The following is a 72,089-nucleotide window of genomic DNA, read 5'->3' on the forward strand; positions in this document are numbered from 1 at the left end:
AAATGTTTTATAAAGGATGTCCTTTTTGCCCCAACACTACGTGTTTAGAGTCCGATTTGCGCGAGGTGTAGAAGGTGGGGTCGTACTAAACCAAAATTAAGGTAAAGCCGACGACCGAAGGACCCGTAACAATAAAACATTCCTGTACTTGTTTAGGGGTTCATTTCAGGGAATATTTGCCAAGAGTATCGTTCTGTTTCCAATACTTGTTAAGGGTAGGGTTTCACACGCCAATACTTGTTAAGGGGTGCATTTTCAGAATATGGAAATTACGTGTTTAGGGTGCTTTTCGGGACCCCATGGTCGCGCATGGTATCCACTCGTGAATGGAAGTGGCCCCCCGGGGTTACAACCGATAATCATCAACGCATAATGTCGCAGCAACGCATAATGTCGCAGATTGCGACATTATGCCGAGAGCGTCCGACGCATAATGTCGCAGTCAACGCATAATGTCGTAGTTTTTCTAACGCATAATGTCACATGTCGCAACGCATAGCGAACCAACTGAAGTTAGACCAAATGGAACATGGACGAAAATGAGAGTACACCAAGTGGTTATTAGACCAATTGGCTATTAGACCAAAAGGTAATAGACGTAATGATATTGGACAAAGTGGATATTGGACCAATTGAATCATACAATTAGACTAAATGATAATATAAAAAACGGCTATTAGACCCACTGGCTATTAGACGAGATGGTAATTAGACGAAATCGTTATTGGACTATGTTGATAGTTGACTAACTAATGGTAGACGAAATGATATCAGACCATGCGATAGTGAGGAAAAAGGTAGTAGACGAAATGGCAATAAACCGATAAATATCCATACAAAGAGTAATCCTGATTTCCAAATAATTTCATTCTCTTTCTCGTGTCTCAAAATACTAAGTGAAAGCATATTTTATATCTTATCTGTAGCTCGAGTCCTGAAGAAAATACCGCTGTGACATTATGCGTTGCGACATGTGACATTATGCGTTGACAATTTGCTGCGACATTATGCGTTGCGACATGTGACATTATGCGTAAAGCCCCTTTCACAATTGGCGCCATACAGACTACAACGGCTTGCGACTCGAAATTTTTCCCGTTGTACGACTCGTTGTAGCCGTTGTACCACTTATTGTACGATCCAGATGCGACAAAATGGTCGCATCTCGGTCGGGAAAAAAAACCGTGCTGCTGCGATATTTTGAGCGACTGACGCGATGAAAAATAATTGCACGACAGGCAGTACGAGTGTTGTGCGACTTTGCACGCACTCGTAAGACCCCGAACGAGTGTTGCACGAGTATTTTCATGTCGTACGATGATGCATCCTGTCGTACGAGTCCGTTGTACCACCCTAAGACTATTGGAAGACCTGTCTTGCCCCCTTTGCAACGTTGTACGATTTTTTTTCACCCCCAATATAAGCTCGAGAACTCCTGAGCTTTCATCCCAAATGTCTGGACCATCCATACTGTAAACATGGCTGCTGCTCGACCAATAGCTCCTGGGAGGCTCTTGCATTTGCTAAGTCTGAGAAGGCAAATCCAAAACGTTCAAGACAGACATGTCATATTGATGGCCTTACTCATCCGTAGACGTCAAAGACATGCAAGGCAAAGAAGAAGGTGGTGGGTCAAACCCTGGATTGAGAGACGTGTGCTGTTTGGACAGTATGATAATCTGATGACGGAGTTGCAGAGAGAATGTCAGGGTGACTTCCTGAACTACATGAGGATGCCACCAGAAACGTTCCTTGAACTGTTGCAGCGCATCACTCCGAGGATAGAGAAGTCCTATCGCTACCGGCAGCCACTGGATCCTGGGCTCAAACTGGCCATCACCTTGAGATATCTTGCGACCGGCAACAGCTACAAAACCCTGCAGTATGCCTTCCGTGTTGCCCATAATACCATCTCTCTGTTTATACCAGAGGTGTGCCAGGCCATCATCAGTGAATACCAAGATGAAGTATTTTCCTGTCCAACTACCCCAGATGAATGGAGAGAAGTGGCCCGGACTTACGCTGACAGATGGAACTTTCATCATGTCTGCGGAGCCTTGGACGGAAAACACGTGGCCATCAGAAATCCACCAGGCTCTGGTACGATCTACTACAACTACAAGGGTTTCTACAGCCTCATCCTCTTGGCCCTAGTTGATGGCAATTACAAGTTCCTCTGGGCTGACGTTGGTAATCCCGGTTCATCATCGGATGCCCAGGTCTTCAACCACAGCCCGCTGAGACGTGGACTGGAGAATGGTACTCTTGGCCTGCCAGATCCAGAGCCCCTGCCAGATGATGACCGAGACACTCCTTACTTCTTAATTGGGGACGACGCCTTCCCTCTCAGGACATGGATGCAGAAGCCGTACTCCAACCGTGAGCAGACCGACGAGGAGAGAACCTTCAACTACCGTCTCTTGAGGGCTCGCCGTGTGGTGGAGAACAGCTTTGGCATCCTTGCCCATCGCTGGAGATGCTTGTTGAGTACCCTACAGCTTGATCCAGAAAAAGCCAGGACAGTCATTATGGCCTGCATGTGCCTCCACAACCTAATGAGAGATCGTTTTCCTGGGCTTCAGAACATTGACGTTGACCATGAAGATGAGTTGGGCAACCACATCCCTGGGGCATGGAGAAACGCAGCAGTTCTGCAGGATGTTGAACGAGTTGGCGGAGGCTACCAGGCAAACAAAGAGGGCAAGAAGCTGAGAACTTACCTGAAGCACTACTACAACAGTCCAGTTGGAAGCCTGCCCTGGCAACAACACATGATATAGACTGCCACTTGGCGCACTACTTGGGATAAAGCACAGACTCTGCCATAAAAATGGCATGTAAACTTCGATCATGATTTTGTGGAATGAATCATTTCAAAGTAGAAATGAATGACCATGTCAACAGTTATTTTAAACATACATTACTTTTACATCGAAAGGTAGTTTGAAATTTAAAAAGTTAACTCTCCTTAATAACATGTGTTTGAAATAAAATAATGAAGGAGAACATGTTTGAAAAAATGTGATTTATGAGAATAAAAAAGATGTACAGATATAACATATTTTCTTTTGTCATTAATCATGTTGTTTTAAACATGATATATATTTTTCAAAGACATTTTATTAACGATAATTAATTTTATTGACCATGTTAATGTTTAAAATAAAGTTTGAAATAAATGTTCCAAAATGGGTCAGTTGTAAATTAAATTGAGAGAGTTCATCAAGTAACAATAACAATCCAAACAAAAGTTCACTGTTCATTTTCTTTATTTGACAAGTCTGACAAGTTCAAATGGATGATGATTGATGTGACGGCGCTGTTGCTGCCTCCTTGATTTAGTGGAATGAATCATTTCAAAGAAGAAATGACTGATCATGTCAACATTTATTTTAAACATACATTACTTTTACATCGAAAGGTAGTTTGAAATTTAAAAAGTTAACTCTCCTTAATAACATGTGTTTGAAATAAAATAATGAAGGAGAACATGTTTGAAAAAAATGTGATTTATGAGAATAAAAAAGATGTACAGATATAACATATTTTCTTTTGTCATTAATCATGTTGTTTGAAACATGATATATATTTTTCAAAGACATTTTATTAACGATAATTAATTTTATTGACCATGTTAATGTTTAAAAAAAAGTTTAAAATAAATGTTCCAAAATGGGTCAGTTGTAAATTAAATTGCGAGAGTTCATCAAGTAACAATAACAATCCAAACAAAAGTTCACTGTTCATTTTCTTTATTTGACATATCTGACAAGTTCAAATGGATGATGATTGATGTGACGGCGCTGTTGCTGCCTCCTTGATTTAGTGGAATGAATCATTTCAAAGAAGAAATGAATGATCATGTCAACATTTATTTTAAACAAAAATTTCTTTGACAATGAAATGTTTGAAATAATAAAAGTTGATTCTCCTTTAATAGCATGTAGCAATGAAGAAAGTCGCATCGCGTGTCGTATTTATAGGCCAACACCTCGCGCGACAGGTCGTGCGGTGTGTCGCACAATGGGTCGTAGCCTTGTACGATCGGTTGTAGTAGTCGTACAACGGGTCGCTAGGTCGCGCGACATATGGCGCTACAAAACGCATATGTCGTGCGACTTGGTCGCATCATCGTTCAACCGTTGCAGCCGTTGTACGACTGTTGCACCCGGAAACATGAAAATAATCGCACGATTACGTCTCACGACTGTTGTATCCTGGTGCAGTGGTCGTTCACCTCTCGTACGATTTTATATATTGCTTGCGACTCAAAGACAACACTTCTACAACAGGACGGAAAAAATATTTTCGAAAAAAAAAATTATCGCACGAGTGAGGCGCCAATTGTGAAAGGGGCTTTAGGTTAAAAACTACGACATTATGCGTTGACTGCGACATTATGCGTCGGACGCTCTTGGCATACATTATGCGTTACTAAAACCGATGAGGAATTATCGATCAAAGTAAAAGAAAAAAGCTGAGAAACTCTCTCATCACAGAAAAAAGAACAGTGACTTTCAATATTGTGTCATTTTGCAGCTTTTGAATTTTGGCCTTGCCCCTTATTTCAAGGCACTGCACCTCCATGCATAGGCGGCGGAAGCGGGGGGGACAGGGGGGACGTGTCCCCCCCTAAATTTGAGGAGGGGGGACGGTCCCCCCCTAAATTTGTTGTTGATGACCTTTTTTTTTTTTTTTTTTTTTTTTTTTGCTTGTCAATTTATTTTCCTACGTCCCCCCTAAAATTTTTGGGTTGAGAACCTTTTTTTTTTTTGCTTGTTAAAAAAATTTTGTTTGTCCCCTCCTAAAATTTTTGGCTTCCGCCGCCAATGCCTCCATGTGAACCATAATCATATCATGTAGGGTATCATTTTAAAGAAAATTAAATGTTCTATTTATTGATATTAATTGCACATATATATTTACTAAAACGAAGGAGGAATCGTCGATCAAACTCAGATTTCCAAACTTTTTTGAGGAGTTTATTTATATCTTAATACATAGAGTAGAATTCGCTGTGCAAAATACTGAAAATTTCATCAAAATCAGATTACAAATAATAAAGTTATTGAAGTTTAAAGTTTAGCAATATTTTGTGAAAACAGTCGTCATGAATATTCATTTGGTCGGCTGATGATGTCACATCTCCACTTTTCGTTTTCTTATGCTATTACATAAATCATATATATTTTTTCATTATTTCATACTTGTGTGAATAATATGTCTCCCTAAAAGTGAAATAAGTTGCAACAATAAATATCTAATGCACTAACTCAGTTGCAATTAAATTTTTCTAGTTCTTGGAGGAAAAAAATCGAATATAAACCTAATTTCATATGATAAAATACAAAAGAACAAGTGGGGATGTGACATCATCAGCCCACCTAATGAATATTCATGACGACGATTTTCACAAAATATTGCTTAACTCTGAAATTCAAAACTTTGATATCCGATTTTGATGAAATTGCATAACCAACCCTTCAATTTGTTATTGGTCGCTAGTTGTGCACAGCCCATGCAATCGAGGCATCTCCGTCATCGACGGAGAGAGACGTGTACGGGTACCGGTACAGGTACATGGATATCGCCTCCCGCCACGCGGGCGGGAGTTCCCTGGGTTAATGGATATCGAAGTGCTTGTGCATGTAGGATTTGGGATGGAGTCACACGGCCAAGACTTGAAAGCCTCTCCTGGTGTTATTATACATCAAGATATACAGAAGGAAAGAGACCTTGCAGCATTCCATAAAGATGAAGTCACTCTTTTCTTGTTTGATGGGTTAAAGGCTCTGGAGAGGAAAAGATATATCGGTAAGTTACGGTTAGCCTTAGGCTCGACTTTACGTTAATTAAGGCTTAACCCAGGCCAGGCCCGCCCAGCCCCAGGGCTTCGGGCCGCGAAGGCGAAGCTGGAGCTCCCTGCCTGGGTAATTAGCTCGGACTAGTCTTGATACTTGATAGTAGGGCAGAGAGATAGGGTTCCCATGCACTCTATCGATATTTTTTTTAACCTACAATTTTGTAATCCCTAAGATGTCCAGTGAATCTTGTCTTGTCTTTCCGTTGATGCCCACAATCAAAGTGTTGATTATTATTATGGCAAAGTTTGATGGGTTTGAATGAATTTTGATGTATACAGGTATAGTGAGTGATTGTATTACCGAACGCGCGCATCATATGCGTCAGAAAATAATCAAGTACGCTCAAACCTTTGCAACTTCCTTCCAAAGGGAACTTAAATAGAAAAATGATGAAAAATTATCAAAAACACAATTTGGAAGTCTTTATATCCTAAAAACAATAAATTATGGTCAAAATAGCTCATCAGTGACTTTGTTGTTTTCCCAACTTTCCCCATAGAAAACACACGTTCGGTAATACGATACCTTTTCAAGTGACCAATATATTTCACTTGCGAAGAGGGGTCCGATTGGAAGCTGATGTCGTAAAAATGAAAAACAATTTCGGAAAACTTTCTGCATGTTTATATTTTGTAGGTATTTGTGTATTAATGGTAAAAGTTTGGTGAATTTTATTGGAATAATGTGTTTGATATGATCAAATTCATGAAAAGTGTTCGGTAATACGATCCACTACCATACCCAAAACGAAATATTGTCCCATGGCATGCAGGGAAATGAAATATGGGACAATCGACAAAAAAAGATAAAAACAAGGCTAGAAAGACTTGTGAAAAAATTGGAAAGAGTTCCATGTGCACCCCCACTAAAAATAATGAAAGATTGTTGAGACTTTTGGTCATTCACTTCAGATTTTTCTATCATATTTTTACTGTTGCTTACCTTAGTTGGGACTCAAACTCACCTCGTTTTATCTGCAGTCAAGACGTTTCCCGCTATGCTAGCGAGAAGCGCTGATACCGAAAGGGGTATTTTAACAATTATCAGCTGATAGTTCGACTAGTCTTGTGGAGCGTTGTGGCCCAGTGGATTAGTCTTCGGACTTTGAAACAGGGTCGTGGGTTCGAATCCCAGCCATGGCGTAATTTCCTTCAGCAAGAAATTCATCCACATTGTGCTGCACTCGACCCAGGTGAGGTAAATGGGTACCTGGCAGGAATTTATTCCTTTAAATGCCACATCACGCTGTAAAAGGCTGCGAGGCTAAAGCCAGGGTAATAATATCCAATTAAGCGCATAGGGACGCATTTGGCAGTGATATGCGCTATATACAGGGCTTGACACTAGCGGCGGTCTGACGGTCCCAGACCAGTAAAAATCGCTGTCGGGCAGGTAGATTTTCAGAAATAGGAAGATTTACTGGTCCGACATGACCAGTAAAAAATATCATTGTCGGGCCAGTAATTTTTCCAAAAATAGCAAGATTTTAAGGGTCCGACATGACCAGTAATAAAAAAGACTGTTGGGCCAATAACCTTTCTAGAAATGGTCAAATTCACTGCAAACCATTCCCCCGATAAATTCTGTCATTCACACACAGAATACACACAGAATGAATTGCACGTAATTGCTACTAGAGCAGATACAGTGTACATTATGTAGCAAGCTAGCCACACAACTCACGTGGTAAATTCTTTACTGGCTGAGCGAACGAAGCTTGGCTAAACTCTGGCAGAAATCTCTCACAGAACTGTCAAAATTCGCGGTTCATACTCATGAAAGGCTCTTATAATGTCCATATTTCCTAAAAATTCGAGTAACTCTGTCATTTGTAAGCAGTAAAAGGATAAATTTTCACTTCTGTTTGGTTCAAACAGATCGGGTTTCGGGTGATATCGTCTGAATACAAGTTAGCCCCACATATGCATTTATGTGTGTGTTGATACACTTGGTTTCTGACTTTCTTTCGTAGCTATTTTAATTGAGCCAAAAAAAAATTGATAAATTATTTATGATGATAGTTTTAGCTTTCTTCCTCTGTTTTCTTCCTATGTTTCTTTCCTTCTTTCTTTTCAATCTTTCTTTGTTTCTTCCCTAATTATTTTTGTTACTGTCTTTTTTATTTTCCCTTTTTTTCTTTAATTCGTTCTTTCATTCTTTCTATCCATTTGAAAAATATTTTTCTTTATTTCTTTTTTTCTCTCTTTCTTTCTTTCTTTCTTTCTTTCTTTCTTTCTTTCTTTCTTTCTTTCTTTCTTTCTTTTTTTCTTTCTTTCTTTCTTTCTTTCTTTCTTTCTTTCTTCCTTCCTTCCTTCCTTCCTTCCTTCCTTTCTTTTTGATATTTTTCTTTCTTTAATTCTTGAGTCCATCCATATATTCATCTCTTCCTTTCTTTCCTTCCTTTTACCCTTTTCTTTCCTTCATTCTTTGTTACTTTCTTTGTTTCTTTCTTCCTTCCACTCATCATTTATTTACCCTTTTTTTATTTCTTTTCTTTGTCTCTCAGTCTTTCTTTTTTTCTTCCTTTCATCTATTCTTTTACTTTTTCTTTTTTTATATTGCTTGCGTCTTCCTTCCTTTATTTATTTCTCTCCTTCTATCTATCATTTTACCTTTCCTTCATATCTTCCTTAATTCCTTTCTTCCTTCTTTCAATCCTTCCTCTCTTTCTTTCTTTTGTCCTTCTTTCCATCTCTCCTTTAACCCTTTCTTTTTTTATTGCTTCTTTCTTTCCTTTACTACTTTCTGGATTTGTTCTTTCTTTCTGTATTGCTTGCGTCATTTCTTGCCTTCATTTCTTTTTTTCTTTTCTTCCTTTCTTTCTTTCTTATTTTTGTTCCTTTATTCTTTCTTTTCCTCCCCTTCCTTCCTTCCTTCCTTCCTTTCTCTTATTCTTTCTTTTCCTTCCTTCCTTCCTTCTTTTCTTTCTTTCTTTCTTTTTTCTTTTCTTCCTTTCTTATTTTTGTTCCTTCTTTATTCCTTCATTCCTTTCCTTTAGTTCTTTCTTTTTTCCTTCCTTCACATCTATCCTTTCTTTACCTTTTCTTTTTTTTTTTACTTCCTTCATTCCTTCCTTTTTTATTCGTTCTTTATTTTCCTCCCTTTCCTTCCTTCCTTCCATTCTCTTATTCTTTCTTTTCCTTTCTTCCTTCCTTCCTTCCTTTCTTTCTTTCTTTCTTTCTTTCTTTCTTTCCTTCTTCGTTTCTGTCTTGCTTTCTTTCTGTCCTTCATTCCTTCATTTCATGGGGGGGGGGGTAACGAAAGGCTAGACAAATAAACTTGCGCCTTTTTAAAATCTTTTATTTATTTTTTGGGACCAGTAGATTTTAGGTTCGGACCAGTAAAAATTTGAAAAACTGGGTATCTACTGGTCCGACATGAATAGGTTGGACCAGTAGAAAAAACGGGTTAGTGTGGAGCCCTGCTATATAAATTATAAGCATGTTGGTATTATTAGTTTGACTCACTGACCCTTTACTGACTAAATAAACCAATGTCTATGTACAATTACATGCACTAGATCCTGCTCGAAATTTGACGGAATAAAGCCACATTTTGGTATGTATTTCCACTTCCCCATCATATATGTGAACTATATTAGGGATATATATATAATTCTGAACCTTCTCCATGTTTTTATTTTAAATTTTAGTGGGGGTGCATACCCGGTGGGGTCACTCAATATGACTAGGGGACCGCATGACCGTTACCAAAATCGCGGGAAAAGGGGTCAATTTCATGGAGTGTCCGCGGACAGAACACTCCTCGAAGTAGTGAAAATAGGGGTGCTGACCGTCCTCGATCTGATGGAAATAGGGGTCAGGAAAAAGGGGAGAACGCATGGGAAGTAAAATTCGTCGCCGAGTCACCAGCCGCAGAGGGCGCGCTCATCATGCTCTGTATCTTTATGTGGACAACTCTACATTTATTTTTACAAAGAATTCTACTTTTCTTATTTTTCAAGAAAAATAAAGTTCTTTTTTATTATTGTATCAGTATGACTTAAGGACTGAGCACTCTGACGTCTGTGTTGCAATTTCCTTAAAGTGTATTGGCCTAAATGCCCTGTCCTTGAAATATGGTAAATAGGGGTAAGTTTGCGAAATAGGCAAAAGTGTCCTTACAATCTTATAATTAGGGGTGTTTTAAGGTACCATTTTACCGCAATTTTGTCCTTGTTTTGCGTGAAAATAGGGGGGTAAATTTCACAAAATGTCCTTGAAATTGACTGCAACAGGGGGTTACTTGCATTTGTGGTAACGGTCATATGCGTCCCCCTCTGCGGGTGAGTGACCCCACCGGGGGTGTGTTGCACCCACAAATGTAATAACGCCCACAAATGTAATAACGCCCACAAATGTAATAACACTTTACCCACAAATGTAATAACGCCCACAAATGTAATAACACTTTACCCACAAATGTAATAATTTTTGATCGCCCACAAATGTAATAATGACTTTACCCACAAATGTAATAAATTTGAAGGGATTTTTGGCGAATCCGTTCTAAACTAAAATCCTATAGTAATGTGTTCATATAGCACAAAAGTGCAAAGTCTTTTTTTCAGACCTGGTTAATAAAACATCAAAGTACAAGTCCAAAGTCTTTCTTCCAGACCCGGTTGTTTCAAAAAGTCTTTTTTCCAGACCCGGTTGTTTAAAAAAATATAATAAAAATCCAAAGTCTTTTTTTCCAGACCCGGTTGTTTAAAAAATTGTGATATAAGTCCAAAGTCTTTTTCCCAGACCCGGTTGTTTCAAGAATTTTAATAAGTCCAAAGTCTTTTTCCTGACCCAGTTATTACAGAATTTATAATATAAGTCCAAACTAAGATACGATAATGATATTCCTGTGAAAAAAAATTGGGAATCGAGCTTAGTCTTTTCTCCAGACCCAGTTAATTAAAACTGGTGGAATTAATGTCTTTGTTGTTGTTTCAACTTATACGGTGTATATTGTGAATATATGCACTAAGAGTAAATTGAGAATCAAGCGTAGTCTTTTCTCCAGACCCGGTTACCTGTTATTTAAACATTATGAATAACAGTTTAAAAACAGTATAAAGACCCCATAATCTTATTAATGCTGGATATAGCGTAGTCTTTCAGCCCGACCATTTTTTCTTAAAAAAACGCTAATAGTAAGAATTAAAAAAAAATCAAAGTCAGACCAAACAAACCTTCAACCTAAGAACCTGTTTTAAAGAGGTTTAGAGTGTTGTCTTTATTCCAGACCTAAAACAGTTACGAAAAAAATCTTCAAACATAAGACCTTATATTCTTATTCTCGTGGAATAACACGAGTTTTAAAACGCACTCTTTCCTCCAGACCCGGCTATTAAAAAAAAGTAACTGAAAAACTTCGAATCTAAGACCAAATTTCCAAAGTTTCACCCAGTAAAAATATGTCTTTTTTTAAATAATACTACTACCGCTACAAAACATTGTAATAACGCGTGGGTAAAGCAAACATCCTTTCTCCAGACTTGGTTACTATTTGAAAAATAAAATAGTTTTTACAAATATTCTAAAACGAATACCCAATAATCTAATTACTGTGGAACAACATGAAGACCGATTGTCGAAGATCGACTTTCCTCCAGACAAAATTTCAGGAATAAAAAATCAATAAAACTCAACCCCCAACAACGAATCTAAGAACCAACAATCCTCCAAATTAAGACCATGCATGTAGAAAAGCACATGTTTAGAGCGTTGTCTTTATTCCAGACCCGGTGATTTGAAAATGATTTAAACAATCCTAAAAACAAAAGACTCATATTCTTATTCTTGTGGAATAACACGAGTATTATGCTTAGTCTTTCGTCTGGACCCGATTATTTAAAAGATAAAGAAATATTGAAAAAAATGACAGCTGAGACCAATCTTCAAAATTAAACCCACTTAAAATGCTTGGGTTTAGAGTGTTGTCTTTACCCCTCACCGACGTATATTATAACTTTTGAAACGACCGGGTCTGAAAAAAAGACTTTGGACTTGCATTATAATTTTTGAATTAACCTGGTCTGGAAAAAAGACTTTGGACGTATATTATAATTTTGAAACAACCGGGTCTTGTAAAAAGACTTTGGACGTATATTATAATTTTGAAAAACCGGGTCTGGAAAAAGACTTGGACTTGTACTGTAATATTTCATTAACCGGGTCTGAAAAAAGACTGAACTTTTTGCTATATGAGCGCATTAATATAGGATATTAGTTTAGAACGAATTCGCCAAAAATCATTTCAAATTTATTACATTTGTAGGTAAAGTCATTATTAAATTTGTGGGTAAAGTGCATTATTACATTTGTGGGTAAAGTGTTATTACATTTGTGGGCGTTATTACATTTGTGGGTAAAGTGTTATTACATTTGTGGGCGATCAAAAATTATTACATTTGTGGGTAAAGTGTTATTACATTTGTGGGCGTTATTACATTTGTGGGCGATTATTACATTTGTGGGTGTAACAGGGTGCATATGGAACTCTTACAAAAAATAATAAAGTATTGTTAGGGAGGGTTAACGGAAGAATGAAAGAGAGAAAGAAAAGAGATGAATGGAGAAGAAAGAAAAAGAAGGAAGGGGAAAATGAAGGAAAAAATAAGAATGAATAAAACAAAGTTAGAATAAAAGAAGGATGAAAGGAAAAATGAAAGAGAGAAAAGGTTTCCGTCATTCTTTGAAATCAATATAGTAAGAAAGAAAAGAAAGGAAGTGAAGATGAATAAAAGTGTGAAAGACAAAATAAAGGAGAGAAAAAAAGTAAGAAAGAAGAGGATGAAAGAAAAATGAAGAGAAAGAAATGTTTCCTTCATTCTTTAAAAGAAAGAAAGAAACAAAGACAGAATAAAAACAGGAAGGAGGGAAGGAAGAAAGGGAGGGAAAGAAAGAATAAGGGAAAGGAATAATAAGGAAAAGTAAATAAAAAATGAAAGAAAGGAGGAAAGAAAAGGGGGGGGAAATGAAGGGAGGAGAGAATGAAAAAAAATAATAGTAGAAGAGAAAGAACAAGGAGAGGAAGGGAGAAGGAAGCAAAAAAATAGTTTTAGAAAAGAATGAAGGAAATAAAAAAGGAAATTCAATAAAGAAGGCAGGTAAGAGAAAGAAGGAAAGAAAGACAAATAAACAGAGAGAGGGAAAGAAAAGATCAATAAAGTAGGAATACAGATAGGTGGAACCAAAAAAAGGGCAAGCAGGAAGGGTAGAAGGATGAAGAAAGAAGGATAGAAAAGAAAGAAAGAGGAAAAAAGTCCAAACTTCAATCAAACAAAAACAATCCAATCATCTAACAAAAATAATAATGATATTTGTTGTTTTTAAAACATATTTTCCAGATTAAAAAAATTAAAATGTTTTAGAAATGAATAAAATTTCAAAGCAAAACATTGTCAACTTAAAGGTCAAGTCCACCCCAACAAAAACTTGATTTGAATAAAAAGAGAAAAATTCAACAAGCATAACACTGAAAATTTCATCAAAATCGGATGTAAAATAAGATAGTTATGACATTTCAAAGTTTCGCTTATTTTCAACAAAATAGTCATATGAACGAGCCAGTTACATCCAAATGAGAGAGTTGATGACATCACTCACTATTTCTTTTGTATTTTATTATATGAAATATGAAATATTGTTATTTTCTCGTCATTGTCATGTGAAATGAAGTTTCATTCCTCCCTGAACATGTGGAATTCCATTATTTGAACATTTTGTGCTTTAGGCAAGGTCCTAATCGTCAAATTCGTAAAAATTGAAATATTGTATAATTCAAACAATAAAAAACAAAAGAAATAGTGAGTGAGTGACATCATCGACTCTCTCATTTGGATGTAACTGGCTCGTTCATATAACTATTTTGTTGAAAATAAGCGAAACTTTGAAATGTCATGACTTTCTTATTTTACATCCGATTTTGATGAAACTTTCAGCATTGTGCTTGTCTGATTTTTCTCTATTGATTCAAATCAACATTTTTCTGAGGTGGACTTGACCTTTAACAATTAGATGAAACATCGCGGCATCATACACTACAAGACTCAAAAGGAAAGCTGAACTAGTTGTGAATGCTTAGTAACTTCTTCCTCCGATTACGTTTCCAAATCAGTAATAGGAGAATCCTTAATATAATTAAACACATTTCCTGGCAATTTTGTGATTATTTTGATGGAAAAACTGTTTATCATGTCATTGTTTGCACTATTGAGAATCTGCTCAGATCCTAAATGCCTAGCTGTCTCTGCTGCGTCATCTGCTGGTTATTTGACGAAAATTCTTCACTTTTGAATATATCAACTACATTTTGTTCAATATTCTGAAAACGGGACAAATAGGTGTCCCAGGAAGGGTTTGCCGGGACGCCAGGACAAACGAGCAAAATACGGGACATCTGGTTGGGTCACCCTGGTCCCATGCCATGGCGCACTCGACCAAAAAAGTGGTCGGGGTATGCTGCGGCCGAGACAAAAAACGGGGGCCTTGGAGCGGGCTTATTGTAAAAAGGAGGGTCCTCGGAACGGGCTTCGGAACTACAATAATGTGAAAACGGGGGTCCTTGGAACGGATCGCCAGCGTGTGAGTAGGGGCGTATGCACCCCTATGGAACGGGCATGCGTGCATGATGCCGCTAGCGCCGCCTCCGCTGGATGTGCTCGCGCAGAGACGATGGTCGGACAGCGCTCGACGGCGGCCTTTCACCAAAATTGCAGTAGATCAATGTGACCGGAACGGCGTAACGAAAAATATGCAAAGCTTTGGAGCGGATTTCTTTCTTCTTTTTTCTTGATAAGAACAAAATGCTATGCCTTGGAGCGGCTTTCTTTGTTTTTTTTTTCTCAACAAGACAAAAATGCTATGCCTTGGAACAGAAATTTTGGTGTAAAAATGGGGGTCCCCTCCGCGGCACATACCCACTATGCCTTATATACTCAGTGCCCCCCCCCCCGGGTATATATTCATGTGGATTTGGATTTTTGTACATAGATTCCGACACAAACATTCATTTGCCACAAAATTAGTGTCATATGAAAGATGAATAAATTTTCAAAAAGTTGATACTATTCATGAATGATGAAAAAGTAATTCGGCTTAGATTTTATTAAGAAGAATGCAATTTTGATATTTTTTCCAAAAAATTGAAAATTTGCAAGTACATGATTTACCATAAATCTAAATAAAATTGCCTCAAATTTCTAGAAAACTTTTCTGATATACAACTATTAAGTAAATGAAATTCCAAATTGATATCATTTTTAGTCACAAACTTATAATGTCTCAAACTTGAAAATTCAATTTTCAGAAATCAGAAATTTTTTACCGCATATCAGAGACTTGGATATTCTAATGCATATTGTCACATTTTCAACCGAGAAAATGGAAATAGGCTTTAATAAAATGCAAAATTATCTACTATTTTGTTGGTAGATTTTACTACAATCCCTTTATTCTTCAATTTAAAGTTGATTGATATAGTTTTTGAAAGAATTAAGGCTTTTTGGAAAAATATTGCACATGCACTGTTATTGATCAGATTCATTATAAATATTAAGCCTGAGTCATATCGATTATTTTGAAAACCGGTGTTCGACAGCTCTAATTCGATCGAACATCGATGCATCGAATATTGAAGGCGGGGAAAATTTAGTCTTTTGTTTTTGCATCGATGCGATGCGCTTTGCATATGCACTACGCACTGACATTATGCGCTGGCGTTGGCCGGGTGAGCGTTGCACAAGCAGATGACAGCAAAGTTCGTTTGTATTTTCCATGATCACAAAACACACAAAAAAAGGCCGGGAACCAAAGCAGAATTCTTCCCAAAATATCTTTAACAATGATATTTGCAGATGACAACATATAAGTTTAAAATGAAAAAATAAAGACATGAATCACGCAGAGTCGATCCGAATGATTTTTGGTCAACTATCATTCGCAGTCCATTCACCAGCCACGTCCGCAGTTCCGTACACTCACTCTCCCGAAACGACAGGCGTGCTTGACGTCAGCGCCAGCAAACAAGTGCAATCAACGGAGAGCGCTGTAACTTGCCTGAGATTGTGTAGTTGGATCCAAAATGAGCTCCAAATAAATTTATGGGAATAAATACGTAATTTTCTCTGGATGGTCATTTGAATTGCTATTCAATGCTGATATAACGATTGTGAGGAAAGATTGTGGAATATGAGTTATGACGATGTTCAAGAATTAATCCTGATAATGACAATCCAGTTTTTTAGACGCAATTGAGCATGCGATCAAAATAAATACGAATGTTTCGAATCGAGCCCTAAATTCATCTAAATTATTACGATTTAACAAGATTTTATGGTCATACTAAGAATATTGACGATGTCAGCAAAGTATGTTATGTTCATATGGAAAAATTAACACTGGCCGGATTATTTCTATTGTTATTCCATCTCTGGACATCTCCAAGCTCCGAGAAAATAAGCACAATGCGCATGCGTGTTCGATGACGTATGACATATTTTCCCATTCATGAAATCAGAGCCCAAAGTTGGGCACAAACTAGCTTCAAATTGATGGGAAAAAAAATCAAACGCAATTTTCTCTGTTTTGTCATGTAAAATGTTATTATATGGTGATATTACGAACTTGAACAGAGTTTTTGCATGTAGACAATGTTCGAGAATCAATCCTGATGTGATGATTTTTTTTTTTAGACGAGTGCACTAGTGCACTAGTCATGAGATGTCCGCCATTGAAAATTGAAACGAAATACAAACGTTTCACATCAAGCTCTAAATTCATATTAATGATTATCATCATATGCAAATTATTGTTAAATATTACGATTAAATAATGTTCTATGGTCATGATATTAATATTGTTCATGAAAGCAAGATTTATTTTACGTTGATCGCGTCAATTTCCGGCCATTTTCTGGTTTGATTAAAGAACAGTACTGCGCATGCACGATCGATGGCCATGACTTCCATTCATGAATTCATCGTGCATAAATTATCTCGGCACGAGCAGACGAGTAAGACTCGAACTATGATCGAAATAAACTTCAAATTAATGGTGAATAGCATCATAATTACTCAATCGGTTTCATTTTGGGGGCAATAGAAATCAAGTAAGTAGTAGTAAAGTTGGACATTACTGATATTTTGATGATTGATTGTGTAAACCAAACGAATCGGCCGGCCGACGTATTTTATTTTTTTTTTCGATGCACCGATTTTGCAAAATCTGCACCGGTGTTCGATGACATCGATCGAACACCGATTTTAAAATCGATTCGACTCAGGCTTAATAAATATCAGTAATAAATGCACAATCTCAACATTCGATATAAAAGAGAATGTATCAACGAAAATATTGGTAGGCTTCATGCCACCATAAGTATCTTCATTTGCTTCAGATAGAAAGAAAATATGCTGAATGTATTAAGACATTTTGCACTAAATTGAGGCCAAAAAGCAACCTCAGTGTGGCAGTCACACCCATGAAAATGATCGCAAAGTGATTAATGGTATGTCATTCAAATTTAGCTTTGATCAGCCTCTCCCATCGATCGTGTTGGTGTGACAGTATAGAATGTGCATGGTAATAGAAATGTATCTGATTCAGAAGGATGCAAATACGAAAAAGGTGTTTCTGTTACATTATAAAGAATTTTATTTAATGAAGTCTCTTGGAAACAGTTATAAGATACACTTGCACTGCAGGTAATAGAGATGAAGTTCTGACACATTAAACTCAAAGAAATATGTCGAAGCTACCCCCACTTTATCTTTATTTTGATCCTATGGCCTGTATTCCTAAATCAGGTTTATTTTCGAACACAAATAGTGTCATATGAAAGATACTTAAATTTTCTACAAGTTGATATTATTCTTAAGGTGATGTAAAGGTAATTCGGCTGAGATCTTAAAGGTAAATGCCAGTTTTGGTAACGATATCAAAATGAGTTCGTACAGAATCCATTGAAATGACCAGCAAAATGTCTGTATTTAAAATAAGAAATATGTGCCAAAGGATTCTGGAAGAAATTGTGTACATGTAATTGCTGAGAAATTAGCAAATAAGCACAGGATTCAGGTCAAGCGTCGCACACAACATTCAAAGCAGTAATAATACACTGTCCCACGTGCGCTTATCTGTGTTTCAAGCCATCTTGGATTCTGAAGAAAAACTCTTATTAACAGAACTTTTCAATTTCGACATCATAGGAAAACAAATTACAAATGTTTTGAGGGTATTCTGAGTATGAGAAATTAATCAAGGGGGTTGTCTTTATTCTTTACGATTTAGATTAAACAATTATGATACATTAAAGTGCCAAAAATGACAAAACCCTCTTTCTGTTGACCAATGTAAAGAAGGGGAAGGTCTTTTTGGAACATTGAGATGTATATGGTTGTGTTATTAATCTATTTACTATTTTCAAAAGTAGAAAATGTGGTGATGAATCAGAACCACAGAAAAGGTCTCCTGTAAATTGCATTTTACAACTTGCAACAATTAACTGATCAATATCATGTCAAGATGTAAGGTTTATGGTTCTTAGGTAGGACTTAGCCAAACTTTGACAGACAGGCAGTCAATCTTAGAAGTCATTGGCAGGCTCATGTGCTAGATTTGGGCGATCTATTTTCAGAGCTAAAACTTTGTGCCAATGTGTTCTTGAAAGATATATTCCTGATCCAGAAGTTGTAAACTTTGGACTGGAAAAGCATGTTTGCTTGCTGCAAAATTCAGGAGAATTTTTTTTTGCATTGAGAAAAAATACCCAAGGAATTTTCTTGGTTGCTATCCGGGCAACCATGATGGCAGTTTTGTTGGCCAACGTCACCTGGGCAACCTCTAATTTTGAGCTCTGCTTTGGAGTGGGGATGGTGGATGGAATTTCCCTCACGTGTGATCTGTTCCTTCTCAAGATTCCTCCGTTTGGCATTGATACTTCATAAGACCTGGGTTGCTCACAGACTTTGGATGCTTTAGCTGGTATCCAAGTGTGGTATCTTGGATGTACAGCGCGTCCCCCAAAAAATGTCCCTCTGATATGCGGCTTAATAACTTCCAAAAATAAAAATTATTCTCAATGAAATGTATGGATATAGGAAGCCCATCTCATGTTCTAACTATTATAAAAAATTCATTGGTTTCGCTTCAGTGGTTTCGAATACACAGCCTATTAAACAGTAGGTGGTTTCAGACCGCCTCGAAGTTCGCCAGTTCCAGGTATTCTCTGATCGGGAAATTTACCCCGATCAGAAAATACCAGGTATTTTGGTAATGTGAAAGCAAACTACGCGTAATATCCCCGAAAGAAAATACCCGCTAAATAGTAGGTACTTGGCGAAATTACGAGAACTTTCGTGGGGATTTTTCCAAGGTCGCAGGTATTTTGGCGATGTGAAAGCAAATTACGGGAACTTTTATCTCAGCGTGTCGTTGGGCGCGGCGGCGTGGGTGGCTGCTGGGCTAGTGATTTTGAATCTCCCGCCTTGCCTGCTTATCAGACCACACTGCGCATGCTCGTAACTTCGGGAACTTATCCCGAAGGATGTGTTTCGGGGCGGTGTGAATGCAGGAATAATTATCGGGTATTTTCTAGCCTTAAAAAGTTCTCGTAATTTAACGGGGATTCTTGTGATCGAGGCGGTTTGAAACCACCTAGTGGTGCTTTTCAGCCCATTCCAAGTTTGTATGCATGCAACACTGCTTTGTGTTCTGCACTTTCTTGCATATCGACCCCCTTTGACCATTCTGACCAAGGAGATATCACCTCTATCTCCTTGTTCTGACCAAGGAATTCCCTGATCTGACCAAGGAAATTTCCATGATCTAACCAGGCTCATCAAATCACAACCTTGAGCATGTTCAGAAGGGCAAAAACAGTATTAGACAGTTCATTTCATGTTTGATAAACGGGAGATGCACAATGATTGAGACAACGGGTCATGTCTGTTTCATACATAATTCCAATAATACACCATTTTTGTTTTCATTACTTTTTTTAGTTAATTAGCTACTGAGGTCAAGTTCAATAATTCAGTGAAACTTTTTAAAAGAAAAAAAATCAAAATTTTCCTTTTTCGCAAAGGGTGATTAACTTGTGGATTCCCCCTTTTTCAGTTCATTTTACTGATCCATCATTCACATTTTCTTTCAAGTTGGTGCACTGATTCCCCTTATCAATCATCAAACAAACTTAATTTTTTATGTTTCTTGTCCTTCTGAACATGCTCAAGTTTATGATTTGATGAGCCTAGATATGATTAGGGAATTATCCCTGCTCAGATCTTGGATGTAAGAATGGGGGTTAACCCTATCTAAGCCTGGGTATTTTGGGAGTTCATATCAATATGGCCAGGGGGGGGGGGCCTCCAGGCCCCCCCCCCCCTGTTACACCCACAAATGTAATAATCGCCCACAAATGTAATAACGCCCACAAATGTAATAACACTTTACCCACAAATGTAATAATGCACTTTACCCACAAATGTAATAATTTTTGATCGCCCACAAATGTAATAAATTTGAAGGGATTTTTGGCGAATCCGTTCTAAACAAATATCCTATAGTAGTGCGTTCATATAGCACAAAAGTGCAAAGACTTTATTTCCAGACCCGGATAATAACAAAATTATAATATAAGTCCAAAGTCTTTTTTCCAGACCCGGTTGTTTCAAAAATTATATTATAAGTTGAAAGTCTTTTTTCCAGACCCGGTTGTTTGAATAATTATAATACAAGTTGAAAGTCTTTTTTCCAGACCCGGTTATTTCAAAAATTATAATATAAGTTAAAAGTCTTTTTTTCCAGACCCGGTTATTTAAAAATTATAATATAAGTCCAGTCTTTTTCCAGACCCGGTTGTTTGAAAAAATACAATATAAGTTGAAAGTCTTTTTTCCAGACCTGGTTGTTTCAAAAATTATAATCTAAGTTCAAAGTCTTTTTGCCAGACCTGGTTGTTTCAAATATTATAATATAAAGTCTTTTTCCAGACAAGGTTGTTTAAAAAATTATAATATAAGTTGAAAGTCTTTTTTCCAGACCCGGTTGTTTCAAAAATTATAATATAAGTACAAATTCTTTTTTCCAGACAATATTAGCAAAGACCCAAAAATACAATAGATGTAGAATAAGGTTGTTGTTTTTATTTTTATCAAGGGTTTTAAGGTGCATATCATTCAGATATGAACATTTACGCCTAGATGATTAATTTGTCGTTTTCGTAGTCATCCCACAGAAAAATTAACAGCAGGTCTTCTGACATTCTTTTCCCCCCATTATTTATTTATTTCAATGTAGTATGCGTTATCACATGGTTTTTATAGTTTGGAAGATGCTGGGGATTAAGTTTTAAGATTAAAGTTTCGCTTATTTTGTATTTTTAAGAGAACTGGGTGTGGGATTAATAGTACGCTCTAAACCCAAGCATTTTAACTGGGTTTAATTTTGAAGATTGGTCTTAGCTTTGATTTTTGTTTCTATATTTGTTTATCTTTTAAATAACCGGGTCTATACGAAATACTAAACATAATACTAAGATTGTTTAAATTATTATTCAAAGGACTGGGTGTGGAATAAAGACAACGATCTAAACACTTGCTTTTCTACATGGTCTTAATTGGGGGATTGTTGATTCTTAGATTCGTTGTTGGGGGTTGGGTTTTATTGTTTACTGTTTTCTGAATCTTAATTTCATGCAAATCTCGATCTTTACAGAATCTAAGGCATACCACACAACGTGATTTCCAAATAAATTTCGAGCCTCTGGGCCTCGATTCAGTGCAGAGTACGCGGCAGCGCGAGCAGCGTATCCGGTATAGAGATCACTGGCGCTAGTGCACTGTGCATGAACGAATCGAGGAGCTCGCCCAAAGCAAGAGCATCGACGCATTTTCTACACCACAGACGAGTGGAGGCGAGAAAATAAGAGAACTAAATGAGATCAAACATACAAATTGGGACTATTTATTATACAAAAACTCAGATAGATTGTTATTGAATAGAAATCTGGAATTATAAACCTACCAATAGTTGTCAACTAGCCTTTGACTGTTGATCCAGATTGGCATTGCCATTGGCATCATCTTCCTCCTCTTCAGCTCCGTCACTGGCTGCAGGCTCAAATTGATATGGATTAATTATTCCATCATTTCCATTTCTACCATCATCAGACTCGAAGCTAGATCTTTCGGAGAGAGAAGTAGACCACTCCGATGCTGACTCTTCATCCGAAGGGGAGGAATTCGCAATTACTATTAGTAAAGGTCAATCTCAAGTTCAGTAAAGTTAGCTCAGCTCTGTCAAAGTGCACGCAAACATACAGTAAATAAAGCTGAATGCGAGCCGCTAGCGAAAGCCGACTTCTGCAAGTGACGTCATTAAGATTGACAGCTCTATTTGAGGTTTTCGCCTGAAAAAAGGTGGGCGTTCCCTGTCAAGTTCTTTGTCAGGGAATAACTCTGAAACTATCAATCGTACGCAAAAATAGGTCACAGATTTGCAATTTTCATGGCAAAATACCTCTACTAACACATCTTTAGTTTTAATTTCATAGGACCTTTAAGGGTGTAACTTTTGAAGATTGGTCTTAGATTTGATTTTTTTTAAATTCATTTTTTTTAAATAACCGGGTCTGGAGGAAAGAGTACGTTTTAAAACTCGTGTTATGCCACAAGAATAAGAATATGATAGGGTTTTACATAATTTTTTTCAAAAATTAGGCATAGAATAAAGACAACGCTCTTAACCTCTTTTAAAACCGGTTCATAGGTTTCCGGATTATTTGGTCTTACATTTGGAGTTTTTCTTATTATTACTATTAGTGTTATTTAAAAAAATAACTGGGTCTGGCTGAAAGACTATGTTATATGTACAGGTTATCCAGCATTAATAACATTATGGGGTCTTTATACTGTTTTTGTTGTTGTATTGTTATTTATAAGTTTGGAATAACAGGGTTTGGAGACAAGACTAAGCTCGATTTTCATTTTTATTCTACTGGAATATCATTATCGTATCTTAGTTTGGACTTATATTATACTTTTTGAAAAAACTGGGTCTGAAAAAAGACTTTCAACTTACATCATAATTTTTTTAACAACTGGGTCAGGAAAAGACTTTGAACTTATATTATAATTCTGGAAGCAACAGGGTCTGGAAAAAAAGAGACTTTGGACTTATGTTATGAATATTTAATTAATCGGGTCAGAAAAAAGACTAAACTCTTGTTATAATTTTTGAAACAACCGGGTCTGGAAAAAAGACTTTCAACTTATATTGTAATATTTGAAACAACCGGGTCTGGAAAAAGACTTTTGACTTAAATCATAATTTTTTAGATGACTGGGTCTGGAAAAAAGACTTTCAACTTATATTACAATTTTTTAATCAACCGGGACTGCAAAAAACACTTTGCACATTTGTGCTATATGAACACATTACTAGTTTTTACTTACCGGGCCTCGAGAAAAGAATATGCTTGATTCTCAATTTACTCTTGGCGCGTATATTCACAATATGCGCCATATAAGTGAAAACAACAACAAAGACGTTTATTCCACCAGATTTAATTAACTGGGTCTGGAGAAAAGACTAAGCTCGATTCTCACTTTTATTCCACTGGATATCATTATCGTATCTTAGTTTGGACTTATATTATGATTTTTGATTTAACTGGGTCTGGAAAAAGACTTTGGACTTATATTATAATTTTTGAAACAACTTGGTCTGGAAAAAAGACTTTTAACTTATGTTATATTTTTTTTAAAGAACCGGGTCTGGAAAAGACTTTGGACTTATATTATAATTTTTTAAACAACCGGGTCTGGAATAAAGACTTTGAACTTATGTTATAATTTTTTAAAGAACCGGGTCTGGAAAAAAGACTTTGGACTTATATTATCATTTTTGAAAACATCCAGGTCTGGAAAAAAGACTTTCAACTTATATCATAATTTTCTAATCAACCTGGTCTGGAAAAATACTTTGCTAATTTGTGCTATATGAGCACATTACTATAGGGTTTTAGTTTTTACTTACCGGGTCTGGAGAAAAGACTATGCTTGATTCTCAATTTACTCTTAGCACGTATATTCACAATACGCGCCATATAAGTGAAAACAACAACAAAGACGCTTATTCCACCAGTTTTAATTAACTGGGTCTGGAGAAAATACTAAGCTCGATTCTCATTTTTATTCCACTGGAATATCATTATCATAACTTAGTTTGGTGAATCATTCCGTAAATGGATTTCAGTTCTTTATAAAGACATTTCAAGCTCTGTTTTGGTAAACGGTTGGATCTCAACAAGTTTTAATATTGGAAGAGGTATAAGACAGGGATGTCCATTATCAGCCCTTTTGTTTATCATCGCTGCCGAATTTTTAGCAATTAGTATAAGAGAAAACAAAAAGATTAAACCTATTGAAATTACAGAACATATCGTTCAACTTAAACTCTTACAATATGCTGACGATACTCTGTTTTTTGTTCAAGATGAAAAATCGTTAAGAAAAATATTAAATGAATTAAAAACCTTTGGTAGAATAGCAGGACCAAAGATTAATAAAGAAAAAACAGCATTGATATGGTTAGGAGATACAAGTAAGAAATATGATATTAAAAAATACAATTTATCTTGGACTGTAAAATACTTAGGTCATTATATTCATTCTGATAATGACAAATCGCTAAACTTAGAGTGGGAAGAAAAATTAACTAAATTGAAAAAGACTCTTGAAAGCTGGTCAAAACGAAACTTAACTATTTTTGGTCGGGTAACTATTCTTAAATGTTTAGCACTTAGTCAAATAATACATTTGAGCATTGTTGACTCCATTCCAACGAAATTCCTGAAAATGTTGAATAATATAGTGTATAGATTCATTTGGAACAGAAAAGTAGAAAAAATTAAAAGATGTACTTTAACAGAAAATTATATAAATGGTGGAATAAAAATGACTGATGTTTACCATCAAATGTTAAGCTTTCGGTTAAAATGGTTAGGAAGGTTTTTGAATGACAAAACAGAAATATGGAAAAAAATGTGTTCATATTGGTTTGACCTCCTAGGAGGTATCTCGTTCCTTTTAAATTGTAATTTCAATATTAAAACACTGAAAATTATAAACGAAAGGAAAATACCAACTTTTTACAAAGAAATATTGGAGGCCTGGGAAATTTTTAGAACTGTTACCACATTAAAAGATGTGTGTATGTCTAACCCTAACTGTAATGATATTCGAAATCAAATACTTTGGCATAATAAACATATAATATTTGATAACCAGTCTTTATTTTATAAAGACTGGTATAGAAGTGGTATAGTTTACTTAACAGATATTATTGGGAGAAATGGTTACATACCAATGGAAAACATTCAGAGAAAGATCGATATAAAAAGAAGTAAAAATACTGTTATTTTCGACTATACAAAATTAAAAAAGGCAATACCAGCAATTTGGATAAAAAGTTTGAGCGATAATAGTGGCATCACTATCCGACCTCATGGTTTTATTGCTCCCCAGGTAATGATTGGAAAAAGTTTGAAATGCATCAGTGATCTGAGTAGTAATACTATATATAACCTGTTTCCCTCAAAAAATACTTTCACCAATAAATGCTGTTTACATTGGGAGAACAAACTTGATATTAATGTAAATTGGGCAAATGTATTTAAAAATAATCTTATTCAAGTTAGAGAAAATAAATTACGAGAGTTCAATCTTAAGTTATTATATAATCTCTTACCAGTAAGAAGTAACCTGTTCAAATGGAATTTTGCAACAGATGATTTGTGTCCAACATGCAAGGTTAAAGAAGATATTATACATGCTTTTATTGACTGTGAAGTAAATAAATCCTTTTTCAAATATATCAAAATTATTTTGCGAGAAGTTTACAATGTAAAAGTAGAAGTAAACCTCAAGCACTTACTTAAAGTTGAAAGTGATAGTAAAACAAATACCTTTGTAACTATTGCATTTTGGTCAATATATAAAGTTATTTTGGATAGAAACAAATCAGGAATCGAAAAAAGAAATTTTGTTTTGAAACATGTATTTATAAAAGAAATTAAAAAACGGATAGAAATGTACAACATTGCTAGTAAAAAAGACCAAAAAAAGAGATGAACTGCCCAAGAGCTTGTTACGATTCATGTAAGAAAACCTATGTAACGTAGATATGACTTTGTAATTATTGTAATAATACTTATATTTTTCATGATTTATGATTGTGTAACCTTTGATTTGAATGTGACTTATTGTGTAACCCCTGATTTTGATGTTAATAAATCCTCTAATAGAGGCAAAAAAAAAAAAACTTAGTTTGGACTTATATTATATTTTTTTCAAGAACCGGGTCTGGAAAAAAGACTTTGGACTTATATTATAATATTTGAAACAACCGGGCCTGAAAAAAAGACTTTGGAATTATATTATGATTTTCTTATTATCCGGGTCTGGAAATAAAGATTTTGGACTTTTGTGCTATATGAACGTATAACTATAGAATTTTAGTTGAGAATGGATTCGCCAAAAATCCCTTCAAATTTATTACATTTGTGGGTAAAGTCATTATTACAATCGTGGGCGATCAAAAATTATTACATTTGTGGGTAAAGTGCATTATTACATTTGTGGGTTAAATTATTACATTTGTGGGTAAAGTGTTATTACATTTGTGGGCATTATTACATTTGTGGGTAAAGTGTTATTACATTTGTGGGTTAAATTATTACATTTGTGGGTAAAGTGTTATTACATTTGTGGGCATTATTACATATGTGGGTAAAGTGTTATTACATTTGTGGGTGCAACACCCCCCCGGGATCTCGGCTGATCGCGCCGAAAATTGGCACGCAGGTTGTCTGGGATATAATCTACAAAACTGTATAGTAATTATTTTCATGCTAGTTGTTATTACATAATTATGCTAATTTATGCGTAATTAGTATCCGAAATCATACTTTTTCCTCTAACTCCATAAATAAAGCTCCAAATGTTCTAATTTTTGGCATAGAAACTCTTTGTGATGTTTTTAGCAGGTGTACATGTACATGATAAAAATTGTGATATCGGATCGATTTCTTATGTATTATATTTTTTTTGCAATTGTCTATGTCCACGTACATTTCTAAAGGTGCTCATTATTCTTTCTGATACGCTAAGTCAACTTTCTAACTTTGTAAGATAGGGAAGTTAAGAAAGTATCTTTATAAATCATCTACTGAACGTATAGTACATGCCTTTGTATCATCCCATTTAGATTATTGTAATGCTTTACTTGCTGGTTTACCCCGATCTAGTATAGGCCCCCTTCAAAGAATTCAAAATACTGCAGCTAGATTGGTAACCCTCACAAAGAAATTTGAACATATTACCCCTATTCTCTAGTCTCTACTCCCTCCATTGGCTTCAGGTTCATAATAGAATTATTTTCAAGCTCCTTCTTGTCTATAAAATCATCCATGGTCTCGCCCCATCCTACCTTCAAAATCTTATCTCTCTCTGTGCCTCATCCTCTGCAACTCAACGTCTCCGATCTTCTTCTACTGCTCACATTCAACTATCTCTAGGACCCCGCACTTTTACCTGTTATGGAGATCATGCTTTTTCTGCTCTTGCCCCTAAACTCTGGAACAATCTCCCCATCTCTATCCGTAATGCATCCACTGTCGAATCTTTCAAAACACTCCTCAAATCTTACCTCATTAAGCACATTAAGCAGTCCTCTTAATTCCATTTCCTGTTCTCTCTCACTGTATTTTGCTACTTCTCTTTTCTCTTTCCAATGCACTTAGGCTGCGTTTATGCGACCTCAACCCAGAATCATGATTTGAATCACCATTTGAATCATGATTCAGAACAGCAACATGAATCACGATCCGACAGAATCAGCGTTTATACGACCATCTTTCTAACGCTGTTTCTCCCTGAATTCTGGCCGATCCAGTGCGCATCACAGTGCGCAGTTTGAACCAGAAAGTATAGGTCAACATTTTCGCGCGTGTTTCTAGCTTCACGTCGGCTGCTAGATTTTTGCTGCCGCCGGAGCTAACGCGCGATCGTTTGTGCAAGTGCAACGTTTACTCGGCTTCCGAAAAATAAATCTTTTACTTCCAGAATTCCGTGTATTGTTCCAGAATTCGTATTGTTTTTGTTTACTTGTATTAAATCTTGTCGGTTCATCGAAAATGGTGTTCGGTACGTAGCCGTAGTACTGGGCACGAATTCTGTTAATTTTGTCTCGACAGGCGGTGCCACATCTCCGTTGAAATCTCTCCCTCGCAAGCGCCGCTGAAAGGGACTCGTAGATCGTCTTATTTCTGTGAATCCCGGTAAGGGATGCTTGTGCTTCAAGCCTGAGCCCAAAGCACAAGCAGAGCCCTGAGTTCGTCGTCAGTCCAATTTGTGCCTTTTGATGAAAACAATGAAATATACAAATGACGCTACAGTACAACCCCGGAGGTACAATACACAGAATGATAATTCCTAAATGCACGTGACAATTGGCATATACCGGTACTAGTACACTGGCAATACTGCTACACGAAAAGTAAGCTGCATGCACGAAACACAGCGCGCGCCTTTGAGTCGAACCCGGAAGAAGCACGACACAATGACGTCATAGAATCATGATTCAAATCACGATATCGTTTATACGACCTTTTTCGTTCGTGATTCTACAGAAACGTCTTTCCAAACGCCCCTTTTTCCGTGTTTCATGTTTGTGATTTGAAAGACGTTTATTTCCACTTTCGACTAAACGCAATCGTGATTCTGCAGAATCGTGATTTGAATCATGATTCTAGGGTAAAAAAGTGTCGAATAAACGCACCCCTAGAAACTGTTGTATTAAGCGCTATATAAATGTTAATTATTATTATTTGTTATTATGTTTCACATTGCTTTATCAACTGGTCGATGTCCTCATTGCCAACGTTCTCGCTACCACGTGTCACGGTTGTCGGGCGCCGACAACCCTGAAAATTTTCAGGGGAAATCCGACAACCGTGAACTTCCCCGATAATCGTGGCCGACAACTGTAAAACAGACCTAGATCTAAAAAAAAACTGAATATATTTAATAACACAATCTGCTTTTCAGATCCTAAAATAAACTTGACGATTATTTCGTCCAAGATTTCTTCCCGGGATTTCTTTTACTCACTACGCTATACGATACGACCTCGACTCGAGGCCCAATCTCTTTTGTGGGAAGCGCGAAGATGTTTACCTTGCATTTGCGTATCGTGCATTTAGCAGCAATCTAAGCTCGTCGATATTGATATTTTCGATAGCTACCACGCTTCGCGAGGGAGGGGGGACACCCCCTTCCCGAACCCTCCCCCCGTGCGTGCTTCGCACACACTGAGTCTGCTGCGCGGCTTGCGTCGCTTCACGCCGACAACCGTCAGAGTGAACCTGGCGAGAACATTGCTCATTGCTGTTTGACAAGAACACTGTCTCATGAGCAAGTCTGGTACTTTTGATTCACATGTGTCCTAGGTAAAGCTGTCCAAGGATATCATTCCTCAGTGACTTCTGTACGATGACTTGACTTTCCGTGAAGAATACTCCATGTGATAATCCGATGTTATCTCTGTATGGCCTATACTGCCTAAGGAATTTCGGTAACTCTTGGATTGTTTCAGGCCAACCCTGAGTAAGTATGTCCCATAATGATCTGGGGATTGGATCATCAGTCGTTCTCTCTTAAGTTCTGTCCTCTTGTGTTGTCCGAAGAGCAATAAGTCGATCACACATGCGAATCTCTTTCCTCGGAGCAGGTGGATTTAATTCTGACACCTAACGGTACATCTTATGCTTCCTTGGGATTAGAAAGTTGACTTAGCGTATCAGAAAGAATAATGAGCACCTTTAGAAATGTACGTGGACAAAGAGGACTGGTACGAGATGAAGTCCATATAATTTCCATTGGTCTGTGATTTGTGATGACTGTGAATTCCTTCCCGAACAGATATTATAGAAGCGCTTGATACCAAACATTAGGACTAAGATTTCCCTCTATGTTTGAGTACTTGGACTGTGCAGTGGAAAGACTTTGGATGCAAACGCAGCAGGTTACCTTCCTGAAGCAGGAATGCTCCTACATGTAGATCTTTCATTGATGCATCTATCTTGACAGTTCTCTCTCTCTCTGGGTCATAGAATTGTAGACATGCACCTGATGATACTGCACATTTCAGGCTGTTCAAGGAATGTTCATGATCATCGTCCCAGCTAGATGAACGGTGCTTTCTTGTGGAGAAGTTATCGAAGTGGTGACTTTTCTGAGAAATTAGGAATGTATGCTGCTAGGTATTTGAACAATATTAGGCATTTCTAAACATCCTCTGTCCTTCAGTAAAAGAACTTGGGTAATGTGTTGGCTTCTACCTTGCTACATGTAGGATCTCGGTAGATATCTGATCTCGTGCACTTGGAGCCAAAGAAGTTGATAGCTTCTTTCTTGATTGTGCACTTGGAGCTGTTGAACACTAAGACTTCTTGCCTTGCTGTCTCCATGAATAAGTACAGATTCTTGTATCTTGATCTTGTCCTTCAATTAGCGTGCTGCACTTGCGTGGTGCGTCTATGGTAGGTTTAGCGACGTCCTTGACATGAAGCATCGCTTTTTCTTAGAAACTACCAATAGCATCAAAGTGCTCTGGAAATGCTTGTTTGAGATCCTCATCCTGTTTGTCTAGGTTTAGGTGTAGGTGTGTCATAATTGTGCATTGAGTGAATTGTGATAATTCCAAGGTCAGTGCAATGTAACAACCCAAGGATAGCTGAAACCTTGAAATATGTTATAGAATATCTGTGTTGAACATTTTGGACTGTAACAATTTACATTTTATTGGAATCTCACCAGTGGCGTACCTGGCATATTTCGTCAGGGGGGGGGCAAGCGAAAAAAATGAGCAGGGTGAGGGGGGTGGGATAGTAGGCATGGGCGTATAGGCACAATTTTTCAAGGGGGCTGATAATCATTACCTAAATATCAACTTCACATCTATCTTTCTGTCTATCTATGTTTTATTGATATAACCACCTATCATTTATCTCTCAATCCATCACTTGATCCATCCATCGCTCCATCCATCTATATATAATCATCTATCTTGTATGTATCTGTTTGAATATGCATGTCTGACGATTGTCATCACCACATCAATAATCACATTTAGCAATGGTCAAAAATCATTCTTAGGATGTCTACGATCAAAATTATCAATCATATCTAAATGATTCATTTCATACATTAGCCGACACTGAATGAAAAATCATGACAGGCCACCTTATTCGTCCGTATGACGAATTAAATTCTAGTTTATTATTAATCTCTACACCTTCTTACGCCTAAATGCTTAGGAAGGTTTAAAAATGGTCAATTGAAATGAAAAAAAATGAAGGTTTCTTACCAGACTGATCTCGTGTAGATCCCTAGCTCGATCAACGCAAATACAATAGGGTCTACCCTTGAACTACATGTGTATGACGTAGATCCGGTTAGCGATGCCATTTCAAAGAACAATTAATGGATAAAAATTATTATTTCACAAATACTAAAATTTGATATGTGCAAAATAATTAGTATAATACTACTAATTATTTATATTCACGTATCAAATTTTAGTATTTTGAAATAATAATTTTTATCTATAAATTGTTCTTCAAAACGACATCGCTAACTGAATGCACGTCATACATAGCAGTTCAAGGGCCGACCCTATTGCGTTGTGTACATGTGGATCGAGGGATCTACACGAGATTAGTCTGGTAAGATACCTTCATTTTTTGTCTGAAAGACAAAAGTTGCTTGCACTTTGACTTTCCACCAATAGGGCCTCTACAAAAATATGCTCAAAATTAAAGTTTTTGAGCGCTCTGGTGAATAATAAAATCCCTAAGTTGATTAAAAATAAATCACAACGGAATGAAAGTAATATTTTTTGTTGTAACAAAAGAATTGTTTGTTGTGTACTGCATAGATGTATGTGTGAATTCACCGTAGGAAGGGTGGTTCCAGTGAACAAGTGGTGTACAGTAGCCTTTTAGTTAAATGCCAACTGTCAAAATTATTTATTATAGATACAAATTAGTGAATAGTTTGACACCCCATCTCAAGAAAAATATTACATGAGAGTAGCGCTATATTTTAAACTGCTTATTCAGGAGGAAAGTTAGGAAACCCTATGCAGAAGAGTCCCCCGCCATTCTTCTGTTAGTCATGTTTGTACCAGCATGACATGCTATTATTTAAACTGCCAGCAATTGCGGCAAGCAAAAGGTTTAAAAAGAAATGCCAGTTGTGGTCGCTATCTCAAAATGAGCTAGAAAAGAATCCAATAAAATGACCACCTAAGTGTTTGTATTAAAAAGTATGTGCCAAATTTGTGATTCCTGAGAAAGCAAAATAAGCACAGAATTCTGTCAAATGTAGGGTATTTTCCAAGCAATATTGATGAACTGTTCAACATTATGTTATTTTGTTTTTAGTGGTCATAAGTGTTGTCAGTTTTCAGCAAAGATTTCATGATTTCAAATAGATAAGTTTATGTTAACGTACTAGATCTAATTTAGGTCATAGGGTGACAATTAAACTTGATATTTTTCCCAATGAAATAATTGTTTGCAGTAACAACATTTGTTAACCTGTAAGCTATAAAGTCATATCAATTAAAACAATTTCTAAGGCTTTATCTTTTGCTTAATTAGCAATTACTATTTTTTATGCATCTGATCCTACAGGTATGTGCTCATACTCTTTGTTTCCTTCGATAATCTTTCTTTGTTGTTTAATTATCCAGTTCTCAAAGTACCTTTTCTCTTATGTTTTTTTTTACTGATTATATTGATTAATCTCACTATCTCACTCTAATTGAACTTTGTTATGGAAGAGAAAAACAAACCATTTAATTTGTGTGGATTTAAAGAATTGAACCTTGGATCTTTGGAAACTAAGCATGGCCTAGCAAGTTGTTTTGTTCGAGGCAACTGCCTTTATTTTGTTAATGTTATTCTGTACTTTTTTGTTTTCGTATGAATCAGGTAAACTGAAATGTGAGCACTTTGGGCCATTTGGGGAAAGCATGTTATAGATTTTGGGCATTTTTTTGGGTATTATTAGTAAATTTAAGTCAAAGTGTAGCTGTTTCAAAATGGACATCAGTACAAATGTATATACTAGTATCACATTTGCAACTGGGATACAAGTGGTTGGAACAAATCCCTTTAGATGGTAGTTAATATGCAACTTACAGTGCTTGTTTTATGTGTTCATAAAGTAAAATTGGCATCTGAAATAAAATTTGTGAAATAGATGACATCTGAACTACATTCTAGAGCAAATAGAATACTAAACATGTATTACCATATATCACAATGAACTAGCTTTGAGGCCAATTTGAATTCCTCACATTAGCACTTAAAATTCATAACACTGTTTTAAACTTTCATTACTTTCTTTTTGTTTTTTAGAATTTATTTGTCTGCTAAGTTCTTAGATTTTTCTTTTTCTTTTGAAATAATTTTTATTGTCTCACCTGCGAAGCAAAGTGAGACTATAGGCGCCGCTTTTCCGACGGCGACGGCGGCGGCGGCGGCGACGGCGGCGGCGGCGTCAACATCAAATCTTAACCTGAGGTTAAGTTTTTGAAATGACATCATAACTTAGAAAGTATATGGACCTAGTTAATAAAACTTGGCCATAAGGTTAATCAAGTATTACTGAACATCCTATTAGAGTTTCATGTCACATGACCAAGGTCAAAGGTCATTTAGGGTCAATGAACTTAGACCATGTTGGAGGAATCAACATCGAAATCTTAACCTGAGGTTAAGTTTTTGAAATGTCATCATAACTTAGAAAATATATGGACCTAGTTCATGAAACTTGGACATAAGAATAATCAAGTATCACTGAACATCCTGCATGAGTTTCACGTCACATGACCAAGGTCAAAGGTCATTTAGGGTCAATGAACTTTGGCCAAATTGGGGATATCTGTTGAATTCCCATCATAACTTTGAAAGTTTATGGATCTGATTCATGAAACTTGGACATAATAGTAATCAAGCATCACTGAACATTTTGTGCAAGTTTCAGGTCACATGATCAAGGTCAAAGGTCATTTAGGGTCAATGAACTTTGGCCAAATTGGGGATATCTGTTGAATTCCCATCATAACTTTGAAAGTTTATGGATCTGATTCATGAAACTTGGACATAATAGTAATCAAGCATCACTGAACATTTTGTGCAAGTTTCAGGTCTCATGATTAAGGTCAAAGGTCATTTAGGGTCAATGAACTCTGGCCGAATCGGGGGTGTCTGTTGAATTACCATCATAACTTTGAAAGTTTATTGGTCTAGTTCATTAAACTTGGACATTAGAGTAATCAAGTATCACTGAACATCCTGTGCGTGTTTCAGGTCACATGTCCAAGGTCAAAGGTCAATGAACTTTAGCCGAATTGGGTGTATCTGTTGAATTACCATCATAACTTTGAAAGTTTATGGATCTGATTCATGAAACTTGTACATAAGAGTAATCAAGTATCACTGAACATCCTGTTCCAGTTTCAGGTCACATGATCAAGGTCAAAGGTCATGTAAGGTCAATGAACTTTGGCCATGTTGGGTTTTTTTGTTGAATAACCATCATATCTCTGTAAGTTTATTGGTCTAGTTCATAAAAAGAGGACATAAGAGTAACCATGTATCACTGAACATCTTGTGCGAGTTAGAGTAGTATGCAAAGTCAGCACTGCTGCTATATTGAACCGCGTGATGCAGGTGAGACGGCCAGAGGCATTCCACTTGTTTGGGTTGGATCCCCTTTCAATATAGAGAGACTTTCATAGCAGAGAACATTTTCACCTGTCACTCATTCACACCAACATACATGTACTTCGAGGCTCTAGGGCAGGGGTTCTCAAACTACGGCCCACGGGCCGGATCTGGCCCTTCGAACTTCTCGATCCGGCCCGCGAGACTGCTGGGTTTTTAAAATCATTTTTGAGTCACAATATGAAACATAGCTCAATATGATTACATTGTGTATCCATGTTAGACCTAACCGTAATAAATGTAATGAAAGTCAAAACATATGAAACTGTTATAAACTTGTTTGATTAAATGCTCCCAAAATAAGGGCAAGATTGCACAAGAGAGAATCTAGGACCTCGACCGCAAGGGTCTTTGCACTTCGCGCACATTTTTGTGAAGTATCCACTTCACCCTGGCCCTTTACTTGGAGTCTAATCTGGCCCTTCAAAGAAAAAGGTTGAGAACCCCTGCTCTAGGGCCTAAAGTATAACAGTGTTTGACCCACTGACATAGTCACCCCGGTAAAATAAGACGTAATAAATAAATAATAAAAATAAAGTAATCAGGTGTGATATTTCCCTTTATTTTGCAGAGTCTATCATTGCTAGCGACCCTCACTTTGATCAAACTGGTAGATGTACACTAACCTCTGAAGAAGCTTTTGATCGATCAATCAAAAGATCTGTGAGATGGGTTGCTGTCAAAGAAAAGTATAACCTGAATGAACCAGATGATGATGCAGCTTTAGGAAGGTATGTTTAATTCATTAAAAAAACATGTAGACCAGGGGGTGTTTCATGAAAGTTGTTAGCACTGACTAAATTTTTGGTGCTGACAATTTCAGTGAAATCCTTGGTTTTGATTGGCTGCATGCACTTGCCTCTGACTGTTTAGAATATAGACCATTGCCAAGAAATGAGCACAATAAGCATGGTTTTTGTGAAGGTCTTTTTCTAATGCCCCCTCACACCTAACTGAATTGCCTGAAATAAGTCTTGCGGTGGCTGGCGAAAGGCATTAAAAAAAAATCGTTTTCAATGGTAAATGATAGTAAATCATATTTACCTTTTGTAATTGGGTTCGTAAACTTTCTGAACTCACAGCTGCAATTATTCAAATTTGTGCGGAAAGTTTGAATATGTTTAAAATTTCCTGAAAAATTGAAATATTTTTGGTCATCTGTTTGAATTCGCATCTCTTTTTTAGTCTGCGGTAATCATTGGTTTGTCGTTTGTGTGTTATTGTCTCGCATAGTCCCTCATCGCGCTTTAGCCAAGGAAGATCGATCTTGAAAGAACCCTTAACGAAGCAACACGATGACACAAACGTGCAAGAACGTTTCCCCATCTTATTTATTCCCTCATTCATTTCTTATCGGATGCCATATCAAACCATTGCTTACTGTTCCTTCATCTTATTGGGTTATATCAATCCTTTAGCTGCAATTTTCTCAAAGAGGTGAACCAAAAAATGGATATCCTTTGCTTACCATTCATTGATAACATTTGACAATAGTTACTGACTGCATGATTTGACAGAAATTTTATTTGAATTTGCGTGCAATTCGTGCATTTTTCCTTTTCATCACCGTTCGTCCGCCTACGTTTGGTCAGGTGTGAGGGGGCTTTTAAGAATATTAGTGTGAGTTCAGTGTGCTGGCTTTCCAGTGTAGACTTTTTTCACAAAGATTAATTTTGCCTAACTTACTAGAGATCTAGATTTACAATAATATGGAAACAATTGACCTCTATTTAAGAGAAATCTTTGAAAGTCTTGCTTGTTGCAACTTGAATTAAGCTGTAAACTTTGGTTATTTGAAAACTATATCTAAAGCCATTTGTAATCACTGATTTCTTCATTTTTTTTACTCAAATTATTTATTCATTATTCTTGGTAATAATGATATTCAGCTTTTATGTACTGCTTTATACATGGGAACAACTTCTCTAAGTGCTTTAGAGATATAATTTGTTTTTATGTTGACTGAAAAGAATGAAAATAACTGTATTTTGCCTCAATATCCAATTATATAGGTGTATGAACCAAGATGTGGGTTTGTTTATTCATCTGCTGATGTTCATACCAACCATTGATAGACTAGGAACTGAAGAACAGAAAGTGAAATGGTTACCTCTAGCTAGACAATACAAAATAATTGGAACTTACGCACAGACAGAGCTTGGTCATGGTAAGTATATGTGGGCTTAAATAGGGACAGGCAGTGAAAAAATATGGTTGGAAACAGACGGATGTCGGAAGAAATACAAATTTAGCTGTTTACTTGGCTTTAATACTTTTTGTATGAGGATAATACCTAGGTATGATATATTTCCCTGTAGTTAAAAGTTTTTCAGAATGAGTTATCAATTTAAACAGATGATCTCGGTGAAAATCAATTTCAGAGAATGCTCTCAGATGCAGCCAGAATAGTATCAAGTCAGCACCATTATGTCAGAAGGTTCAGGAGAGCAAAACGTAGGCCTGCCATCTACTCCTTTTTTAAAGGAGTTACTCCTTTCTTGTCCAGATATAATGTACAGTCATTTATAGGAAACCTGGTCCGACTCCAATTTCTTAAATGAATCATCCTATTTTGTATGTTTACAGTTTGGTAGACCTGAAAAAGCTGACTAACCAAAGAAAACATGTATTTTCATTAAAACGTATGAAAACATGCAGCACCCGACACTGGCATCGGTCCGATGGTCCCAGACCGGTAAAAAATTGCTGCCGGGCCAGTAATTTTATACAAATAGCCAGATTTCCTGGTTCTGCAGACCAGAAAAAATATATATCAAACCGAGACTTGATTTTTTTTTCCTCTTGTGTGAATTATAAAAATGGCTCTCTAAAATTGAGAACTGGCTCTTATGAATTATGTTGTGTCATTGTGGGTGTGTGCTTAATGTTTGTATTTTTTTAGGGGACAATAAAAATAATTCAAATTCAAAATCATTGATGAATATGTAGCATTCAATTGATAAGTGTCCATAATTCTTTTTCTATGTAGTTCCATTCAGAGCTGAGGTGCATATTTGTTTTTTCTAACAAATATTTTTCTTTTGAACATAACTGTGTGGAAGAACCGTGGTGTAGTGGTTCTGACTCTCGCCTTGTAAACAGAGGGTCGTGTGTTTGAATCCCACCACGGTCTAGCGTCCTTTGGCAAGGCGTTAATCCACACTTTGCCACTCTCGACCCAGGTGCTAAATGGGTACCCGGTAGGATGCGAAAGATATTGTATGTTTGATTTTGCCAGCGCCATAATGTGGCTGCGATGAATGCAAGGAATGCTCCCCAGGGAGTGGAAATTGTGCACTTTTCATGCTTGATTGAAATGAATCCAATGGCCGGGGTAATAATATGCTGTAATGTGCTTTGGGCCATTCTGGGAAAAGCGCTTTATAAAAATTGGCTATTATTATTATTATTATAACTGCAGGTACCAATTTGAATTGTTTGGAAACTACTGCCACATATGATGAGAAGACACAAGAATTTATTCTCAACTCTCCAACTCTGACTGCAATGAAATGGTGGCCAGGAGGATGTGAGTGTGTAAAGCATTAAATATTGAAGTGTTTTAGAGAATAATGTTTAGTTTTTTCATACTGCATGTGTATGCCATATACATGGACCACAGTGATGTTGAATAACATTTCACTATTATGCTAAGTTTGCCTAATGGAACCCTACTTGCGACAGAGTCAATATATTTATATTTTTTGCATAATGTCATTTGAATTAATTGATATTATTGAAGTGATTTCTTTTAAGGAAGTTGGTGTAATTGTGCATATACAAGCAATTAATTAATTGATTCAATTAAATGTTATTCACCTTTCTTAGAGTCTGTAAAGAGTTAATGCTCAATGCTCAATGCTCAATGCTTCTCAAATAAATTCCCACCATTTTCAAGTGTTTTTATTGTGATCTAATTGCAGTGGCTAAGTCATGCACACATGTTATTCTAATGGCCCAGCTGATTGTCAAGGGAAAAACATATGGTCCTCATTGCTTTATCGTTCAAGTGCGAAGTCTTGAGACTCATCAGCCTCTACCAGGTAAGGTATACATTTATGCAGAGCTGCCAACCATTAGGAAAAAAAACTAATTATTACGCTTTTCACACCAAATTACACCAGTACTTTTTTACGCCAGTTGGGGGGGCTGAAGCCCCCAAGCTCCCCTGCTTCCACAGCCCCTGAGATGAAATTTTGTTAAATCTTAATTCTTGGCAAATTGTGCAATTGATTTTATAACTATCTTAACCCATCATGTTTTTAAGAGTATATTTTATCATTAATACCGTTGATTTTATCATTTAATGCATATTTTAATGTTTATTTTCTTTATCAATGATTCTCTGTGCAATTTTTAATTTATGTCAATGTTATGAAATTTACATTATGTTTTTACCAGAGATTGCGTGCATTGCCTATGGAAAATTCTTGCATGAATCCAAATCCACGCATGTGCGCAGAAACAGTCAGGAAGTTATCTTTCCATGTTTCCAACGTGACAAAAAAATCTGAGGAGTTTTTCAATAGGCACTGATCAGTTCTTTTTAATAACTTTTCATGCATTGTAGATTAGAATTTGGGTCACTTCTTTGGATTGTTCAAATGGATTATTTCATGTTATATACTGCAAAAGGATTCAATATTAACGATTTAAATGTTTGAGGATCTTGTGCCTGCTTGTCCAGTTCAGCGAAGCTTCCAAACTTGCTACCCTGCTGGGACAGGCGGCATTGGAACATCATCTCTGTTGGTTCTATGCGGCACCGCGTATCGGTGCGGTGTGGTGGGAATATGTGTATTGCTACTTAAATTTTCTGCATCAGACATGATTTGATTGAACTGAATTTCGATATGGTGTCGGGTTCAAAGATGAAACAGACTTTCTCGCATCCATATGATTAACTCTTAATGTGCCATTCGCTGAAATCAGCGAGTGCCATGTTTTTTTTTCAGAGTCTATATTTAATTATTTTATTTATGAAAAGAGGGAATCACTCCTGAGACAATAATGTTAAACCTCTTGACCATAAGCTGAACTGAACAACAGAATCACTCATGCATGCAATGCACTCCTCAAATGCAATAGGCATGTTTAATAGCTGTATGACCATTGCACGAAAATTTGTTCGTGGCACTCCAGTGGATGCACGGATATGTGTTCATGGCATGTTTAATAAGGGTTAATGTCAGTGATGTTGAAGAATTGATAAACTTTTTTTAGGTAAGAAGTGATGAGAATATCTATGCTTTTTTTTCAAAGACAAAGCCCACACCCTTGACCTTGCCTTAGATCTACACGGTAGTCCTAAGAACTTATTTTAAAAATTAAGTATCTGTTCATTTACATCACTTTATGCACCATTTTTATCATTCACATATATTTCCAAATAAGCCCCATCGTGCAAATGATCTATATTTCTTCAAAGAAATTTACACTACTGTGCCTCACGTATGAAATTAGCTTTTTTTATCTCAAAGAAATTTATCATAGAACACAGTGCGCATGAAATTACTCTTATTATCCCCAAATTTCAAAGTTTGGCAGCTCTGTTTATGACTGTATTTTGTCCAAGATATAACTTAGAATAAAAAGAAATATAATTATCAGTCATTTTTTAAAGGGATAACTTTGGTATTCAATTTGGACTATGGATGTTAGCATGATATCCTCTAGATTTAAGGTAAAATGTTAGGTAAACTATTTTGTCTGGACACATAATTAGTGATTACTGGGTCTAGTTGTGAAGGGCAATATTGATTAAACATTCAGATTTGCTCTGAGGTCAGTGCTTAATATATCATATTATTAATGATTTTTATTATTACATAATAACAAATCAATTTAACAAAAACACACAAACACTACACTAAAAAGTTTGGGATATAGGGTTTGACATTACTAGAAGAATGTTTGTTGAATTACAGGTATGACACTTGGTGACATTGGAAGAAAGTCCTCATTTGATGCTGTTGGGAATGGTTTCCTGATTATGGATCATGTTCGTATTCCTCGTCTTAACATGTTGATGAAGTATGCTGAGGTTAGTCTTACAATCTATCATGTTTCATTGTGTGAGCCGTCAAATAAAAAAAAAATTATTTAATCAGTAAACACTTCACATTTAACTGTGAATAAATTATAGTCATGCAGTAAATATTTGTATATTTTCATACACAGTTATCATTCACTTATCAAAATCAAATGTTGCAATAAATGAGTTTTGAATCTTTATTTTAAAATGTCCTGATAAGAGGGTTAGCCCCACCCCTGTAGTGGTATATTCCTTATTGTTTTGTTTTATCATAGGTTACTACTAATGGTGAGTACAAGCGACTAGGCAATCCTAAGGTTACCTATGGGAGCATGATACTCGTCAGAACTAAGATTGTAGAAGCTGCTTCCTATGAAATTGCCAAAGCCATCACCGTGGCAACAAGATACAGTGTCATCCGCAGACAAGGTTCAATAGAGAAGAAGTGAGTTTTATAGATAATGGTACTTGTATTAAGGTTGATATATGATTGCAGTATATATGTACATTTATAAAAAAAAAGGCAAATGCAATTTGAATCTGATCTGTTAAGTTCATATTATTATCTCTCAAGCAATCTTTTGTTTCTCTTTTTTATTTTTGCATCATGATATTTGTAATTCGGCAATCTTTGTTTAAATTAATTTTTTTTTTGCTTCTTGCTCCATATGAAAGTTTTTTGTAATTACAGAAGATGCTGCTACACATTTTAAAGTGTTTTATTGTGAAAATCCAAGTTGAGACTGGTCACATAGTTACATTCCAAATGAGCTATCAGGAACATTGCATACAACATTTTGTAGAAAAATAAAAAGTTATATAAAATACTGTGCGGTTTGAGAATTATAGAAATAAAAAAGTGTACTAGTACTCATTTCTTCTTTTAGGTAAAATTCTAACTTCCTATTTTCCTCTATAAAATGATGAAACATCTCTCCTCACAACAAACTGTGCTCAATTTCATCTGTTTGAATTACCCAATATCTTTACATGTACATTATATGTTTCCTATCATTACTTTAGCTCCTTCCTTGTGTTTTAATAATTAAGAGAACTATTGCAGTAATTATCCTTAGTCAGTTTTGGATGATATGAGTATCAAATAGGCTGCTGAATTGAACAATTGGCTGTCCATAATTCAATCACAACTTTAGACCAAAGATTGAATATTAGTTTACTCTAATGTATGTATTATTTGTTTACTTAGTGGTCCTGAGGTTCCAATTTTAGATTATCAGACTCAACAACACAAGCTATTCCCTGGCATTGCTGCTGCTTATGCCTTCAAGTTTGTCAGTCTTCAACTCAAGCCACTCTATCAAGAGAATGAGAAAAACCTTCAAAAGCTAAATTTTAATCTTCTTCCAGAGGTATTTTCTTTGATATATTAGCATTATTTAAAGTTTTGTGTGGACAGGATATTACCTGATTTTAAGAGCGAAATCAAATTCTGCTCTTAAGTGGTTGTTAACCTTACTGATATGACAAGAAATGCCCAGAGAGTATGAGGGGCAGAGGTATGAAGTAGAGTATTTTTCCATGTGTATTACATTACATTTTCTCAAATTACATTGGAAGTGGAAGACTGGGATTACATTTAGGAATTTTTAATAATCAAGTTTGAATGAAAAATAAACAAATTACATGGTCTGCACTCATGAAATAAATATGTCCAGAAACTACTATAAATTGCTATCTTTTTCATAAAAATGATGAGATGCTGATGACCAGTTTGAATTTAATGATTTGATTTATTTGCCTGACTTACAGCTTCATGCTCTGGCTTCTGGTTTAAAGGCCCTTACAACAAGAGAAGCAACACTTCACATTGAGACTTGTCGCTTTGCCTGTGGGGGTCATGGTGTAATGTTACAGAGTGGGTTGCCTGACATGTACAATAAGTTTTCAGCAGCCTGTACCTATGAAGGCGAGAACACTGTTTTACTTCTGCAGGTTGCAGGGTAAGTATATATATATATGTATGTATACAGTTTCTATAATGAACCCAAGTGCTACCTGCCCTATGGCTTTGGTTTACAGGGTTACTGGATAGTCAAATAATTTTTATTAGTCTGTGAACTTTCAGATATAACAAAATCCATCTACACATTTTTTTGTGTGAATTCCTACTTCTTAATATTGTTAGAATAATGTTTTAAGGATACAAATGAAATCCAATAAAGAAGTGAAAAAATTAGTGCATGATTAGATTTTCATTTATCACAATAGATCTTATCAATATTTCTTTTCTTCCATGTTTATTAAAGAAAATGACAAAGAAATCCTCATACAGTTCAATATGAATTCTGTTATTCTTACAAAAAGTTGGTATTTTTAACACATGTTCTAGGAGACACAAAGCCATCTCTTTATTTAATTTTACAATTTATATAATTGCTATACCCAATTGTTTCTCAGAAATCAATGATAAAATGCATTAATCAGTTCAGTAGTTTGCATTTATGAATTCTGAATTCTTTGATGCATGTGTTATCAGTGTGTAAGGTTAAGCAGTCATAATTTCTACCAACCTGTTTAGGTTCCTGATGAAGATTCTAAGTAAAGCTCAGGCAGGGGAATCCATTCAAGGACTTGGTGCTTATCTCACAGAAGAACCAGAGAATAGCTGGTCATGTGACCAACCAGACCAGTCACTGAATGCGCATCTTATTCTAGATGCCTACAAGCATAGAGCCCAGTGGTAAGTGAATGAACAATCCCTTTCTCTTGGCTGAGTTTAGCTTTAAATGTGCTGAATTTACAAAGGGTTCTTAATTGTACTTTATAAGCATTAAGCACCCAGAATTATGTCAACTGTCATCAATAAAAACAGTCATGTCCAAAGTGAAATCTCTGGTGATCTTGAAAATTGTGAAACTCAATTAAAAAAAAAGATGTTGATATTATAAAATGTTTGATCTGCTGTACTGTTATGTGTGGAATGATTGAGGTCCACAAGACAGTGTTCACAGGTTCTCATCCCTTAGATGAAATATTTAGTATTAAAATTTTGTTGATAGCTAGAATCTTTAATAAATAACTATCTTTTAAGAGACTAGTATTGGAGCTTTCCTCTTTCTTCCTTTCTGTGTAGAGTTGTGTGCATTATAAAATGAAAGTTGTATGATTATTTTGTACAGGTTAACTCGTAAGGCAGGAGAGCAGCTAGCCCAGATGATGGGGCAAGGACTATCTCAACAACAAGCCTGGAACAAATCTAGTATTGATCTAGTCAAAGCTTCTCATGTAGGTATAAGATTGATAACAATCTTGAATGTTTACAAAAAAATGTTTAGAAGTTTACAATGGCCATCTTAATATGTGTGCTGCTCTTACGTGTGAATCAAATTTCTAATATCTTCAGTTGATAGCTTGTTATGTAAAGCTCTCCATTTTAACTAATAATACTTTTGCTTGTTCTATTCCTTCTCCAATTAGTTCTTATATAACATCTTCTTAATCAAATTTTTGGATTGAATACTTAAATAAATTAATTTATTTATTTATTGGTATATGCACATTTGAATATTGGCCAGCAGCAGGGCTGGAAGGGTCAATTTATAATCTCATTATGAAATGAAATTAAATAGTTTTAATTACGGAGAAGTGTGGGGCTTAATGAGTGAATTGCATCGATAATTATTGAAATCAACTTGCATGTATCGATGGAAAAAATAAATCTATTCATCTGGACTTACTTGTTGAAGCAGAGGACAGTTTCACGTCCGATCCGGGACGCTTCTTCAGCTCTTCTGAACTGGCGGGAATTCGTCGTTGCCGATTGGTGCCGAAGCACCGTCGATGTTATTGTCTTGGAGACGTCGAGAAATTTCAGAAGAGCTGAAGAAGCGTCCCGGATCGAACTGTCCTCTGCTTCAACAAGTAAGTCCAGATGAATAGATTTATTTTTTCCATCGATATTTGACTTTCCTGGATGAATCAAAACATACATCAACTTGCATGTATGTTTAACAGATGATTTCCATAATTTTAATTTAGGAATATCTGGTATTCTATTGAATAAGTATTTTCAGTAATACTGTAAAAAAATGTCAGTTTGTTAACTTCAAATGTTGTTCACAAATTTATTTGTTGCCCTGAATGTTTCAATGCTGTAATGTAACTTCAATGTTATTTCTTTAATCAGGCTCACACCCAATATTTCATAGTGAAGTGTTTCTTTGAAGGTGTTCAGCATGTGAATGTATCACATGACACAGCAACTATACTCAATACTCTAAGCTTTCTCTATGCCATCTATCATATGGAACAAAACTCTGGAGAATTCATCGCTGTAAGTCACTTTCATTTATTTACCATATTTTGCAGAATTTATAAGGTTTGATCCTAAGAAAGTATATCAAAACTATATACATGATGTTTTGGTTATTGGTTAACTTTGTTATTTTAATCATTACCTTTTTATTGATCTCATGAAGTACCAATATACAATAATATTCAATGTAATCGTAAGAAAAGTAGGAACTAGCTCACCCTTTCATTATTCACAACCAAGTCAGTAAAGTATTTCTCACTTACATCTGGATTTTTCAAAGTACATACATGATATGATTACTCCATCTTTAATTGTAATGCAGAAATTAATCCTGATATGTGTGGAGAATTCATTTTTGTAAGTTAATTGGACATCAACAATACTTATGTATTTGCTCAGTAAAATAAACATGAATGTCTGTTTTATAGGGAATGATGTATTTTAATATTTTGCTCTCATAATAGGATGGATACATGACCAATGATCAACTGAGTTGGCTACATAGTCACTACCTTGAACTCCTTGCTGTAATCAGGTATTCAAAGCAATACTCCATTACTTACCTCAGAGCTGCCAAGGAGTACTGATTTTCAGTATTTTATTACTGAAAAGTGAGAAGAATACTGTTTGTTTCATGTAAAATACTGATTTCTAAATTTTCAGCTTTATGTCTTGTCCTATGGTATTTTTTCGAAAATACTGATTTCCTCACCGAAATACTGATTTTCAGCTTTAAAAATACTGAAATGTTCTTTTTCAGGTTGGCAGGTCTGTTACCTGTGTTTATTGTCTTTAAAATTGATGTGGGATTGCTTCCCAATAGATTAAATTGAAATGATCACATTGATTATGTATGGAAAATTTTACAATACAAGTAATTATTCTATCAAGAGTTCAAGAAAAATGATAGGCTTTCTTATATATAATTCATGAATGTAATACAGTCCGACCTCTCTTATCCGGCCTCCCCTTATCCGGATCTCTCTATTATCCGGACGCACACTTGCCGAGATTTTTTTTTTTTTTTAAATCTAGTACATGTACGTGAGGAAATGAGATTTCAATCTAAACTCAATCCTATACATAAACCCACTCTGATTACATATATTTCCCAACATAGTCACCCTACACCAAACATATTTTTCATGAAAATATCTCACCCAAATTACCAAAAGAACTTTATGAATGATAATTTCCAGTAAATCAGGGTGCAGCGGAAGGATTTCATCACGTTTCTCTGTTTGATTCGCGGGAAAAACAACACATGTCTTGCTAGTTAACTTTAGGCCTCATTACAGACAGCGCCATCTATCATGTTTGAGCCTACAGTCAGTGGAACAATGGCTGACATTGCGTAGCTGCGATACCCGCCGCGATCATAATTTTAAAACTTGGTTTCGTCGAGTCATTCACTTTCTTTCGAAGTATGCTCGATGTATACCTCAGTCATTTTAGCAGGTAAATTATCCAAGAGTTTTGGCCATTGATCGATTTCATTTCAATAAAAAACACTGCCTATAATTTGCACTGACTCTGCAGTGAATATTGTCTTTACCGTACGCCCACTACAATAGTGCAGTGTAGCTACTGCCGGTGGCCTGGGGAGGCAGCCGGCAGCGCAGCTGCATGTATTTAATATTGGGTCTCCCAGATCCGGATAAATCCCATATCCGGATTGGTGCTGGTCCCAACGTGTCTGGATAAGAGAGGTCGGACTGTAATAAGCTCTCTCTAAACTTTGAGTTTATTATGCTTTGATGCTTCTGATTCTGATTATAAGAAAATACTTTTCTTCTTTATGTAGACCTAATGCTGTAGCCTTGGTTGATGCTTTTGATATCCGTGATGAGTTCTTGCAGTCTACTCTGGGGTCCTATGATGGTAACGTCTATCAAAGGATGTATGAGTATGCAAAGACCAGCCCCCGAAATAGAACAGAAGTAAGGAAACGTGATCTTGACATCTAAATCTTGTTTAATCTCATAAAGGATTAATGTCTTATTGAAAGTGTTATTATTCACTATACACATGTGTAATTGCCAGTGTTTTGTCCAAGGCCGGATCACCTGAGGACAAGGCCAAGGCTGGCTTGTCCGAATTCAAAGCCAACACATTGAGGCCAAGGCCGGAAGGATCGAAGCCATACCGAGGGCGAATATTCCATTCAGCCCACATTATTAGTTGTTGCCAAATTAGCATAGCATAGCAACAATTGCCAGGGATTGTTATTTAAATATATTATTTTCACAATCAATTAATCAAATAGAAATTAGAATAGAATAAAACTATATGTTGTTTAAATTTATTTTGAAAACACTCGATACAAAAAATGTTGAACGTAAAGTTTAAAATGGGAATACCAAGAGATTGACGTAATGTTGCACACGCTTTTGGGGCTGTTCTATGAGATCTGGGCCGACAATCGCGTGAACGCTGTGAAAATTGGCAAGATAACTGTTTAGGATGTAATCTACAAGGCTGTATTGTTAATTTTTCCAAAATGTTTCGTTATCAATTGATTATGCTAATTTATGCATAAATCATACATTTTTATATAATTTGCTATAAAAAGCCTCTCGAATGCTAATTTTTGGTGTAAATATTATTTTTACCGTTGCTAATAATTGCAAGTGAAAAAAATCCCAGTTTGAAAATTAGTTTTTCATGTATTTCTTTGTTATTCAACCTTTTGTCTTTCTTTGTTTTTTTTCGCTAAATTTATAGCAGAAACTTTTGAAGCATAATTATGCTAAAATCAATTAATTTCAGCTCATGAAAGTAAGAATAATCATATCTTTATAAATAAGATGAGAAGGCTCAATTTAGATTGACTTTGTATACAAAATCACGTTTGGGAGCAATTTTGGGTCTGACGTGCACTTAGGTAATGTTGCGTAATTTTTCAACTGCACACCCAGGCATCATAAATGTGGTCTCAAAAAGATGTGCAAGACTTCAAAGTAAAAAGTCAGCGAGTGGCGCAATAAAAAAATTTCGCACAGTGAAATGGTCTTGGAAAATGTAGACTTTTAGGGTTAAATGTCAGATGTATTCCATTATAGATCAGTTCTCAGGAAAATATCAATCACCTTCTTGCAAACCTGAAGTTACATGAATATTATCTTTTCCCCTTTCCAAAGCTGAAACTCTTCAATTTGTTTTGTGTCTACACATTATTCTTATGTTTAATGTACATTTGCTTTCATTTTATTTTGCTATTGTTTATTCATTCAAATTTCCAGGTACATGAGACCTACTACAAGTACATAAGACCTCTACTCAAAGGAATGATTGCTAAACTATGAGTATGCTCCGTCCTTTCTTCAGGAATGAAGAATTTCAAGGAAACACTATCAAGTGTGTGAAAATCAATCAGTACATACCGAAATATTATAAATATGAATGGATGCACCAATTATATTGCCTATTTGCACACTATAGAGCAGAATGATGATTGCGAGAGAATATATATTTGCCAATCAGATTTGCCAGAACAAAGGGTAACATAAATCAATTCTTTTGTACTTAAAAAATCTAGTACATGACATGTTTAAAGCCTTATCTATGATTAGTATGGATTGTGTTAGTGACACAGAAATATACAGATAAGTGTTAAACTCCAATGCACATGTCAACTTGCCAATCGTAAAGGAATTAAAGACAAATGAAGAAAAAATGCTGGCTTGGTGTTTAAGAGACAAGTTTTCTTGAGCAAACCCCATTCTCGAATCAAGATAAATGTCTGACTTGTAGAAATTTTCCAACTTCAGTATTATATGTAGCAGCTGTCCATATCATTACTACCAAATCACATATAATGGGCAAATATGTTATTCGTCAGAAGGCTATGCAATTAATTGTAAAGGTTTTGATATGTAGATTCCCTTTGTCTATTTTTTTCTATTTAAAATGATGTGCAATATTTTATGATCCATTGTGTGCATTTTTAAATTCCATGCCACAAATTAGATGCCACACAATTTGTCTAATTTTGTAAAATCTATATTTGAGTAGTATTCTGGTTATGAAACATCCCCTAAAAGGTTACTAGAACAATTATGTTATGAGACATCCTTGTGGAAGTTATAATTCTGAAATGTTTTTTGCAGGGAAACATTCCCACTATTGAAGTGTCCATCTGGGAATCCTTGCTCTTGGCATTTTGAGGTGAGATTTAAGTGGTGAGAGAAGAGGGAGAAGTTGTCTATAATGAAAAAAAATGTGCATTTTCATGAACTAAGGTTTTTTGTATGATTATGTATGTGACTCTTAGTATGACACATAATACTTGGAATACCTCAATTTTAACTCTTGTGGCTTATATTAGCCAATATACATTGTTATTTTTCCATTGTTCTTCCAAAAGCGATTCTACCCTGAGTCAGGAGACTGTGTTGAACTGTGAACTTTTCATGTGTTTCATCACATTGTGATTTAAAAAATGTATCTTGTTCATAAGTATAATTAATAGGTGGCTTTAATGAAATATGTAGAAAAAAACATAGTGATTTCATATTTCACTGCCAAATTACCAATTTGACATGTATATTTATGATCTGGTTTCAAACAAAACTCAGTATCATTGGTCTGAATTAATATTGCGAATATTTATATCATTTTTCTTAATTTTTCTGTATTCAAGATAATTAACTTATTGTAAATTTTGAACTGATCTTCATAATAGAATTAATGAGGTCATATGCCTCTCTGTATTGATGTTCAATATTCATTCAATAGCAGTATGATTAAAGTGCAAGTAAAGTTATCTTTTTAAAAAAAATGAGTCTTTGTTAACCCTATCAGTCAGGGGAAGGGTGGGTGGGAAGGCATTATACATCCCCTCAACATATTTTTGCAATAAGCTGTCTATAATCATTTCTACCTCCATGCTGTAATGTATAAGGTTGCCATATTTATGCAATTTTGGGATCGGCCCCCAACATTGTTCTGTGTAAGGTTTGTGTTGTGTTGTTTCATGGCTTTTTTGCGATGACATAGTACACAATTCCTTGACAACATGGTATTGTGTAAGTGCAAATAATTCCCATAATTATTAAAGAATGTTATTTCATGTACAAATCTAAAGCAAATTCTGTTTCTACCAAATTTCCTAAAGCAATATTGTTACATTTACCGAATATATCAATTAATTTCTTGTTCTGATTGAAAGAGTTGAAGAACTTTATAGATGGCTAAATACTAATTTCATGTGGAAATTAGCATAATTTAGCGAAATTTCTCTATGCAATGATGTTACATCTTGTTTTATCGTCATTTAGATTTTTGTTGTGGTCACATGAACCGTAGCCAAGATCGGGGGGGGGGGGGGGGGATGATCCCCTTCCCATGACGGACAAAATTTGAAATACACCAGTGTTAAGAAATCCATTTGGGCAATTCCACAGGTTGGTCCAAATCATGTAACGTGAGTAACCGACACATTCCAAAGACTTGCCAGGAGCATAATAGAATTTCCCAAGTTTTGTTTTTATACAAAGGATAGTCAGACTGTGTACTTTGTTGTGATAAGGAGATGTTTAGTTCCTATCAATAATAATGGAGTTACAGCTCCAAGTATGAGTCAAGGAGTCTCCAAATGTAACGTGAGTAACCGTGGAATAGCCCATTTACATTTTCTACCTTTTCTTTTGCTGATTCTGCAAAGTCAATTCAAAGAAATGTCCTAAAAAATCTGGCCCAAATAAAAAGTCCTCTATACTAAATAGCGTCAATGGATCTCATAATCTCATCTCATAATTTCATAAAAGCATTTTCAACTTGGAGAAAGTTCAGTTTTCATATTTCTAATATATAATCTGTCAAAAATGTAATACTTTGGAATACAATATATTCAACTATGTATTAGTTTCAAGCAAAATAGAGCTTGAGTAATTGCTTTGACATAGGTATTTTACTTATGAAATACGGGCTTGGAAGAATGAAATGTGTATGCAAACTTACATACATGTATATCTACTATGTAAAGGTAAAGTGCTCTGAGCAAGGTCAGCAAAAACAGTTATCTGTAAAAACCAATATATGTATGAATATGTGTACTTCACAGTATATCTTGTGAAATGGTGAAAACTAATGTTGAGCAAAATTGGAACTCATATTTAAAATTCCATTCAAATTTCAAGCTTTAAATCTATTTTCCCTAAATTATACTGCATATTTTTATACTCACTTCCATGTATACATGTAAATCTAATATGATTAAATTAATTTATATCATTTGAACTTCTGAATGATTGATTTATGTTTGTTTAATATTTGTTTTGAAATGTTTTTGGTGTTGTGATGTGGTTATTAAGATTGCCACTGGGCCTGTAGTCCATGGCCCAGTGGGACTAATTTTCACTTCATTGCTTAATATTTACCATTAAAATGAAAATCTATTTCATTAACAGTTCATCTAACCATATAGACAAAGTGGTATTAGACCACGTGGATAGAAGTCAAAATGGGTACAAAGAACTAGGAAACTAAATACTTCTAACAGATTTAGAGTAAATATTGTCCTGCTGGGAAAATATAATTTGGAGGGAATACAATATATTTTTCATTACAGAGTTAAACCAGGCAATACATGTATTTGCTATATTCTTTTTGACTAAAAAGAACCATGGTGCACAATTTGTATTATGAAATAGCTGCATCCCTTGCTTTAGATTGTTGCATTGAGAGTGGGCACAAGGAGAGGATAGTTTTACTCTGGAGAAACGTGTGCCAAGAAATTTTCCTTGCTGATGTCCCACAAGGTCCATTTTTTTCCCTTAGGGAAAAAGTGAACTATACTTTTTTCTTACCCCCCCCCCCCGATGCACATTGCGCTCAAGCCGATATACTGCTGCATATGCCATGGCCGTTCAAGCCATTGTGCATATCTGACTTGGTTCGTGTAGCGCCGGGGGGGGGGGGGTCTGCCTGCCAAGCGATAAACAGATTTGAAAGGTTAGATAAAAATTTCCAAGTTATTAACCTTTTTTCTTTATTATTCTTATATAATGTGAGGAATAATACAGGTGGAAAGGATATAAAACAATTATACCATGACTCATCCTCTGAACAAGGTAACTATTGATGTTCAGTTTTAGTCTGATCCTCAATTGGTAAATGAACTATCAAAGGCTTGGTTACACTACACTTACAGATGCAAAGAGGATGTAAAATGGAAGAGAATCTTGCCATCAATTGGAAAACGTTATACATTGTGTACTCTTTGCATACGCTCTATATTCATCGAGCATCAATCCACTGCGATTTCATTGTTCGCCTATTTTGTCCATTGTCTGGAGCGAATGGAGCCCCCCCCCAAAAAAAATTGTTCACTGTATCCGTTATGAATACGTTTTGTGTCCCTCGGCCAGTGGGACCAGGATTTAAATGGCAAATGAAAGTAAATAAAGGGGTGTAGACCAATCAACAATATACCAGTTAATCATAAATATGTCACACTAATGGCATTACTTTTGCAAAGAATCCTTTCAGTAGGAATTAATATTTCTCACATGTCACCTGCTAGGCCATCTCTCATTCTGTCATATTCAAATATTTCTACTTATGACAAAGTGAATTCATTACTTTGAGCATTATGATAGGTCAAAATGTGCTATACAGTTCATCCCACAAAAAAACAACTGAAATTTACTGATGATTTATCTTAACTATATTAAAATTCCTTGTTAACGTATTAGTGACAGAAGTATGAAGAAAGGATTCCACTTGGTGGGCCGTATTTGAATATTAAAAAAGAAATGAAATCACAGGTCTGAAAACTTCAATATCTGCTTTTTAACTTGATACCTCAATCACAGATAATGGTCAAGATATTAAGGTCTGTTTCTTTAAAAAAAAGCCAATGCATTGTAAAAAAAAAGTGTTGAGTAAGTCCCGACAGCTAGCCTATAAAACCATCTTATTTTAAGAAATTATTGGAATTCAAGCCATATTTCATATACAGAGAACTTTGATATTTCTTGACCATAATCTGTGACCGAGGTATCAAGTCAAAGAGCAGATATTGAACATGTTTAAAATGTGATTTTCTTTTGGAAAATCAGATATCGCCTTGCCAAGTGACTTTTTGGTATCCTTTCTTTAAATTGTTTCTGCTCACTCATGATTTAATGACAATATTTCAGATGAAAGAGACCTCAAGCTTTATGAAAGGTCATTAGTCTATTGTATTTGCAATTTTTTTTTCTGGGACACATTGTATAGGCTATATTAAACAAATATACCATGACATGAAGCAACATCAAATGGTACATGTACTACTAATATCCCGAGTGAGATTAGTTTCAGCTTGTTCTGAAAATAAGTCGTATATATGTTTGGTACACCTTCCAACTGTCGTTTCTCATCACTTCAAATATGAACTAATACAGAGAGAAAAAGTCATAAATTCTGGAACTGAACGTTTAACTTTTGGGATGTGCTGCTAGCAAGAGTAGAGTAGATGTACAGTGGCTTGAGCTCACAGGTGCAATGCATGCATCTTAAGCATAAAATTACTAAGGGGGGGGGGGATGGAAAACAAATTATTTGCGATGTCAACAAGGAAACAAAACTATTTCACAGCAAATGCCTATGCTAGTAAAACTATTCATTTTCCTCTTGTGTATACCTAAAATGTAACAATATTTAGACAAAGGACATGATACCAAACATTGTTGAATTTTGGCAATCAATTCATAACTTATTTACTAGGAATACAAGACATCAGAAATACAGAGTGATGATAATAATTACACTTCAATGCTAATTACTTTGAAAAATAGTAACAAAAAGAGCATGATTTTATTGTCAAGAGGTATAGACAGCATTATAAAGATCACATTGTATTGCGAGTATTGTGATTAAAGTAGTATTCATTGACTATGGAACAAAATGCATCGGCTTTGGATCATTATTACTGCTATCCATACAAATACATATGAATGCATAACTGAGCTAGCAACCTTTTTTTAATTTCAATGGGATATGTATCAAAACATTATGGACTCCAGAGGCAAGATAAATATGACAAAAATGACAGATCATTCAAATTTTCTGAATTAACACAAACCAATTCATTCAGAGTTGCAAAGACAAACTCTTGATATCATCCACCATGAAACATGATGCAGTTATCAAATCAGGAGTTCATCTGCCAAACTTCAGATAATTTTCTAGGGAAGGAGGGGAGGGGAGGCAGTTCAGCTCATTTTGTCTGAAAACTAAAATATGTGGCTGAGATTTGTTTGCTCCATATCCCAACAATGCTTAATGCAACAATATTCTCTACAACATACTAGAGCACATGGATCCCAGGACTTGCTATCATACTACAATGAAGTCTATTCAGTATACATTTTCAAGGCTATAGGGTATAAATGTGAAAAACCATAGTAAAAGTAAAATATAGTTTACAGAATTGGCACATTGTTTTAAGATACACTGTAGAATGGAAGATACACAGAAAGGCAGGTGAATCTCTCCAGAGACTGACAAAAGCATTCCAATATTTACTATTAACAATATACATACCACCACCAAGTTGGTCATTTTAAGTATGTAAAATTCTCTCAAAGGAAAAACAGGTTCCTAATCTTAACATTTTGCGAATAATCAAATGGCTCAACTAATTTATTTCCATAAATTCTTGTACAAGATTTTAATTGTAAATACTATCGTACTCAATTTTTTTTATTCAACTAAATCTATTATCGCAGAGTGCAAGAAAAAAATGACTTGACACAATAACATATTACACGTAACTTATCATATTCTTGGTCCTCATCATCCATGTAAAAAAATAAGGCACTTATTGTTTAAAAGTGTATATTCATAGACAACCCTTTCAGTACAATAAACAAGTTTGATAAATATCTACATTCAGGTTTAGAGTCAAGTGACTAGGAATAAATGATATATACATCAGAAATAATGTTTATTTCCTCATAGGTGTACAAAATAAGAATTATAATGCTAATATGCAAAATAGAAATTTGATCTTACAAAGAACAATATTGGTAATAATACTATAATAAGGTAGATCATGAATGCATATTGGTCTTTCAAAAAAAAAAATTACAGATTTCCTGGATATAATAATAATTTGAAGAACAGTCCACCCAATAGTAAGAATGCATTTTTTTTCTGTTGGTCTTTCTGGAGTATTTGTCTACTACTCAAAAGAAAATGAAATAGATTTTCTCAGGGAGAAATGAGTAGAATTATCTGCATGTCAATAATGATAATTATTTTACAGATGTTCAAAAAGTAATGCATGGCATATTTGAGTTTAATCATCCATAAAAAAAAATATCAACTACAAAATGAATATATGAAACTAAAATTGATATAAACTAAAAACACCACACATTGTGTTGGGTACATACCGACAGACCTTAAGCAACAACACACAACAGAAGCTTGGGTCAACCAAGATCAAATGGCATAAGGAATAATTGATATTAACTGTTTCTCTCTATCCTAACAATTCAAATTTATGCAATACATTAAACAAATGTTAAAATACATTGGCATATTCTTGTTTAGTGTTGATTGTACTAAGCATTAACTTCATTTAAAGTATATCATCAAGTTGGACAGTTTCATGTTTGGTGTTAACCAAAGGAAATAACACTTCTACCATTCACTCTGTCCAAATAAAACAGGACAAATAAATTTTCTCAAATATTTAGGAAAATATTAATTTCTATACAGTATATGTCAGGAGATAATCATTCATTCTCCATAGTAGATGTAAGGCACTGTAGTTTAATTTTCAGTTTAAGAACAGAAATTTAGATTTCATTTCAAAGAGCAAAAAAAAACAAGAAGTAATTACATGCAGTAGTTTGACTATTTCGCCAATTTTCAACTTAGCCATTTTAAATTTTCACATCTAATCTGTAAAAATGTATCTGTTTTTTGGTCAAACATTTAGAATGCTTGTAAGATATTTTATGCTTCTAGTATTAAAGGGCATGCAAGTTTGGGATTTTATTCATCCATTGTACTTGATCCACATCGGAAATTTAACATTAATTCTTCAAATAAAACATAGAATCATCATATTATAAGCACCCATCACCTGAGCATTGGTCAATAAAATGTAAACATACACAGATTTATACACAACAAGAACTGACAAAAAATCACACTTTTTAAACATACATGAAATCCTCGCATTATGGGGTGTATCAATGAAAAGGAAACCAAATTTTCATGATAATTTGTTAGAATGTTAACAATTAATAATCATGAAATGTAATCATTTGAATTATGATTATCAGCATTTAAAGCTTTTATTGTAGGACCATGCATCGCCATTGTTCTTAATAAAATATATGGCAATATAACGTGTACATGATAAAATGTGTATACGAATAAAGGAGATAAGATATAAACCAATGTTTTATCTGAATCAAATACAGAAATTTCAGGATAATTACACTTACTAATTTTCAAAACCCTTTCATCTTCAAAGTCTTTCAGGACATGTAAGTTTTTATGACTCACTGATCAAATAACTACATATAGAAAAAAAAATATTAGAGGGTAGTAAAGTAGAATCCAAAGAAAAAAAAATGAAATAACATAATCAAGCTCACTTTTAAATAATCCTGAAATCATGATTTCCTTGACTGATAGCAAATTTGATGAATAATTTTTAAATTTGCTCATTATGAGCTGTGAACCTGAAGTAAATACCATGAAGGGCCAGCCTGAGCATGGAAATATAATATATTCAGTAAAGAAACAAAAATAATTGCCTAATTCCCTGACTTTTTCCCACTGACAATGTAGATGAGTGCCTTGCTGACAAAAAATAAATGTCATTGGAACAACTTCAAACTCTACTTTCCTTAAATGAAAAGACATGAGTTGGAAACACTAAACCATGATACTTTCACAAAGAATGATAACAGCCTATAAGTCATTATGATAGTTTCTAATATTCATAAAAATCTGCAGCATTTGAATACCCTTTACATGATAAAGAAATATGGCAGCATATTGAATAAACATCAATACATGTCTCAGTTGTGCACAATAATTATTTAAAAGACAAGTTCACCCCAACAAACAAATCAATTTGAATATATTAAGGAGAAAATCCAACAAGCATAACACTGAAAGTTACATCAAAATTGGATGGAAAATAAGAAAGTTCTAACATTTTATCAAAGTTTCGCTTAATTTCACAAAATAGTTATATGCACATCCTGGTCTGTATGCAAATGAGCAGACTGATGACATCACCCACTCACTATTTCTTTTGTATTTCATTATATGAAATATGAAAAATTATGATTTTCTCTTCATTGTCAGTGATAAATTTTTTTATTCCTCCCTAAACATATGGAATTACCATTGTTTTAACAGTTTATGGTGAAGTCAAGTTGATCTTTATTGTCAAATCTGTAGAAATTAAAATGTTGTATAATTAAAACCATAAAAAAAAGAAATAGTGAGTGAGAGTCATCATCGACTCATCTGCATGTCACTGAGATGTGCATTTTCACTGTTTTGTGAAAAAAATAAGGGAACTTAAAAATGTCATTACTTTATTTTACATCCGATTTTGAGGACATTTTCAGTGTTGTGCTTGTTTGATATTTCTCTATTGATTCACATCAACAATTTTCTGGGGGTGGACTTGACCCTTAAGATCCAATTAAAGGGGAAAGTTCATCCTGGCAATAAGTTGGTTTACATAAAAGCAGAAAAAAATATTAGTGAAGGTTTGATGAAAATCTGTAGAAAAATAAGAGGAGTTCTGAATTCTTAAAGTTTTTTTTTGTGACATCACTGTCACAGATCCTAAATATGTTGTGTAATATGAATTTTTAAAATTCTATTTTCTAAAAAAAAATTGAAGGTTATTTTATTTGTGCAGTGGATATATCAAACACACAATTTCTTTCCCCCTTCTATAAGAATTTTTTTTATTGAATAAAATTTATTAAAATTCATATTACCGGTACATGATATATGTGGGAGCTGCTCTCATATATGGCATCATATATTCAAAACTTTTGAAATTCATCTCTCCCTTCAATATTCTTTGATGGATACTTATCACACCTTCACCTATATTTTTCTACAATGTTTGAACTTATTGTCAGGATACACAACCCCATAAAGTGAGTATTCAGAAGTTCAGTTATTCAGGTACAAGTATTAACATATGTTACAAATATCCCTTCATTTTCACAAAATACATACTCAACTCCATTTTATGATTTGGACTATGAAATCCCAAAGGCTGTGAATGACAGATGATATGGTTCATATAAGACCTACTCAAAAACTCAAAAATAAAGTTGAAGTTTTCTGTAAGATGGTCACCTAGGCTTTAAAAACATTGAAAAGGGATTTGTATTTAACTCTTCCTCTGCTTGATGTCAAATCACAAATCATGATAAGCATACTTGTATATCACCTTCACCTAAAAAATACACAAATATAATGGTTGTATGCGGTCAGAATGGTCCTATTACAGTTTTCAGTATTCTTTCTTAAAGCTACCAACCATAAGAATGTGGATGCACTAACAAGAAGTATTGAAATATTTCCCTCACTTTAATCTTCTTTAAGAACTAGTTAAGCTCTTTTATTAATCATTATTCATACCAATAAAGATGTTCAAACTTTTGGAGTAATTTAATTTGACGTCTCTTTCTGCAAATTTCAATTGTTTTTAGTCCTCTTTTCTTGGAAGAAACAAAATGGGAGGGTCTTGGAGCTTCAATAGCCAAATAATACCTCAAGTTAATCCCTTATTTCTCAGAGTAGCTCCATGGTATTAAACATTCCATTTCTTGTAAAGGTGGTCAACCGATGGTGATCTTACAGAATCATTACATAATTCCTAAATCACTGTTAAATATTTCTGATAGTTCTGTGTTGCCTTGTTCTTATATATGACTGAAGGAGAAACTGAAAATTCTACTGTACATGTCCTTACTAGACATGTCTATCAGTATGATAGAGGTCCTGAGGCAGTTTGATGCAATGGATTATTAAATCTTTTGATCACTGTTCAGTTGAAAAAAACAACACATTTATTGCATTAGTTGGCAATTAAACAGGAAGAGGAAAACAATTACATTCTTTTCCAAAATATATACATATGTGAAAATTGTATATTGAACAATGACTTGTGCGTAGTTTTACTCATGATTATATAAAAAAAGTTGAAAGATCACTTGATTAGCCAGTAGAAGAGAAACGTTCCAAGTACTACATAATGACTAGCATAGCCAAGGTTGGACCACTTCTCAAGTGTGTGTTCCATTGTGTAACCCTACAAAGAAAATAAAGAAACAATGATTAGAGCTCATGAGCTATTACTTGCAAATGCTTTTTAAATTCTTGGGCATTTCTTTGCTTTTCAACCCTTTTATAAAAATTGTTGGTAAACATGAAATTAATTGATATTAATCAGTAAAAGTGAACATAACGACACACAAATATGCATTTAATATGCATGTGAAAACACATTTTTGAGCAAATTGGTTATGCTTTGCACTGATAAACTGCTGCATAATTTCCAAAATGTTTACTCAAGGCATCCAAAGTTGGTTTCAAAACATGAAGACTTGAAGGAAATAAGTCATAAAATCATGACTTGCAAGCTTTCCATGTTACATATTTATCATAAAGAATGTTGAGGCTGATTCAGCTTCCTCCTCAGTGTTATCAGGGTTAAAACTTAAATCATGACATTTCTTAATCAAGGGAAATTTGAAAAGCTAAAGTACATCACTTCTTAAAATCAGCTATTGTCTTTGAGATTCCTTGACCACAGGGTCTTAAATTCATATAAATGAAGACTAAATTACCTCTTCCTGTATTTCTGCATCTGTATTGAACATAACTCCAAGATATGCTAGATGAAATACAGCCAAGAGGCCAAACATAAGATTGACTGTAATCACACATGGATGTGTCTGCTCAGTATGTATGTGTGGTAGGTCATCCAGTGTGAATGAGAGGGAAGAAAGAAAGACAGAAAACAAACTTTAATACTGGCTGCTATACAAATTTCTGGATAAATTCCAATTATTCAAGGGGCAGTTTTTTTTCAAATATAAGTAGAAGACATGTAGCATCTGATAAAATGTTGTCATTTATTAACTCATGATGTATCACATATTAAGACATGAGGTATTTACGCTGGTTTTGCTTTGTATTGGGCTGTCAATCCACTCAAAATAGAGATAATCTTCTTTTACTTCATATTATAATTACTAGTTATGGCAATACAGTCATTTATTGAGTAGATGTAAACCTAACTTCAGATGAGTGCTGTTGGAATAACAATAATGGTGTTTCCATGTAAAATGGAGATTAAAACCTGGTACTAGTTAGTCTACTTTGTTTTTAAAAAATACAGAAAACTATCTGGTGGATGTGATCAGTAAGCAATGGAGATGTTTGAGCTGCAACCTTTGACATTTGACCCAAGGATTTATAATATCTATTGTGTGTAAAACTGTCATGTACCTACACCTCATGAATTATTCAGATTAAAGTTATTGTACAGACATCAATTTACATAAATAAGCTGTGACCTAGTGACTTTGACCTGTAGACTTTGAAATAAGTCTTTGCCTGTACTTCCGTGTGAACTAACAAATCCCCAAATCATTTTATCTGTCCACCATATCTCAATACATAATTATTGCACTGCATCTAAATTGCTAATATAACAAGCAGTGACCTTTGACTTGTAGACTCAAATTTGATCTTACACTGTATTTTGGTAGTCTACAAATGTAGACCCACATCTGCAGTGTGTGTACCTCAGCTGATTCAACGAGTCTGCATAGCAGACTAGGTCTACTGAGGCTGCAGAACTTCGCTCACCCTTTCAGGCTGGTTTGCTTTGCAAACCAGTAGCAGATCCCACCTCACGAGCCATTCAGAGTCTGCATAGCAGACTAGTATTTTGGTGTGATATACCTGCGGTACATCCAAGATTTTGTGAATATCTTGCCACCAGGTTTTGATTTATTGCATTGAAGCAATATGAGGAGCACTAGGTACAACATGACCCTTCCCCTTCAGACTTTGTTTACAGGGATATGACATAGATGGGGACAAAAGGAGAAAGGGAAACACCAGATTACCTAATATAATGATTGTTATGATATACTAACACATATGATTAATATGTACTTTTTTACAATTTTTTTTCACAAATCATACCAAATTGCATTTGTTAACTTATATCCTAGCTAACACAAGGTAAAACTAAACTCCTTAAAAAAAAGTTTGAAAATCTGAGTTTGGCCATTAATTTCTCCTTAATCCCAATTTTACATAATGCATATTTGACATCATTCAAAAGATTATTTAATTCTCTTTAGAATGATACCATGCTTGTTATGATCATGCCATCACGAAAAGAGCAGGATTCAAAAGTGTTGGATGAGGTATGAATTGAAAAGCTGCAAAACAAGCAAAAATAGTCATGAAGGGTCAATAAAGAACATTATTTTTTTTTTGTCTGTATCAACAGAGATGAAAATCAATACCAATCAAGCCCCTGCTTCTTCTTTTTGATGTTTTGTTGTGGTTTATATAGTGATGATTCTGTGATATAACATGGTTACTGTTGTGGTTTGAAACTAATACCCATGCATGTTTGATTGTTTGTTACGTGTTTGCTTGTGCAGAGGTGTGTTTGATTCCATAAAGGTGCATGAAAACATAAGAAACTTCTAATAAAGTCACTATCGCCACAGAAAAAAAAGTGACTTTCAATATTGTGTCATTTTGCAACTTTTGAATTTTGAATTTCAAGGCACTGCACCTCCATGTGAACCATAATCATATCAAATAAGGTATCATTTCAGAGAGAATTAAATGATCTATTCATTGGTATCAATCACACATTAATATTCACTAAAACCAAGGAGAGATAATTGATTTCCAAACTTTTCTTGAGGAGTTTACTTACATTCTTATAATGATGTGGGCACTCTTCTCTACATCTCCTTGCCCTTATACAGGCACTGAATATATCAGCTAATTTATGTCTGAATACTGTAAGAGATAAAGAGTATAATAGACACGATAAAGAGAAAGTAAGAAAAGGAAGAAAATAAGAAAACAATATACTCCTCATAAACATTTTTTCTGACACCCTTCAAATTAACATATATTTTACTTTACACGGTCATGTATCAAATCTACCTATACAAAAATTGGGGGGGGGGGGGCAATACGTGCATGTAACCTATCACAATTTCTAAAACACTTGTAGGTTTGTAAGGAATGTAAATCAGTCATGCAGTAAGCTCCAAACAAAGACAATTAAATACACAAGGACTACTGGAAATTCACCCTGAAATATGTGGAGAATATTCCTCTTAAGCATACAGTGTAAATGAAAAATAGGGGTTTCTGGTGCCTGATAACAAATGTATTTTTAATGAACAAGAAATAACCCCTGTAATTAAATATCAACTTCTTCTTGATTCCAGTTATTCAAATTTTCATGTCAAGGCTTATGTTTCAAAATCAACTGTTACATAATAAATGTCCAACATACACACACAAAAAAAATCAAAGCTTACTTTCTTATATACTTTTCAAATAATATCATGATGATGATCATAGAAGCACAGATCAGATATATCTCACCATGTTCTGAATATGAATAGAATCCCAGAGAAAGAAGAACAGCAGCTAATTGAAAGTTAAGACCCTGAAATATCAAAAAAAAAATTATACAAAAAATACAAGTATCACAATGCATGATGCAAACAATCTAAAAAACTAGCACATCAATGATGTGGAGCTCATCCGGCATCTCGCTACACAATTTTAATTTCAGCCCAGTTGACACTGTAGTGAACTATATTGGTGACATAAATTGAGGATATAGAATTGAAATTGGTGAAGAAATGACATAGAAGCATTTTTTGTGATCTATGAATAAATTTCATATGAATTAAGTATTAATTATTATCTAGTCAAAGTTTCTTAACTCTGTGTAGAACCTTGATGAACCTAATGTAGCTCTCAGATGGAACAGAAATAACTAAAATCAATCAACAAATAAGCACTTAATCAACAAATGAATAAGAAAAAACATTTTTTGTGATTTATGAATAAATTTTGCATAAATTAGAATAAATAATTTTCCAGACAAAATTTCAAAATTTTGTGTACAAGTTTGGTGAACCTCATGCAGCTCTACCAGATGGAAGAAAAAAAATCAAAATCTGTCAACAAATAAAGAAGAGGAATTTTCTGTGATTTATGAATACATTTCGCATAAATTAGCATAAATAATTTTCTACTGAAAATTTTCAAAATTCTGTGTAGAAGTTTGGTGGGCCTCATGAAGTTCTACCGGATGGAAGAAAAAATATCAAAATCTGTCAACAAATAAAGAAGAGGCATTTTCTGTGATTTCTGAATAAATTTCGCATAAATTAGCATAAGTAATTTTCTACTGAAAATTTCAAAAATCTGTGTAGAAGTTTGGTGAACCTCATAAAGTTCTACAAGATGGAAGAAGAAAAAAAGTAAAAATCGGTCAATAATTAAAGAAGAAAAAGCATTTTATGTGAAATTTTAAAAATATGAATAAATTAATTTCGAATAAATTAGCATAAAAATTGTTCTAGTCAAAATTTCAAAATTCTGTGTACAAGATTGGTGAACCTCATGAAGCTCTACCAGATGGAAGAAAAAAAATCAAAATCGGTCAACAAATAAAGAAGAAGCATTTTATGTGAATTTTTAAAAATATGCATAAATTAATTTTGCATAAATTAGCATAAAAATTGTTCTAGTCAAAATTTCAAAATTCTGTGTACAAGATTAGTGAACCTCATGAAGCTCTACCAGATGGAAGAAAAAAAATCAAAATCCATCAACAAATAAAGAAAAAGAAGCATTTTATGTGAATTTTTAAAAATATGCATAAATTAATTTTGCAAAAATTAGCATAAAAATTGTTCTGGTCAAAATTTCAACATTCTGTGTAGAAGTTTGGTGAACCTCATGAAGCTCTACCAGATGGAAGTAAAAAAGTCAAAATCGGTCAACAAATAAAGAAGAAGTAGCATTTTTTGTGAATTTTGAAAAATGCGCATAAATTAGCATATTTAATGAATTTCAAAATTCTGTGTACCAGTTTTGAATGCCCCACCTAGTGCTATCATATAAAGCAAACAGAATTGAAATCGGACTTGAAATGGCGAAGTAGTAGCATTTTGAAATTGTGGACGGACGGATGCCACGCCACGGCATAAGCTCATCTTGCCCTTCGGGCCGGATGCGCTAAATCATACACCGTCCTTTAATATGGTTTCAAAGCTTCTTCACAAATTATTCAGTTACCAATAACCATTATTACAGGAACGGAAATAAATGCAACAGATTTTGCTTTTCATGTTTATTAATAAACAATTTGTTTCTATTTTTAGACTGCTTTCATATGAAACTAACATATCAGTGATGACATGCAAATACTAGATACAGAAGACAACTGGTATTTTTTACACTAGTAAGTAAATTGTATGTAATAGCCATTAACGAGATAGACATAATCAACTTACATGAAGGATTGAGCTGACAGCATATGTCACAAGTACTGCAATAAAGTTGCCAAAGTTTTGACTCGTTTTGAAAACGTCTACAGATAAAACAAAAACAAACAGAGAAAACCCAATATAATCTATGAATTACATAAATATATCTTACTTGAAACAAAACTTCCTCACTCCAATACAATATTATTAAAAACTTGAATCATCACCTGCACACAGTTTAAATCTATGCATCTGTTTTGGCAGGATTAAGGATATATTACAGTCACCTAACTTATAAAATTTTCAAATAATAAATTCTATGACTTTTGAACTTAGAACTCATATCACATAAAAATCATTGATATAACAAAACTACATAGAGCTCATTGTATTCTACAGCACCCAATACCTTAAAACCAAGGAAATGGGGCCATACTAACACTAGAGAAACAATATGCACATACACATGCAAGAGAAAAACGTGATATTTTATGCGCACTTGACCTTGTGGAGTAGTACTTCAAAAAAGCGTGTTGTAACTCTATCCAGCTTTTTTATATCAATGCCTAAAATTAAATCAGATCATCCTCACTCAAATTTGGCTCACAAATTCAAGTAAAAATTGATCCCTTAAAGAAAGAGGGAGAGAGAGAGAGAGATGGAGAAGCAACTAAAAGGGGGGAATATGAAGGAGTATAAAACTTCTGAATTTGCTACAATGATGCTTTCAAATCAAAATCTTTTAAGAATAACAAAATGATATTATATTAGGGGTTCAGTGACAAGGGGCTTCTTTTGATATTTTTGCTAATACCAATATTGCTGTTGTCATTACTCTTTCATTTTTTAAAAATCATTTAAGCAAATCTGGGGCTTGTTCCATAAAGGGTTACAACTATTGCAACTTTGCCATTATGGCAAATACCATAGTAACCTTAATTTGTGATTCGCTGATGTTATCATAGAAGTTGCCATAATGGCAAAGTTACATAATGACAAACTATAAAAAAAAAGTTCACTTGTTCTGTGTTACAGAGAATCAAGAATTTAATTTTATTTAAATGATTCATTACTTTTTAAATGATTACAATTTTTATCACTTTAATCTAATCATCTAGATGGAATGTAATAAGCTTTATAGGATGAACAAATTAGTCATTAAAATCCAGCTTTGAAGGTTAAGAATATATATTCTCTTAAATTGTCCCGATCACACTATCACATTAATAATGACAAAAAGTATATATAAAATGAACTCACAATTTTTCAGCCAATAATGCATGGGTAGGTTCCAGTTAGTTACAACCTCAACAAGTGATCTTGGAATCTCTATATGAATGGGCTTAGCCACAGAGAACTCCCTAGGAATATAAATTAAATAAAACATAACTTGTAGAACAATGGGCAGAAGTATAGCAGGCCTTTAATTTCAATAGTTAGAGTAAGGCAATTTTTCTATTGGGCACATTTTTATATAATTACAGCATATATGGGGAAAAGATGGGGAAAAAAGGGACAATGAGAGGGTATTGAGTCAAATGAATAGGGCATCCAAGGCCATAGCGTTGTGGAGCGTTGTGGCCCAGTGGATTAGTCTTTGGACTTTGAAACAGAGGGTCGTGGGTTCGAATCCCAGCCATGGCGTAATTTCCTTCAGCAAGAAACTGATCCACAATGTGCTGCACTCAGTCTCAACCCAGGTGAGGCAAATGGGTACCGGTAGGAAGTAATTCCTTAAAAAGCTGTGTGCGCTATGAATGCCTAGCTTAATTAGCAGGTAATATAGGAGCGCCTTGAGCACCTAACAAGGTGGATATGTGTGAATATAAATACCCCTATATTATAGCCTTCCTTTAATTCAAGCCTTAGTATGACATGCATAAAACCAAAGACTGAAATGTAACCATCGTACTACATGTACATCATTATTCAGATACCATTCTGTAATACAAATGGAGATCTACGTGTTGTTGGTTTTTTTTTACAAGGTGATTAATGCCCCCGCCATAAGCCATTACCATGGCAAAAGTTTCCAACACATGGACAAAATATGTCTTGGCTATTACATGTATTACCCCACGACCAATGTGTGAGCTACATGTAACTATCATGAGAATTGGTTGAAAACTGATGGAGAAGTTCAAACCGCATGATTTTTACCCAAGTTTTGAAATATACTATGTTGTTAACATGACAAACGATTTCCGACATATGGAAATATATTTCCTACAAATCTTTACCTCAAGATCAATGTGTGAGCCAAATTTCATGAAATTTTTACCTAATTTGGGGCATATAATATGCTGTTACCATGGCAATGCAATTTTGACACATGCAGGTCCCCCAAGTACATCTACCATCCAAGTTTGGTTGAAAAGTGACTTACGGTTGCGGAGTTAGGTGTCATAAGAGAGTCTTGCATGTAAACTGCAACGTTGACCTAAAAATGATCTTTGACCTTATCATGTGACCTCCGACTGCAGCATAACATGCAGGTCCCCCAAGTCCATCTACCATCCAAGTATGGTTGAAAAGCGACTTACGGTTGCGGAGTTAGGTGTCATAAGAGAGGCTTGCATGTAAACTTTAACGTTGACCTAAAAATGACCTTTGATCTTATCATGTGACCTCTGACTGCAGCATAACATGCAGGTCCCCCAAGTCCATCTACCATCCAAGTATGGTTGAAAAGCGACTTACGGTTGCGGAGTTAGGTGTCATAAGAGAGTCTTGCATGTAAACTGCAACGTTGACCTAAAAATGATCTTTGACCTTATCATGTGACCTCCGACTGCAGCATAACATGCAGGTCCCCCAAGTCCATCTACCATCCAAGTATGGTTGAAAAGCGACTTACGGTTGCGGAGTTAGGTGTCATAAGAGAGGCTTGCATGTAAACTTTAACGATGACCTGAAAACGACTTTTGACCTTACCATGTGACCTCCGACTGCAGTATGACATGCAGGTCCTCCAAGTCCATCTACCATCCAAGTTTGCTTGAAAAGTGACTTATGGTTGCAGACTTAGATGTCATAAGAGAGTCTTGCATGTAAACTTTAACATTGACCTGAAAATTACCTTTGATCTTACCATGTGACCTCCGACTGCAGCATCACATGCAGGTCCCTTAAGTTCATCTACCATCTAAGTTTGGTTGAAAAGCGACTTATGGTTGCAGACTTAGATGTCATAAGAGAGTCTTGCATGTAAACTTTAACGTTGACCTGAAAATGACCTTTCACCTTACCATGTGACCTCCGACTGCACCAAAATATGCAGGTCCCCCAAGTCCATCTACCATCCAAGTTTGATTGAAAAGCGACTTACGGTTGTGGAGTTATGTGTCATTAGATTTGTGACGGACGGACAACGGACAACATTTGGATCCCTAAGTCTCGCCTTTACCTCTCTGTGGGCGAGACAAAAAATTAATAGGGTTCTCCATCAAGATACAAGGGTCATTTAAATACATTTTTGAGGCAAACTGCCTCTAGCCAACATTTATTATATGAAATTACATGTTTTAAACCTTGCAAACATTGTAAAACATAATACTAACCAGCTGGTATTTCCATCAATATCTTTTACTGCACCATATCCAGCTAGTACACTAGATGCAGTAGATAGATAACTCACAAAGTAATGACTATATCGAAATGAAGCAGCATCACTGTATGCCAGCAACCACCTACATATAAAATTTCAAATAAAATAGAATTCATCACTACATAATCAAATAGTTCAAAAGTAATAAAAATGTGCATTCATACTGATGACATATAGGGGTATAACTGTTTGATATCCTTAAAAAATCAATGATTTGATACTTGCTGAACCAATCATATTTTTTCTTGACAAGGGGGCATTTCCAATAATATACTTCCTAGTTATTGAATCTATTTTGAATTTAAACAAGTCTCATACAGTAGTTATCAATCAAAAGATCATTATAAACATGAGCATATGGTATCTTCAGCAAGAAAACTATTGGATCGGCTATTGCACATACCTTGCTTTGTAGCCGACAAATAGAACAGGTGTTACACACACTGAAAGCAGAAGACACAGAACAGCTAATAATGCATTGGTAATAGCATGGACAAACCACTGTAGATTCTGGAAGTAAAGAGAGAAAGAAAAAAAAAGAATTATAATGAAATGTGGCAATCCAATATGAAATAAGTCTTATTCAAAGGTAAAAAATATTGCAGAACTGACACATATGATTTGGAATAGTTGAATCGTGATGACTTACAATCAGTCAATATAAAAATACTCAGTTTCTTTTTTACTTATTTCAAAAGAAATTAATTTAACAAGATGCACATTCTTTTGTCAAACAGCTGAGTAAATTTTATTAATGATACTCCATGTAAATGATGGTAAAGTCAGCACTAATTTAGCACACCCAGAACCTTGTTTACATTAAACTTTACTTGTAAACAATTTAAAAATTAAGAAATATAAATACATCGGCTACAGATAATGTTTAGTGTGATACAAATCTTACCAGCTGGTGTGGTTGTAGCATTGCCATGTAGTTGGAAAAGCTCACCCATGGACCAAAGATACATGTTCCAACACAGAAGGTATAGCCAAAGTATTCAAAGATATCAGGCAGACTGGACAATATCCCTTGATCTAGATCAAAGCCTACTGAAATCACTTTCATTAACAAAATCATCTGTGCACCTGTATAAACAAAGAAAGCCATTACATTGAATACAAGAGCTCATCAGGAAACTAGCACATCAATGATGTGGAGCTCATCCGGCATCTTGCAACAAAATTTAACACAATTTTAATTTCAGCCCAGTTGACACTGTAGTGAATTATATTGGTGACATAAATTGATATAGAATTGAAAGTGATGAAGAAATGACATAGCATTTTTTGTGATCTATGAAATAATTTCATATAAATTAAGCGTAAATAATTTTTCGAGTCAAAATTTCTGAACTCTGTGTAGAACCTTGGTGAACCTCATGTAGCTCTCAGATGGAACAAAAATAATCAAAATCAATCAACAAATAAATAAGTAATTTTTGTGAGTTTTGAAAATATATGAATAACTGATTATTTAATGAGTTTCAAAATTCTGTGTTGAAATTTTGTATCACCACCTCGAGCTATCATATCATGCAAACAAAACTGAAATTGACCAACAAGTGAAGAAAAATCTTTTTTTGTGATTTATTAATAAATTTGCAAAATTAGCATAAATTATTTTCTAGACTAAATTTCAAAATTTTGTGTACAAGTTTGGTGAACCTCATGCAGCTCTACCAGATGGAAGAAAAAAAAATCAAAATCTGTCAACAAATAAAGAAGAGACATTTTCTGTGATTTAAGAATGAATTTTGCATAAATTAGCATAAATAATTTTCTACTGAAAATTTCAAAGTTCTGTGTAGAAGTTTGGTGAACCTCATGAAGCTCTACCAGATGGAAGCAAAAAAATCAAAATCGGTCAGCAAATGAAGAAGCATTTTATGTGAATTTTCTAAAATATGCATAAATTAGCATATTTCATGAATTTCAAAATTCTGTGTAGAAGTTTTGAATCCCCCACCTAGTTCTATCATAAACCCCTCAAAAAAAGTTCCGCAACTCAAGTTTGAGTGCTAATAAAATTTCTTAGTGTGCCATCATCATATGTAAAAGTGGTATCATTGGAAAGTATGATTATTCTTCTTTACGATCATGTGTCATTTGTAATGCTAGTGTTATCATGAAATACACAGACATGATAAATATGCAGCAATGTATAAAATGAAATGTTGCAAAATTCGTTGCTATGTCATGTTTGAGTTCTGCAACTCAAACTGCAAGTTTGAGTGCTAATAAATTTCTTAATGTGCCATCATCATGTGTAAAAGTGATATCTTTAGAAAGCATGATTATTCTTCTTTACAATCATGTGTCATTTGTAATGCTAGTGTTATCATGAAATACACAGACATGATAATACGCAGCAATGTTAGACATGAAATGTTGCAAAATGCGTCGTTTGCAATAGCGAATTTCCAATTGTTTTGATGATGGACCCAGTGCATTCACTGTCACCTGCATGGTGTAAATTCTATAGATAAATGGAGACTCTTGTTAGAAATCAATGTATTTTGCAACATTTCACTTCGGACTTTTCTCGATGTTCAGGGTGATTGCATATTCCATGATTACATAATCACAGCAAATGGCATGTCATTGTAAAGAAGAATAATTTAGCTTTCCAATGATACTAGTTTCATCTTTTATACTTCATTAACCAAAAAAGATATCATCCCCCAATACTGAGTTGCAAAACTTTTTTTGAGGGGTTTATAAAGCAAACAGAATTGAAATCAGACTTGAAATGGCGAAGAAGTAGCATTTTGAAATTGTGGACAGACGACAGACGCCATGCCACAAGCTAATTTGGCCCTTCGGGCCGAATGAGCTAAAAATGAGAGCATTTACTAGCATTGATGACTGAGAGGTGTAATAGCTCTGGCAGTCTTCACCTGCATTACTCAATTCTACATAGCAAGACTTGACAATTATTTTCACTTTTTCATTATCATTTTAATTCAAAAGCTAATAATCCAAGGCTAGCCTATGACTATGAGGGGCAATGCTGTGGATGCCCTCCTTCAGGAAATAAGGAAGTTAATAAATGAAACTATGAAAAAATATCAATTTTCCAGGGTTTTTGTTCTACCTGAGATCACTATTCACTTTAATCCAATTACCTATATATATTCTCTTATATAATCTTGATGGAGTATGAAAACAAATTTTAGATTTTTTTTTAAATCAGAAGAGAAAATGCATTTATTTGATAACAAGTGGAATGCTTCTGGCCGTCTCACCTGCATCACGCGGTTCAATATAGCAGCAGTGCTGACTTTGAATACTACTCTAACTCGCACAAGATGTTCAGTGATACATGGTTACTCTATGTCCACTTTTTATGAACTAGACCAATAAACTTAGAGATATGATGGTTATTCAACAAAAAAACCCAACATGGCCATAGTTCATTGACCTTACATGACCTTTGACCTTGATCATGTGACCTGAAACTCGAACAGGATGTTCAGTGATACTTGATTACTCTTATGTACAAGTTTCATGAATCAGATCCATAAACTTTCAAAGTTATGATGGTAATTCAACAGATACACCCAATTCGGCCAAAGTTCAATGACCTTTGACCTTGGTCATGTGACCTGAAACGCGCACAGGATGTTCAGTGATACTTGATTACTCTAATGTCCAAGTTTAATGAACTAGACCAATAAACTTTCAAAGTTATGATGGTAATTCAACAGATACCCCGATTCGGCCAAAGTTCATTGACCCTAAATGACCTTTGACCTTAATCATGAGACCTGAAACTTGCACAAAATTTTCAGTGATGCTTGATTACTATTATGTCCAAGTTTCATGAATCAGATCCATAAACTTTCAAAGTTATGATGGGAATTCAACAGATACACCCAATTCGGCCAAAGTTCAATGACCTTTG

At 34.9% G+C, this 72,089-nt stretch overlaps 3 protein-coding genes across 4 annotated transcripts in view; 2 read left to right on the forward strand and 1 right to left on the reverse strand.

Annotated features, from left to right (window-relative positions):
• The first annotated feature begins 1,068 nt into the window (after positions 1 to 1,068).
• On the forward strand, positions 1,069 to 3,528 carry LOC121410279 (putative nuclease HARBI1). The gene has a single exon (XM_041602261.1). The coding sequence runs from the start codon at positions 1,479 to 1,481 to the stop codon at positions 2,778 to 2,780; it is 1,302 nt and encodes a 433-aa protein (XP_041458195.1). The 5' UTR covers positions 1,069 to 1,478; the 3' UTR covers positions 2,781 to 3,528.
• Positions 3,529 to 5,581: 2,053 nt separating this feature from the next.
• Positions 5,582 to 50,492, forward strand: LOC121410280 (peroxisomal acyl-coenzyme A oxidase 1-like). The gene is made up of 15 exons (XM_041602262.1): positions 5,582 to 5,814; positions 35,290 to 35,449; positions 36,731 to 36,885; positions 38,140 to 38,247; positions 38,642 to 38,761; positions 40,646 to 40,761; positions 41,028 to 41,197; positions 41,960 to 42,122; positions 42,523 to 42,713; positions 43,292 to 43,453; positions 43,893 to 43,998; positions 44,900 to 45,046; positions 45,493 to 45,563; positions 46,833 to 46,968; positions 48,271 to 50,492. Exons 1-15 carry the CDS (start codon positions 5,625 to 5,627, stop codon positions 48,331 to 48,333), a joined length of 2,058 nt encoding a protein of 685 aa, XP_041458196.1. The 5' UTR covers positions 5,582 to 5,624; the 3' UTR covers positions 48,334 to 50,492.
• A 7,488-nt stretch (positions 50,493 to 57,980) lies between these two features.
• LOC121410281 (protein-serine O-palmitoleoyltransferase porcupine-like) overlaps positions 57,981 to 72,089 on the reverse strand; it is a 21,749-nt gene continuing 7,640 nt past the window's right edge. For both annotated transcript variants that reach the window (XM_041602264.1, XM_041602263.1), the window contains exons 5-13: positions 69,090 to 69,271; positions 68,589 to 68,695; positions 68,139 to 68,267; positions 65,839 to 65,939; positions 64,606 to 64,682; positions 62,678 to 62,741; positions 61,992 to 62,077; positions 59,869 to 59,976; positions 57,981 to 59,330 (exon numbers count right to left, since the gene is read on the reverse strand). In XM_041602264.1, coding sequence (XP_041458198.1) covers positions 59,229 to 59,330; positions 59,869 to 59,976; positions 61,992 to 62,077; positions 62,678 to 62,741; positions 64,606 to 64,682; positions 65,839 to 65,939; positions 68,139 to 68,267; positions 68,589 to 68,695; positions 69,090 to 69,271 — 956 coding nt within the window. In that variant the 3' untranslated portion in view covers positions 57,981 to 59,228. The remainder of the gene's footprint in view (positions 59,331 to 59,868; positions 59,977 to 61,991; positions 62,078 to 62,677; positions 62,742 to 64,605; positions 64,683 to 65,838; positions 65,940 to 68,138; positions 68,268 to 68,588; positions 68,696 to 69,089; positions 69,272 to 72,089) is intronic.

This window comes from Lytechinus variegatus, chromosome 3, assembly GCF_018143015.1.
Source record: "Lytechinus variegatus isolate NC3 chromosome 3, Lvar_3.0, whole genome shotgun sequence".
In the NCBI taxonomy this organism is placed as follows: Eukaryota; Metazoa; Echinodermata; class Echinoidea; order Temnopleuroida; family Toxopneustidae; genus Lytechinus; species Lytechinus variegatus.

Excerpts from the sequence above, each read along its gene's own strand:
- LOC121410279 (XM_041602261.1), top strand. The coding sequence starts at position 1,479 with ATGGCTGCTGCTCGACCAATAGCTCCTGGGAGGCTCTTGCATTTGCTA.
- LOC121410280 (XM_041602262.1), top strand. The coding sequence starts at position 5,625 with ATGGATATCGAAGTGCTTGTGCATGTAGGATTTGGGATGGAGTCACAC. Across the intron at positions 40,762-41,027 it reads TGTTGATGAAGTATGCTGAG|GTTACTACTAATGGTGAGTA; the intron begins GTTAGTCTTACA and ends GTTTTATCATAG. Across the intron at positions 46,969-48,270 it reads GCCCCCGAAATAGAACAGAA|GTACATGAGACCTACTACAA; the intron begins GTAAGGAAACGT and ends TCAAATTTCCAG.